The following is a 72,089-nucleotide window of genomic DNA, read 5'->3' on the forward strand; positions in this document are numbered from 1 at the left end:
ATGTGTGTCTCTCTCTGCAGGGCACTGACAAATTACATCACCTGCCTGTGCCCCAGAAGCTCCAATCAGCATCTTTCAGAGCTAGCCGGGTCAAATAAGCAGGGTACCACCCGTTCACACTGCCTCATGACCCGGGAACAACCCATGTTCAACCCTGCTCTCAACCCGAGTAAGATTCCCGGGTAAATCAACCCGGGAATTTTTTCTGGGAGCCGTTCACACAGAGCATCGACCCGGGTCGACCCGGCAATAACCCGGGTTATTCAGTTGGTGTAAAAGGGGTATTAATCAGACCCAAGTCCAAATGTAGATGGATCTCATGGATAAATGTGAGCTACGGGGCCTGGGTACTATAGGGGCCTTGCCAAATCGGGAGGTGTGGCCTCGCCCCCTTTGGTAGAAAATTATGGAATATACTATGTACATTTGTCCCTCTCAGCAGCTTACCAGTTCCCTACCTGGTAATTAGTACCCCACTCCCCACTATCACTCAGTGCCCATGTGAGTGTCATGGGCATATAGGAAGACATCTGTGCTCATTTGTGGGATGCTTCTTTCAGATTGAACTTTTACACCCAGTGTAAGGTAAGTGTAAGTCCCAATACTAATGATAACAGCTGGGATTGCAGATGAAAAAACAATGAGCTGCGTGACCTGAGTAGTGTAGAGTAGAGTGGAGTAGAGTAGAGACTCGCATTAGCATAAGGTAATAAGCAGACTGCATCGGCCATACATAAAAGCAGCCGCAGATGTGTCTGATTTGGAATCAGCCCCATAATGAGGTACAAGAGCTTCAAGGTGATGACTATATACGTTACAGCATGATCAAGAGTCCTATACTGTCATAGAAGGACATTATTCAAAGGCGACCAGTGCTGAAAGAAACCAGGGGGCTACTACTAGACTTACCATCTCTAGCACAGATGAAAATTGAACAGTTTACTGCCAATAATTATCAAGCGGAGGCAGAACTACTGCACTCCAGTAGGTGCTGCGACTCTAAAACCTGATGGCGGAGGGGGTCCGTAGCACAGTCCACATTCATTATATGGACACCATAATGTCGCCAGGTACAAAATATTGACATGTTCAGAATGTCAAACACCATGATGTAGACATGCAAAATGTCGAAAGGGACTAAGGGCTTGATTCAGAGCCACTCGTAAGTGGCAGCTCGTTCGCTCCGAGCGATGTTTGCCCAACTGCGCATGCGTACGGATCGTTATACGCATGCGCGAACCAGTCAGTGCGGCCGAAATTCATGTGCTCGCAAAATAGCGAATGCCTGCTAATTTGAGTGACAGGATGAGGCGTATGTGGGTGGTAACGGGAAGGTGCTTGAAAACGGGGAGTGGAGATCCGATCGCAGGCGTGCTTAAAGGTCAAAACAGGCGTTTTATGGGTGTGCATATTTAAAACAGCAGCGTCATTGACCACGTCACTGGGTTATTTTATAGCCAGAACTGCTCGCAAAATTGTGGTAGCAAAAACCAACCACAAGAATAGCGAGCAGTTCATATGCTGTTCGATGTACTCGATTAATCTAATAAATAGCGGACATGACGTAGGATGCGAGCGGACAGGGGGCTTAGTTTCCCAAAAAACGGCCGCAAGTTTTGTTCGCTTGTTCAGACCTAGAGGCGTGAACAGACCGCAAACAGCGAACGGTTCATTTGAATAGCCACCCCTATTTTCTGGATGAGCGAGCACAAATAGCGACCGGCTCTGAATCAGGCCCTAAATGTCAGCATGTTCAAAATATCCACAGCCGCAATGTCAACAGGTACATAATGTTCACACCCAATTTTAATCCTAAACCCTAAAATTTCTATTGACAACATTTGGACTGTGTCGACCCTTCATGTACCGATATTTTGCCTGTTAACATTATGATATTCAACATGGTGTCGATCTTTTGATTGTCAACATTTTGGTTGTCGACTTAATGACTATTGTAAAATCTGCACATTTATACAGCACATACCCACAAACAGCCGCCTGCATATGCACATATGTATATTTTCTTGCATCTGACACATGCGCCTATTGAAGTGAGACGGGAAAGTATGGGCGGTCTAACTTAGGGGCGTGTACAGTAATGGCATGTTTGTGTAATTGCAAACGGATGCAGAGGAGGTATATGTTTGGCACCATGTAGCAGAGGGAGGCACAGAGGGCCTGAAGAATTAAGAAATGCATACACACTTGCCGACCCCGGCAGTGACGGAGGGGGCCATGCTGCATTCGGCAAAATGGCCCTCGCTAATGATATCCCCCGTCGGCATGCAGAACCGACTTATGATGTTGCTGACGACGCATGGGAGCGCGCATCGTCAGTGACATAGCAGGTACACACTAGACGATGTGCCCAATGTCGCTCCATCCGCTGGATCGGACAACATATCGTCTAATGTGTACCCAGCATAAGAAGATTTAAGTAGAATGTCAAACAGAGGGCAAGACCGTCATTGGCTCAACCGATCACATGACCGACATATACATGAAAGAAGGTAGCACAGCTTATGTGGGAAGATATCAGTCTGTCTCTCATTCTGTGATGATCTGAGGGATTACCTGAAGCCAGTAAGGAAATGCCTAGTACATCGACATATAGGGGTATATTCATAGAGCAGTGAAAAGCCCTGTTTAGCTGAAAACAGGGCTTTTCGCTGCCTTCGTCAATACATACAGGGGGTTACCGTGGAGAAGGTTATTCCTTTTCCAGCGGCAGCCCCGATTCATTATGACCATACTTTTGTATGGTGAGTGCGATTCATAGAAGAATGGAAAGCTCAGCTTTCCATCCTCTGCAGTGTACATATTCACCATCTCAGGATGGTGTAATCTGTACAGAGAAATGAAGAGAGCAGGGACGTAGCATACTTCCTGCTCTCTGCCCGTCACCTGGCGCAGGCTCCTCCCCCTGACCTGCTGCTATCAGACGCCAGCACATGCGCAGTGAGAAGAAGGAATATCAGGTACCCAATATGTCTGTCTTCTCACTGCTTCCAGGGATTGCGGAGGGGCTGGTTACCGCATGAAGACGCCAGACAGGTAAGTCTAAATGAATGGCTACTAAACATCACTTTATGTATATCTACATGAATAGACCACATGGAGGGAGAGTTATCAAATCTCGGAGAGAGATAAAATAACAGCCAATCAGCTTCTAACTGTCATTTTACAGCTATGTGCAACTTCTCCACTTTATCTCTCTACAAGATTTGATAAATCTTCCCCATAGGGAGGGCAGGGTGGGAGGGATTGACTGTCATAACTGGCCATCACAAATGGGACAAGGCTAACATTGTTCACATCAAATGTAACTTTGTAAACATCTCCCATTTTTGATGCAATATTCTCATCAGACATGCCATATGGGTTCAAGCAAAGGTATTTTGCTTCAATTGACCTGCAATGTGCAATGTCACAGCCACACAGGCATGCTGTTGATGATGGTATTTTTGGTTACAGGTCCGGCTCCAGGTGATGTGGCCTCATTACCATAGGCAACACCCCTAAGTGATGTTATTTGGAGGCGTACCTGCATGGCACGCCTCCAAATAACGTGAGGCTGGGGGTAAAGCCCAGCCCTCCGTCACTGGCTTGGCTTCCCCCAGCCCTCTCACATCAGTTAATGGATGCCGTGTGCATGCACACTGCATCCATTCACACTCCGGGGGTCCGGCACCACTGCACAACTGCGGCGGTAGGGGTCCCCAACCTCCCGATTTGACCACCCGCGGGCCACTTCGGCCCATGGGTGGAACAGCGGGACAATACTGCCCCGCTGAAATCGGGATGTTGGGGAGGGGTGCGCCCTCTATGGGTGGCGCCCCCGTTCGACCGCACTGGCTGAACACCCCTAGAGCCGGCCCTGATTGGTTATCAGACCAAAGGGCTTTTCACTCAATAATAATCTGAAAAAAATAATAAAAATTATATATATATATATATATATATATATATCTGGCAATAATTTAGGTACGCCTGATACACAAGCCCACTACTACAACCATGGAAACATTATACAGAGCTTTTTGCATAGATATTATGGAGATTTTAAAACACCATCAGGTCTAATTATTATCCCTTAATTTCTCCAAAAGTAGGTAAAAATCTACATTTTCAGTTTTCACCTATTTTTGTACAAATTAAGTTTTGAGGCCATTCATTATAAAGGTACCACAGAAGACATCACGGATATTTCCTGCTTTCCTTTCAGTCCGGATTTGGCCCAGCTGTTCCCATACTATACTAAGAAAATTCATCAAGCTCCAAAAATACAAATTTTTGGAGCTTGACAGTGGGAACTTTTGCCATCTTGAGATTGCGCTGATTCCCGGACCTCATCTTCCTCCTATAGGAAAGAGGTCCGGGTCCCGAATAGGGATCCTTTTGGATCCCTCTGCCCCTGTTCTGATCCCTCCTCTGGATGACGGCTTCTTTGTGCGTATGCGTGAACTGGGGTTCAGCCATACACACTAGCACTGGTGAGTAGCAATGATAGGGATCAAGTAATGTTGATTTGCTCCGGGGGTTTTAGTATCCACCTCTGCTTCTCGCAGCGAATTGGATATTAAAGTAGCACTGCCGAACAAATAGGTCCCCATGTTTGCTCTGTGAATGAGGATTTGTTTCCATTAGTCCAGTCTCTACCCAAAGTGGTGCAACATTTTCTGATTTTGGTAAAAAACACCTTGCTCTCCAGGTTTCTTTCCCTTTTCCAAATGAATGGAAATTAATTTGTGTTAGTAAAATAAGTGAATTGGATATAGATTATAATTTTCTGTAGCTGAGATATACTTCATAGCAATTCAAAGAAGGTCTCTAATTTATTGTGTATTTTTGCCCATTCCAGTTAAAAACTGATGAATTTGCACTAGACAAAAAGACTCAGCTAGTGGATGAGAGCAATAGTCCTGAGCCTGGGCCTGATTAAGAGACGGACACAATGGCGATTTTCACACAGATCGAGCGATACACAGATCAAGCAATTGTTTGCCATTGCGCATGCGTATAAGCTGCACTGCGCATGTGCTGTGGTTGTCGAGTGATTCCGCATGCACAGAGAACCCATTAGCAAAGTGAGTGACAGGTAGTCAGCGCTTGTGGGAGGTGTCAGGTGGGTAGTCATAAACATGCAGGTGTGTGGGACTGTTTAAACACTGTTACATGGGCGTGCATAAATTAGTTACTGCTATCTCCTGTGTAGCATGAGAACCGCAAGGCAAGATAGCTGCATAATGTGCATCGATGTTACCAATATTTTGGCTTCATGCCAAAATCTACTGCGCATGCGCAAGTCTCCAGGAAAATGAAACTCGCACCTATTTTCCTGGGGATATGTTTTCTGCGCATGCGGAGATCACCGGGAAATCACCTCTCAGAATCTGCAGAGTGGTAAGTATTATTAACTATGGGTGTAGGGTGTGCGGTGCACAAGGGCTCCTGAGTCCAGGGGGGCCACACCGCACCCATTATAAAGATGCCTATGGTTCATACACCTAAACCTTCTTTGACCAATGTTGTATAGAATAGTGAGGGTTATGGGGAGGGTTAAGGTAAGGGCTTTAATACTTACATAAATCTGTCAGGCTTCTGATTGTCGGGATGCCGCTGTCGATATTCTAATCGTTTGCGTCCTGATCATCAGGATCCCGTACCCAACCCGTAATTATAATATGGTTAACAAGTCATTCAAATAGCAATTTATTTTATCCTGTTAATCACAATCTTGTGACCGATCCAGCCTGGATGGGAGTTCTTGCCCTACTATACTGTAATATATTTAGAATAAGGAAAAAAAAACAGTACATGGTTGTAATGTGAGAGAATCTCTCTGGGATCTAATGGTTAAAATGGTACCAAAATAAATCACGTAATCTCTTCTCCCACAGCATCCAGTCCCTTCCTCCCTCCCTTTTCTGCATTTCAACATTTTCCCCTAGGTTCCAGCAAAGTTTAATAGCCTGGGAATGAGTGAAATTATTTCATTCTAAGCCAAGTCACTGAAGGAGTTGATTATTTGTTTAATACAGCAACAATATGAATGTTAAAGTTCTCACTGCGCTTTTGATTCTGGCAGTTGCCACAATTTTAGCCCTGGTGACTGTCCTTTTGCTTGGATCTAAAAAAAAATCCTGTAGTTTTGAAAATCAGAAAATTTCACTTTTAAAGCACAATGACAAGAGTTTGGTCTTTGCAGATCTGACACCTGATGAACTTTCCCAAGTGGTGGAATACCTCAGAAAAAATCTCAATGAAGATCTAGTGGACATCTCTAAAGCTGACCCTGGCACTAATTGCATATATTCCGTGGAACTGCTACCACCCAAAAAAAAAGATGTCTTATTGTATTTGGATAATGGAGGATCTAAGCCGAAAAGAGAAGCATTGGCTATAGTTTATTTTGGAGGTCACCAGGATCCTGAAATTAAAGAATTTATAGTGGGACCTCTCCCTAACCCTACATACAAAAATGATGTTACCCTTCGGAAATATAAAATCAAACTTCCTTATCACCGTAGACCAGTGATTGGCAATGAGTACAAACAGATACAAATGTATTTGCTTCTCAAAGAGTTCCCCAAAGCAAAAAGTTTCCTAAAGGAAGTGCTTGGCCATGATGAATCTGACAGTAACTATTTTTCTTTTCTGACCAGTGCTCCAAGAGGCTACAGTTCTGGAGATCGGAGCACGTGGTTTGGTATTTTCTTAAATACATATGGAAGTGGCTATTTTCTACATCCAGTTGGGTTGGAGCTATTGATCAATCACAAAAACCTAGATATAAATAAGTGGCATTTGGAAAAAGTTTTTTATAACGGTAAATACTTTGATAGCATGTCTGAATTGGGAGAGCAATATAAGAGAGGGGAGTTGAGGACAGTAAAGATGAAAAAGCCTGATCTTCAAAATGACTTTGCTTCTCTGAAACCCCCCAAACGGGCAAATTTTGATATCCCTATGCAGTATGAACCAAAAGGTGTTCGTTATAGTGTCAAAAATAACCAGGTGTTGTTCCAGCACTGGAGCTTTGCATTTGGGGTTAATGGGAATACAGGACTCAGGCTATATGATGTTAAGTTCAAGGGGGAAAGGATACTCTATGAGCTTAGTATCCAAGAAGCTATTTCAGTGTATGGCTCCAATGCTCCAACTGGAATGTCAACAAGGTATATGGATGGACACTTTGGCATTGGCCGTTCTATCTACCAGTTGGTTCGTGGGATTGACTGTCCTTATTTTTCTACATACATTGACACCCATTATTTGCTTGATTCAGATGATTGGGTACTCAACAAAGGCTCCATCTGCATCTTTGAACTTAACTCGGGTGTTCCTTTAAGACGCCACTTCTCATCTTTAGGTTCTACTTACTATGGTGGCTTGGCCAACACCATCTTAGTCATAAGAACAATTGCAACACTGGGAAACTATGATTATGTGTTCGACTTTATGTTCTATCAAAATGGTGCTATTGAGTCCAAGGTCCATGCAACAGGATATATAAGTACATCTTTCTTTATGGAGGGAGGAACAGAACATGGAAACAAAGTTGGGCCTCACACACTGGGGACTATCCACTCACATTTTATAAATTACAAGGTGGACCTGGATGTTGGAGGTAAGTAACTGTGATTCAAAAATAATGGTGTCAACATGCAGTTCACTTTCAAATCCACATTTTTAAAACTAAACTGATCTTTAGTTTTTAGAGAAGTGAAAGTATGACAATATATATTATTTTCATGTTGATGAGAAGTATTACATTAAAGTTATCTTATGGTACCTCCATATAATAATCATTAGGAACAGACATTACATTTAGTCAAAAATAGCAGGATGTCATAAGATCATCTTAGTGTATGTTTTTCTCTGGGTAATAAAGACAAAACTATCAGCAAATATAGCAGCTCAGAAACCATGCAATAGGGTCTGTTTATTAACACTGTATTTAGCTACAAACCTTAGCAAAATAAATATACTTGAAAGTATGTTGCAATCTGCAGAATTAATTACTATAGAGAATGTAATTATTACTCTATAACATAGCGTATTCATTAATTGGTAAGAATGTTCATGATCATATTACAACTGTGATTACTACCAGAAGCTTGGAGAGTACTAGACATAAGTATTCCCCATCACTGTGCAGTGTAGTAGCGTACACTGACAGCAGTTGGGAGTGCACTGAGATACTGCACACAGCATTATTTGACATAATTTTACCTGTCTTTATGGGGTAGTGTGTTAATAAACATTAAGGCGTATTCAGCCACCGGGACTTCATACCCATACCGTACATGGGGTTATGTTGAATACATATGTGGTTTGTTCAAGATCAATATTTAAGTATACAGGAATTCAGTATTAGCATATAATGCAAAAAATGCTTTACTAATACTTAGCGGTACACAGAGATACTTCATGCGTTCAATAACAATATGTTGTATTGTGTAACTATAGCCATTACTATTGTTTTGTGGCAGTACTTGGTAATGTGGCGATATGCCTCATAGTCCTGCACAACACAGTTTTTTTTATCAACAGTACTTGGGAGCATGAATAGATACCCAAGATTAATCTATAGTGCAGTGTAGTCATTATTAAAATTACATAGATACTACTACTCATTATATAATAAAATATGTTCATCTAAATTGGCCTCCTGTGTCCCATCAGCACAGCAGGACTTCGCTTCTCTCAAAGCAGAGGAAAAATTGTCTAAAAGTAGGCAAAGCCCTTAAATTATGTCAGAAATGAACACTTAATGTAATATGGATGTTCTGGTTCTGTTCCCATATGCTTGTGCTTTAATGAAGTAAAGTAAAATATATCTTTGTTTTTATTTAACTGGCCCAGAACTGAATATATTTTCTCACACGCAAATCTTTGCATTATGTATAAAATAGAATATAGATGTCTTTGCAGTCATTTAACTAGCATGTGCTGATTTACTGGCCACAGGTAAATCTTGCTGCAGCTCTCAGGCATTGCCCCTAAGTGCAGTACACTACAATATTAGAATGTCATCTTTATTTTTATCACATAATTAAAAAGTTGGCATGTAATAGCGAAATAATATCATGATCAAGCCCTTGCAAATATTATTAATTTATTTTTCAAATTTAATCTTTTTTAATTGTACATCATACAAACAATATTTGCACATAAGGCAATAAATATTGGAACACTGATGTTTTCCATAGAATTATCAAATTAACAGAGGGAGGGGAGGAAGATAAGGGAGGTGGAGTTAAAGTGGGTGTGGTAGGGAGAGAAAGTCCCCAGACCTGCTCAATGCAAAGTAAAGAAGGCGCAACAAAGAAGAGGGGTTTTATTTATGGTGCAATAAAATAAGTCTGGTGGTTTATCATATATATTATATTGGTCTCTAGCAGTAAAAAGGTAAAGCAGACTGCCTACTTGTACATAAATAATGTTTTACTACTAATCTATGATGTACGGAAGCTAAAGGCCCCCATACACAGTGCAATTTTTTACACGATTTGGCCGTTTTCGATCAATTGGAATGATCAATCGTGTAAAAAGTGCCGTGTGTGGGGATGATCATGATGCCGCTGCGCACCTTGGAGAGATATAAAGTAAAGAGAGATAAAGTACCAACCAATCAGCTCCTGTCATTTTTTAAACACATTGGTTGGTTGGTACTTTATCTCTCTCCACTTTATCTCTCTCTAAGTCTCAGTACATCTCCCCCAGTGTATGGCCATGATATCTGCTGGGTGTCAGGCTGCCAAATAACATGTCTGACACACATTTTATCTGTCAGTATGTGCCCAGAATTAGTGATGTGATTCTCGGTGGCACGAAATTGGATGATCAATGTGAACTTAAAAACTTGCACAGAATCTGGGCTGCTCGGTGGTGAATCACACCAGTATCTCCCCTTGAAGGACTGAGATGCAGGCTGCACATTGAGATTGACAGTTCTTTAAACTGATAATAAAATGCACAGAACTGCAAGAAACAGGTAGGAAGCTCTTCAGTTCTAAAGAAGGGTGCTGTTGATAATAGAGAGTGATTGTGCTAAGTACTAACTTATTGGGGGAAACATATTTATTCAGGGGTTTCATGGCATCATAGAGTAATGCGGAGCAAGGCTAGTATAGAGGGCCAATATAATCTGACAAGCTAGCATGTCAGTGAGCAGCATGGTAAGTAGGAGCCAATGTGAGCTGGAGGCACTGTGTGGTATAATGTGAATTAGAGCACTATTATTAGGCATAGGGGCCTATTCATTAAACATTAAAATTCTCTGGAGATAATTAGCTTTAGAACTCTCATGGAGTTCTAGCTAATTATAGGTGGAATTCATCATTCCACCTCTCCATAAGTATCTATTCCGAAAAGCTGTCATTTTTGCGATGACAGCTTTTCGGGAAATAAGATACTTTTCCCTCTCTACACTAACTTATCACATCTGGAAACAGTGCTACGCATGCGCTGTTACATCTGTAAAACCAGCGCATGCGCAGCACTGCCTACAGAGGCGTTAAGTTTCATACCCCCCCGATCCCCCCCACCCCCCTCCGCTCTTCCCCCCCCCCCCGACTTACCTGTCCGCGCAGCAGCCTCCGGCTCCATCCTGCTGGTCTGTCATGTGGTTTCCCAGCAGACCACATGACAGATAAGAAAAAAATAATATATTTTTTTTCTTTTTCTAAACTTTCTTGTGCTCTGCTGGGGGAGCTCACATGACAGACCAGCCTCCGGAGCCTGAGGACACAGCAGAGCGCCGGAGGGACTCATCAGGGGACCTGCACACGCGGATACAGGTAAGTGGATTCTGCTATTCGCCACCTCACAGTGCCGAATAGTAACTGCATCAAATTCCGAAAATTTATAATTTTCGGAATTTGATGAATACCACAATTTCCACATCCCCATACTAATGTATGGGGAGTGTGGAAATTAACGCAGGGGAACTTAGCAAGGAGATATCTGTGATATCTCCTGTGTTAAGTCTGTTCATGAATACCAAAATAACGTTATTTAAGGAAAATGTCCTTAAAAACGTTATTTTAGTGTTGATGAATAGGCCCCATAATGTGAACAAGTGGTGATAAAAAAGATTATGAGAACGTTATGCATTTTGGGGTTTTCAGCCAATACAAACAGTAAAGCATAGGACCAATCATGGAATGAGATTTGAGATGCAGTTTAGGAAACCATGAAATTACATTGGGGCACATGCCTAAAGCCTGTCACTCTGTCATTATTCTCTGTTTGTTCTTTTTTGCCCATGTCCACTCCAATGTTCTAGTAAGCATCACTGCTTTATAAAACTGCTTTATAAAACTTATGGCCGGTGTACACTCAATGACGCTGACGATGCACACTCCAGTGCATGCAGGTAAAAACGGGCGTCATCGTCAGCGAGGGCCATGCTGCAAAATTAATATAAGCATACACACTTGCCGATGCCAGGAACTCCGTCGGGTCCAGTCGCATGACAGGTTGGCTGGGTAAACATCGTTAAATGTGCATCCAACTTTAGATAACAAGGAAGTTGAAATCCTCCTGAGATCCCATCTACATTATATTAACTGATGGATGCTAAAGTGTTTTATTGGACCATCTTTTATAAATCTCCAAACATTTTTACTAGGAATATTAATGGGAAGAGTTTGTAAAAGATAAAGAACTTCCGTGAGATTGTTCATTTTAATAATGTAAATCATCCCCCAAGTCCACAGCCAGGAGAAGCCACAACAACATCATCTCCCAAGCTTGTAGCCTGGTGTATTCATGGTAGGATATTGGGAATGATTTCTTGTTACTAAAGCCAATAAATATAACATTTTAGTTAATTGTGGGGAAAAAAAAAAACCATTTTATTGTACAATACAGATAAAATACACTGAGAGGCCCCCCTCTCCAAAAATAAATTATTTTTTTTATTTTATCTACTAGGAATGAATTCCTAAAACTTATGCTGCTGATGTAGAGTATTTACAAACAAAATATCATAACTAATGGCTTGTTTAATTATTATATTAAACTGCCAATTGCTAAATTAGTGCTAAAGAGGGGCTTATAACCAAACAATGAAAATAATAAAATCAGGGTGTGGTGGGTGACTGTTGTATCTAGGCATTTTATGACATCCTCTTGGTTTTATTAAATACATGGGAACCTTTGGAAGCTTGTAAACTTTACATTAAAATATTTCAATTTATTCTTAGGAAGTAGCCTTGATGATATTGCCACATCTACATTTAGGGATCAATTTATCAAGTAGTAATAACCCCTTTTCCCTAGCATTTCTGCCGGAGAAAGGGATTGTCAATGCTTTGTCCTATATAACAAAAGGGACACAGCAGAGAAATCCCTGATTTCTCCTGCAGTCAATTTTGCTTATTACAGCTTTTTGCGTCTCCATAGCCTACATCTCAATTGCAGTGTATTTTCAAATGACCAGTAGGTAACGCCATTTTGAGTTGGTGTTACCTATACACGGAAATGGGAAACCAATGAATCTTCTCCAAGTTTGTTGACATCCTCTGGGTCCACATGCTACTAGAACTCCCTGCTAACATTGTTAGGCTGCCGTTGAGACTAAGGGCTCTATTTATTAACATTATTTTTACTAAAATAAAGTGAAAAAGGGTGTTTTCACACCCTTTTCACATTATTTTAGTTGCATTAGTAAAATTCTACTCCAACCCCTAAGTATCACTTATTTTTAGTAAGCAGATCGCATTTCCCATAATTGTAATGGGAAATGTGATCCAGCCAAAGTTACTAAAAATAAATTGTAAAAAAATACCGGGGAAAGCCCTGTGATAATAACTCCACCAGGAGGTGGCGTTATCCAGGGTCTCCCCCGGTTACCGGACTCCTGCTCCGCTCTAATAGGGAGAGCAGAGCAGGGAGTCGGCCCCAGTAAGCAGCTGTGTGGTCTAAACAGACCACACGCTGATTCACTGTAAAAAAAAAAAAAAGTAAAAAAAAAAAAGTAATATCACACTACAATCTGCATTACCAATGCGGATTGTAGTAAATAGAGCCCTAAGAAAGCCACCACGTAGGAGCAGGGATTGATAAATAAAGGGCAGTCTGTGTTCTGTATCACTGTAATATGCAATGATACAGAATGCACTCGTTGTTCAACAAATGTTAAAAAGGCGGAATCGGTATGAATTACCGCTGGACCCCTTGCCGGCGGTTCAAATCCGGTTTCATGGCCGACAGAGGAAGAAATCCTGATCGTCCCTAGGTAAGTATTGACTAACCAAATCTACTCCCTAACCCTCCTTTAGGGTGCCTAACCTTAAGCTTCCCCCCCAGTGCCTAACCCTAATCACCCCCTCTAAGTGCCTAAACCTAACACCCCTTCCCCGCCGCCAAAACCTAAGTCCCCCGGAGGGGTGCCTAACCCTAACCTCCCCCCGGGGGTGCCTAACCCTCCCTCCCCCTAGCCTAACCCTAACCTCCCAGGGGGATGCCTAACCCAAGTCCCCCCCGGGAGCTCTAAACCTAACACTCCCCCCCCCGCGCGGCTGTCCGCTGCAGCGCCCGGCATCCGCTCGATCGGGATGCCGGGCGCCGGTCTCCCGACGCCAGTCAAATGACAGGCGTCTAGATTTAGACGCCTGTCATTCGTCCCTAGTCGGGATAACAGTGTCTGAAAGCCGGCGGTCGGCAGTCTGTCCGCCGGCTTCCTGAACGTATACGAAAAAGGCTGCTGTGATTTATGCTACATGCCTTGACCAAGCCTAGCATGTCTCTGTATGTGTCTGTACATAGATGGAGAATGACAAAGTTGAATTTGCTTTTAGTGTTCCTACAGAGTTTTATGAGATACATAAGCTTCCACTAAACTCAAAATAGAGTTGCAAATTCTAATTATATAAATGTCTGATTGCAGGATTAAACAATTCGCTGGTGGTTCACGACATGGAGTTTCAGGATGTAACAGTTCCCTGGAATCCTAAATGGAAATTACAACAAACAAAGCTCACCAAGAAAGTTCTGGAGTCTGAGAACAGCGCAGCATTTCAGTTGCATGAAGCCATGCCTCGATATATACAGTTTGCTAGCAAAAATAAGAATAAGTGGGATCATGAGCGTTCCTATAGAATCCAGCTGGTTTCTTTTGCCGGGGATTATCTTCCAGAGAAGAGTGGCATCCACAATTCAATGAACTGGGCTAAGTAAGTTATTACTTTATCATATATTACCTAATCACCCAGGGTCAGTTTTGAAGATGTCTATGCACAGTATATATCCCTGCTTTTTAATATTGACCAACTGCTCAATCTCACTTCCCTAGGTTTGCACTTGATGCATAAGCGCACATCCACTACCCAATTATACAGAGCGATTGAACGATAACTCTCCCGCTTGTAGTTTCCGACATCAATCATCACCCGAACATGCCAGTCAATCTGCCGATAACGACAGATTGCCCATGTTTGGGGATGATGGATGCCTACACTGAACGATGTATCGTTCAGTGTAGGCACTGCACAGTACAATGGATGACTGAACGATAACGATATCGTTATCGTTCAGTCTTTTTATTGTCGCCTAGTGGATGTGCCCCTTTCCTCTGTATGACATAGCATCTCTCACTGGAAAGATTATAAATACATGCTCAGTAGTCACATTATGTTGTTTGTTCTATTCAGAGGTGTAGCGTGTGGCCAGGGAGCCCGGAGCATGTGATTGCTATGGTACCCCTCCCCTCAAGTGTGCAGGTAGGAGGCGTGTCCAGGATGTGGAGTTAAATTAAAAAGAAATAAAAATAAACATTAGGGGCAGCATCAAACTGGGGCATAGAGGGCTAGATATATTCCAACCAGTGACGTGTGGTGAGGTCAATGGCTGGGGAGGCGCACATGTATAAAAACACAGTTTTTATATCAAAACTCTGGAGCATGCCAGGGAGCATGATAGGAGACTGCGTAACTTCCTACCCTGACCTCACGTCCCTGATTCCAACCCACTCAGTAATTCCACTAATAAAATCCAGTCTTGTGTGTACTCAATAAAAATACACCTTACCTATATGCTGGTTTCTCTGCAATAGGGAACCTCTAAAAGAAATTGATCCTCCCTGTGCAGAGTCTTCTGTCGGTGTTCACGCTTGATGTAGGAAATCACATGGTCTAGAAGATGCCTGTTTGTGTAGGAATGTAACCAATGTCATCATCATACAATAGAGGTTCAACCAGACTTGTGCCCCCTGTGTCACCTCCTGCCCCATGTCCCCAACAGCCTCAAGCCCCCTGTGTCTCTCCAGCCTATTGCCCTATTTTTATGGCCTCCTACCCCTTTACTCCATCCTCCTGCCCCATGTCACATCAGCCCCGTCACTCCAGAACACTCTCACACCAGCCCACTGTCTCTTCAGCCCTCTGTCACACCAGCCTTCTGTCACACTAGCCCCCTCTCTCTTCAGCCCCCTGTCACACCAGGGTTGTGTATACGGTACCCTTCAGTTAATGTAGCTGGACGTGACATGGAGTGAGCGCGGAACTGTGGTTCCATTCCCTTAAAGTGCTGTTACTTTAGAAACTTGTACCCTCGTCGCTGCACTTTGGCCATGGTGGCTCGCTCCACTTGGCTCGCAACAGGTTACTATTCCTGTTCAATGCCCATGTGGATGACGTGAGGGTACTTCTACTGAAGGGGATCTATCCCCAACCATCACACCAGCCCTGTCACACGCCGCCCTGGAGACCCCAGAATCAGACCCCGTCGCCTACCTTTGCGGGTGCTGACCCGCGCTGTCTTCCGGCTCCCGTGCTGTGCGCTGCTTCCCTCTCTCTCTGGCCGGTCTCTGCTGTCCTCTGGAGGGTCCCGCTGCTCTGCTGCTGCCACGCTGGCTCCTGCTGGTCGCTGGTCCCCGCTGACTCCTTCTGAGAAGCGCTGTCCTCCGGTCCATGGGCGCGGCCATCTTGGATTGCCCATGTGACTCCACTACCACCAATGAGGAGTCTTCTCCTTCTCTCTCAACCTGTCAGCTCCCAGCGTCCACTATATAAGGTTCCCCAATGCTGACACAAGTTGCCAGTGCAACTAGTTTCCTAGTGAGCTTTCCCACTGTGCTCCAGTCGCTCCACGTAGCTTCCCAGCTACCGAAATCTCCCCACGGCTATCCAGCCGCTCCACGTAGCCACCCAGGATTGAACTTCTTCCTTGGGCCGAATTTGCTCACAATAATCATTATCACACGTCCACCAACTCAACTCCCTTTTTTACAGTTTTTGGTCATCATCCTCGAGTGCCAGATTTCCCTCTTCTTCCAACATTAGATGTGCCCGCGGCCAAGATGTCTCTTCAACGGTTCTCCAACATCTGGGAAAAGGTTCGTTCCTCTCTGACTAAAACCTCAGCCCGGTACAAGAGATTTGGTGACCGCCAAAGATGAGCGGTTCCCAATTTCCAACCTGGGGATATGGTCTGGCTCTCTACCCGAAACCTAAGACTCCGAGTTCCATCAATGAAATTTGCCCCGCTGTACATTGGTCCATTCCCAATCGTCAAAGTCTTGAATCCTGTGGCCTACAAGCTAAAACTTCTTCCATTTCTTTGCATTCCAATTTCTTTCCATATTTCTCTTCTAAAACCACTGGTCTTAAACTGATTTCAGAAGGTCCTTCCCAAAGCTTCTAGTGTTCAAACACAACAAGGAGAGGAGTTCGAAGTTGACAGAACCTTAGATTCCCGTTGTCGATACAATCGTCTTCAATACCTCATCGACTGGAAAAATTATGGTCCGGAAGAACGAATCTGGATAATGCCTCCGATGTCCATGCGCCCCGTCTGGTCAAAGCATTCCATATGAAATTTCCTCATAAACCAAGGAAGTGTCCGGTGGCCACTCATGAAGAAGGGGGTACTGTCACATGCCGCCCTGGAGACCCCAGAATCAGACCCCATCGCCTACCTTTGTGGGTGCTGACCCGCGCTGTCTCCCGGCTCCCGCGCTGCTTCCCTCTCTCTCTGGCCGGTCTCCGCTGTCCACTGGAGGGTCCCGCTGCTCTGCTGCTCCCACGATGGCTCCTGCTGGTCGCTGGTCCCTGCTGACTCCTTCTGAGAAGTGCTGTCCTCCGGTCCATGGGCGCGGCCATCTTCGATTGCCCATGTGACTCCACTACCACCAATGAGGAGTCTTCTCCTTCTCTCTCAGCCTGTCAGCTCCCAGCGTCCACTATATAAGGTTCCCCAATGCTGACACAAGTTGCCAGTGCAACTAGTTTCCTAGTGAGCTTTCCCACTGTGCTCCAGTCACTCCACGTAGCTTCCCAGCTACCGACGTCTCCCCACGGCTATCCAGCCGCTCCATGTAGCCACCCAGCTACCAACGTCTACCCACGGCTATCCAGCTGCTCCACGTAGCCACCCAGCTACCAACATCTACCCACGGCTATTCAGCCACTCCACGTAGTCACCCAGCTACCAACGTCTACCCACGGCTATCCAGCGCTCCACGTAGCTTCTCAGCTCCTAACGTCCACACAAGGCTATCCAGTCTTTCCAAGTGGCTTCCAAGCTACCACACCACTTCTAACAGTACTCAAATTCCCTATGAGTTCACTGCTCCCTCTCATGCGGAGGAACTTTATTAAACCAAGTCTCCTCCTGCGAGCGTCTGCGCCAAGTGATACAGGTCCAAGGCCCAGTCCGGGAACACAATCTTTAAATCCCACGATTGTGACAGTTTGCACTGGCCAGATGGACTCGGCAAGTGGTCAAGGATCTGGGGTAGATCCCTCGCAGGATGTACTATCTCGTCTGGAAAGACAGGAGACCTCTCAGGCCCAGTTGATCCAGTTCATCCAAGATATATTGTCACGCTTGGACAACATTCAGTCCTTATTGGCTCATCCCGCTACCGCAGGCTCCCAAGCCGCCTCTTCTCCTGTGGTGTCACCTGCTCCCCCGCTTCTACCTCCTGCTCGTCTTCAGCTTTCCCCTCCGAGCAAGTTCGATGGCAACCCCAAATTATGCAGGGGTTTTTTAAACCAATGCGAAATCCAGTTCGAGCTACAATCCGCCAATTTTCCAACAGCCAGAACCAGGGTGGCATATATCATCTCTCTGCTCTCTGGCCAAGCACTCGACTGGGTCTCGCCCCTTTGGGAGAAATCGGATCCTTTGCTCTCCAACTACCCTGAATTTATTTCCACGTTTCGCAAGATCTTTGACGAACCTGGAAGAACCACTTCCGCATCAGCTGATATTCTACGCCTCCATCAGGGTAGCAGGACCGTTGGTCAATATGTAGTCCAGTTCCAAACTCTGGCCTCAGAACTCAATTGGAATGAGGACGCTCGCATCGCTGCCTTCTGGAGTGGTCTTTCAGAAAGACTCAAAGACGACCTAGCTTCCCGTGACCTTCCAACCAATTTGGATGATTTAATTTCCCTTTGCAACAAGGTGGATCTTCGTCACAGGGAGCGTGCCTTGGAAAGAGTCAAACTTGACCGCGGAAGGCCACGTCCAGCTTCCCGTTTACCCTCTCCTCCTATGGGCAAAGAACCCATGCAGGTCAACCGCTCTCGTCTGTCGGCTGAGGAACGACAGAAAAGGCAGAGACAGAACCTCTGTATGTACTGCGGATCTCCTCAACACTTAGTTAGATCCTGTCCCATCCATCCAATTCGTCCGGGAAACGCCTCCTCCTAACTTATGACAGAGAGGTTAAGTTAGGAGTTGCCATTGAATCATATAGGAAGTCTGATTCCACCATCCAGGCTCACTTAAAGCTTCCCCGAGGTTCCAAAGCTGTATTAGCGCTTCTGGATTCTGGAGCAGCAGAGAACTTTGTCACTACAGACTTTGCCCAGAAACATCAAATCCCCATAGAAGCGTTGCCTCGGGTCATCACTTTAACCACCATCGATGGTAGTCGCATTACTAGTGGAACCATCACCCATCGTACAGCACCACTTAGACTTACCATTGGGGTGCTCCATACCGAACAACTGTCCTTCTTAGTGATTCTCAAAGCCTCTCACTCTTTAGTCCTTGGACTAACCTGGCTACAGAGACATTCACCACAAATTGATTGGACCACCATGCAAATAACCTCTTGGGGTTCCAATTGCTTCAAAGGCTGCCTTCAGCGGGTAGTACCTGTCCGATCTTCTGTCATACAGGATTCTACTGACCTGCCCAAAGCTTATGGTGGGTTTTTGGATGTCTTCAGCAAACAAAGTGCAGACCTATTACCTCCCCATCGTGATTGGGACTGTCCCATAGATCTGATTCCCAGGAAGAATCCTCCTAGTGGCCGAACCTACCCTCTATCTCTCCCTGAGACTCAAGCTATGTCGGAGTACATTAAAGAAAACTTAAGTAAAGGCTTCATTCGACCCTCCACGTCTCCAGCCGGGGCTGGATTTTTCTTCGTAAAAAAGAAAGACGGTGGGCTGCGCCAGTGTATTGACTACCGGGGCCTTAATGAAATAACTATTAAGAATCGCTACCCTCTTCCTCTCATAACAGAGTTGTTCGATAGAGTCAAGGGAGCCACAGTTTTTACCAAACTCGACCTAAGAGGGGCCTATAATTTAATTCGTATCCGTCCAGGCGATGAATGGAAAACGGCCTTCAACGCCAGGGATGGGCACTACGAATATCTCGTTATGCCCTTCGGCCTCTGTAATGCTCCAGCCGTCTTCCAGTTTTTCGTCAACGAAATCTTCCGGGATCTTTTGTACAAGAGTGTGGTCGTGTACTTGGACGACATTTTGATTTTTTCTCAAGACTTCCAAACTCATCGAGACCAGGTGAAGGAAGTCCTTCTGAGGTTGCAGTCCAATCAACTTTTTTGCAAATTAGAGAAGTGTCTGTTTGAAGTCTCAAGTGTACCATTCCTGGGGTACATCATCTCCGGAACAGGCCTTCAAATGGATTTTTCAAAACTACAAGCCATTCTTGATTGGTCTCTTCCTTCTTCCTTAAAATCCATACAAAGGTTCCTAGGATTTGCCAACTATTATCGCAAGTTTGTGAAAGGTTTTTCAACACTGATAGCTCCTATTGCAGCTCTCACCCGTAAGGGAGCAGATCCAACTAAGTGGCCCGTTGAAGCTACCTCGGCATTTCAACTCCTTAAGCAAGCCTTCATCTCCGCTCCCATCTTAAAGCAACCGGATTCCACCCGGCCATTTATCCTGGAGGTGGACGCGTCCTCCGAAGGTGTCGGTGCTGTGCATTCCCAGCAGATTGAAGATGAAAAACTTCATCCCTGTGGTTTCTTTTCCCGGAAGTTTTTGCCTGCAGAAAAAAACTACACCATCGAAGATCAAGAGTTACTCGCCATGAAACTAGCCCTCGAAGAGTGGCGATATCTTCTAGAAGGAGCCCATTACCCCATTACCATTTTCACAGACCACAAGAACCTGCTTTATCTTAAATCCGCAAATTGCTTGAACCCTCGTCAAGCCCGGTGGGCAATGTTTTTCTCCAGGTTTAACTTCAAACTCTCCTATCGCCCTGGCTCACAAAACCTCAAAGCCGACGCACTCTCCCGTTCCATGACAAGCGACCCTGATCTACCCATGGAACAGCCCCAACCAATCCTGAATCCAGCTTTCTTCGCCTCCACCAAATTATCTTCTATACCCCCGGTTGGGAAGACTTTCGTCGCTTCAGAACTCCGCAAGAAGTTGCTGCATTGGGCCCATGCTTCCCGGTTCTCTGGACACTTGGGTATGGATAAAACCCTTGAATTCATCCAGCGGTCCTATTGGTGGCCTTCGATGAAAAAGGACGTCAGGTCTTATGTATCCGTCATGCATCAAATGTGCTGAACACAAAATACCTCGGCGGGTTCCACACAGTCAACTCCAGCCTCTAGCAATTCCATCTAAGCCATGGACTCACCTCTTTATGGATTTCATCTCTGAGCTTCCTCCATCTCGGGGCCACAACACCATTTGGGTTATCGTGGATCGCTTTTCTAAAATGTCTCATTTTGTACCTCTTACTGGGCTCCCGTCTGCACCTCTACTCGCCCAGAGTTTTATAAAAGAGATCTTCAAGCTCCACGGCCTTCCTCAAGAGATCATCTCAGACAGGGGAGTACAGTTCGTAGCGAAGTTCTGGAGGTCACTCTGCTCAGCCCTTCAAATAAAACTAAAATATTCTACCGCTTATCACCCCCAGACCAATGGTCAGACCGAAAGTGTCAATCAAGACCTGGAACAGTTCCTGCGCACTTTTGTCTCCTCCTCCAAAGATGACTGGATTGAACTTCTTCCTTGGGCTGAATTTGCTCACAATAATCATTATCACACGTCCACCAACTCAACTCCTTTTTTTACAGTTTTTGGTCATCATCCTCGAGTGCCAGATTTCCCTCTTCGTCCAACATTAGATGTGCCCGCGGCCAAGATGTCTCTTCAACGGTTCTCCAACATCTGGGAAAAGGTTCGTTCCTCTCTGACTAAAACCTCAGCCCGGTACAAGAGATTTGGTGACCGCCAAAGATGAGCGGTTCCCAATTTCCAACCTGGGGATATGGTCTGGCTCTCTACCCGAAACCTAAGACTCCGAGTTCCCTCAATGAAATTTGCCCCGCTGTACATTGGTCCATTCCCAATCGTCAAAGTCTTGAATCCTGTGGCCTACAAGCTAAAACTTCTTCCATTTCTTCGCATTCCAAGTTCTTTCCATATTTCTCTTCTAAAACCACTGGTCTTAAACTGATTTCAGAAGGTCCTTCCCAAAGCTTCTAGTGTTCAAACACAACAAGGAGAGGAGTTCGAAGTTGACAGAATCTTAGATTCCCGTTGTCGATACAATCGTCTTCAATACCTCATCGACTGGAAAAATTATGGTCCGGAAGAACGAATCTGGATAAATGCCTCCAATGTCCATGCGCCCCATCTGGTCAAAGCATTCCATATGAAATTTCCTCATAAACCAAGGAAGTGTCCGGTGGCCACTCATGTAGAAGGGGGTACTGTCACACGCCGCCCTGGAGACCCCAGAATCAGACCCCATCACCTACCTTTGTGGGTGCTGACCCGCGCTGTCTTCCGGCTCCCGCGCTGTGCGCTGCTTCCCTCTCTCTCTGGCCGGTCTCCGCTGTCCTCTGGAGGGTCCCGCTGCTCTGCTGCTCCCACGATGGCTCCTGCTGGTCGCTGGTCCCCGCTGACTCTTTCAGAGAAGCGCTGTCCTCCAGTCCATGGGCGCGGCCATCTTGAATTGCCCATGTGACTCCACTACCACCAATGAGGAGTCTTCTCCTTCTCTCTCAGCCTGTCAGCTCCCAGCGTCCACTATATAAGGTTCCCCAATGCTGACACAAGTTGCCAGTGCAACTAGTTTCCTAGTGAGCTTTCCCACTGTGCTCCAGTCGCTCCACGTAGCTTCCCAGCTACCAACGTCTACCCACGGCTATCCAGCGGCTCCACGTAGTCACCCAGCTACCAACGTCTACCCATGGCTATCCAGCCCCTCCACGTAGCCACCCAGCTACCAACGTCTACCCACGGCTATCCAGCCGCTCCACGTAGCCACCCAGCTACCAACGTCTACCCACGGCTATCCAGCCGCTCCACGTAGTCACCCAGCTACCAACGTCTACCCATGGCTATCCAGCCCCTCCACGTAGCCACCCAGCTACCAACGTCTACCCACGGCTATCCAGCCGCTCCACGTAGCCACCCAGCTACCAACGTCTACCCACGGCTATCCAGCCACTCCACGTAGCCACCCAGCTACCAACATCTACCCACGGCTATCCAGCCACTCCACGTAGTCACCCAGCTACCAACGTCTACCCACGGCTATCCAGCCACTCCACATAGCTTCTCAGCTCCTGACGTCCACACAAGGCTATCCAGTCTGTCCAAGTGGCTTCCAAGCTACCACACCACTTCTAACAGTACTCAAATTCCCTATTAGTTCACTGCTCCCTCTCATGCAGAGGAACTTTATTAAACCAAGTCTCCTGCGAGCGTCTGCGCCAAGTGATACAGGTCTTTCCGGCTCCCGCGCTGCTTCTCTCTCTCTCTGGCCGGTCTCCGCTGTCCTCTGGAAGGTCCCGCTGCTCTGCTGCTCCCATGCTGGCTCCTGCTGGTCGCTGGTCCCCGCTGACTCCTTCTGAGAAGCGCTGTCCTCCGGTCCATGGGCGTGGCAATCTTGGATTGCCCATGTGACTCCACTACCACCAATGAGGAGTCTTCTCCTTCTCTCTCAGCCTGTCAGCTCCCAGCGTCCACTATATAAGGTTCCCCAATGCTGACACAAGTTGCCAGTGCAACTAGTTTCCTAGTGAGCTTTCCCACTGTGCTCCAGTCGCTCCACGTAGCTTCCCAGCTACCGACGTCTCCCCACGGCTATCCAGCCGCTCCACGTAGCCACCCAGCTACCGACGTCTACCCACGGCTATCCAGCCGCTCCACGTAGCCACCCAGCTACCAACGTCTACCCACGGCTATCCAGCCGCTCCACGTAGCCACCCAGCTACCAACGTCTACCCACGGCTATCCAGCCGCTCCACGTAGCCACCCAGCTTCCAACGTCTACCCACGGCTATCCAGCCGCTCCACGTAGCCACCCAGCTACCAACGTCTACCCACGGCTATCCAGCCGCTCCACGTAGTCACCCAGCTATCAACGTCTACCCAGCCGCTCCACGTAGCTTCTCAGCTCCTAACGTCCACACAAGGCTATCCAGTCTTTCCAAGTGGCTTCCAAGCTACCACACCACTTCTAACAGTACTCAAATTCCCTATTAGCTCACTGCTCCCTCTCATGCGGAGGAACTTTATTAAACCAAGTCTCCTCCTGCGAGCATCTGCGCCAAGTCATACAGGTCCAAGGCACAGTCCAGGAACAGTCTTTAAATCCCACGATTGTGACAAGCCCCGTTACACTAGCCCCCTTTCTCTTCAGCCCTGTCACTCCAGCCAACCCCTTCCCCTGCCCCCTGACTTACCTTCTTCTCTTCAGCCTGCATGCTCCTCTTCCTGCTCCTCATAGTATAAGTGTTGTGCACAGCACCGCTATATATATATATATATATACATATATATATAGTTCTGTGCACACCAATTATACTATATTATGCAGCCAGCATGCACCTCTTTTTTTGCATCCCAGTTCCTCTCTCCCTGTGTGTGACATACGCTAGTGCGTGGGATGTCGTGATGTCACATGCACGAACAAGGCTGCCAGCGTGTCCGTCGGAGTCTGACTTCAGCGCATGGCACCCTCTGGCAACTTTGGCGCCCCGAGCTTGCACTCCAGTGGAATCGCCCTCCCTACGCCCCTGGATCTATGAAACATATTTATCAATGGGCTTAGCCCCGATAATCTCGCCACATAAACAATGGTTTCTGCATGATTTTCGCAAATCTAAGTATGGCTCCTATTAATGAATGGTCCAATCTCTGTTAATTAAAGGACAGATGTACATGCAATATATAACTGAATATAACTGAACCAGTATGTAGTCAGGAAGCCAGCGGTCGAAATGCTGACTGCCCGCTTCCCGGCTGTCAAATCCCAGCATGGGACTAATGATAGGCGTTGAAATCCCGCCTATCAGGTTTAGGGACTCCCGGGGGGACTTATGGTTAGGCACCCCCCTGGAGGGTTAGGCTAGTGGAAAGGGGGGTTAGGGTTAGGCACCCCCGGGGAGAGGTTAGGGTTAGGCACCCCGCCGGGAGGGTTAGGTTTAGGGTGCGGGGAGGGGGGGTTAGGTTTAGGCACCCATGGGGGAGGTTAGGGTTAGGCACTAGGGGGGGAGGTTAGGGTTAGGCACCTGTAAGGGAGGGTTACGGGGGGAAAGGGGTAGGGATAGGCTACTTACCTCCGCTTTCACTCATCGGGCTGCCGGCGTTGGGATTTCAACCGCCGGCCTCATTTCCGGCGATCATACATAACATTTCCAACTAAACCACCCAGCATAGTTCACTCAATTACTCTGTGCAGTTCAAGTACTTGTCACAAGAGTGGGTCATTACTTTCCCCATTACTCACTTGTAACACAGTCCCCATCCCACATTTAGCATTTAAGTAACACATTTCTATCCAACCCTCCTCCCCTCTAAACTGCCTCCCAGCAACACATTTTACTAATCTCTGTAGTAGTATACATCGTCCATATCCCTCTCCATTAACACATTTCTATCCAATCCCACCTCTGCAAAACCTAGTACTCCTTTTCATCCATGTAGTAGTCAGAGCAAGATTAACAATGGGGCTGATGGAGCTACTGTATAGCTCTAGGCCTCTACATAAAAATAGGCCCATGATCAGCAGGATGATGACCAGCTGCCTATCTGGACACACAGTCAGCCATAAATTCTAAGTATTAAACTTGTTTTTCTAGTTTTCTCACAAAATTATTATGCAATTTTTCTATTGTTATGTATTTAGGGAGACAGCAGATTTTCATATATTACATTTAGGTTAAAATAAGCATACCTTACATTGTGAGATGTCATGTCAGCAGATACAGTTGATAACTGATCGTTCTCTACAAAACGGTGACATTTCTACCAAAGCTATGCAACATCATAAAGGGACATCATAAAAGTCACACAGGGGCCTATTTACTAAGTCTTGGAAGGATATAAAGTAAATGAAGATAAGGTACCAGCCAATCAGCTCCTAACTGTCATTTTTCAAACACAGTCTGTGACACGGCAGTTAGGAGCTGATTGGCTGGTACTTTATCTCTGTACACTATCTCCATACACTTTATCTCCATCCAAGGCTTAGTAAATCTATCTATCTATCTATCATTATTTTCATATATAACATTTAGGTTAAAATATAAGCAATAGCATACCTTACATTGTGACCTGTCATATCATCAGATGTAGTTGATAACTGAGAGTTCTCTACAAAATGGTGACAGTTCTACCAAAGCTGAGTGACATCACAAAGGCTGTTTATGATGTAACAAGTCACACGGTCAGCATACTGAGGTGAAGAATCACATCCCGAGTGCAGTTTGCCATATCTATCTATCTATCTATCTATCTTTATTTTCATATATAACATTTAGGTTAAAATAAGCATATTTTACACTGTGACCTGTCATATCAGCAGATGGAGTTGATAACTGATACTTCTGTACAAAATGCTGACAATCATTATTTCCATATATATAACATTTAGGTTAAAGCAAGCATACCTTACACATACTTGCCTACCCTCCGGATTCGTCCGGGAGCTTCTCGAAAATTAGGTGCCGCCCCCGGAAAGGCAGGCAAGCCTCCTGGCAGATACCGCCCCCTCCCCCCGTGTTTAAAGGGGAATCCTCGCAGCGTGGGGAGGTGGGGGGTTGTGACGCCATTCACGATGAATCGCGTTATTTTGTCCCCTCCCCCTTCACAATGCTGATAATATCGGCATTGTTTACCGGGGACGGGGTTAAACTGACGCGTGGTCATGCCCCCTGCACCGCCCTCATTGTCGACAACGCCTACCTACAATGTTGATTTGGCTGCCCCCTCCCAGAAGGGGCACCCAGAAAGTCGGCAACTGTGACCTTACACTGTGATGCATCAGCATATATAGTTGATAACTGACAGATCTCTACAAACTGGTCAGGGCCAGATTAATGGTGCGTACACACTACACGATATGCTCTCTGAGCGATATCGTGTAGTGTGTCCCCGGCAGGCTGTTCCCAATGTCGTTCATGACATTGAGCACAGCCGCTGAACGATATCATTAACGATATCGTTCAGCGCCGGGCTCTCTCCCCCATTCCCCAACATGCAGCAACCTGACGAGGTCATCAGGTTGGGCTGCATGTTAACCCGATGAACGATGATGACAAACGACCCGCGGGAACGCGCATCGTCATTATCGTTCATCGTTTTGGGGTTAAAAATGGATGATAAAGTGGACGACTGAACGATAACGATATCGTTCAGTCGTCCACTTTAATCGCCCAGTGTGTACCCACCATAACAGTGTGACAGATGGAGCTACAGCTCCAGGCTTCCACATAAATATAGGCCCCTCATCTGCATGATGATGAACAGCTGCCTAGCTGGTTACAAAGTCAGCAATAAATTATAAGTGTTAAAATTGTTTTCTAATTCCTCACAAAATTATTCATTTATTTCTATTTTTATGTACTTGGGTAGACAGTGGGGCTGATAGTGTATGGGGTGTACACACGTACTTCACTCTGGTCACACTTACACAGCACTGGTTACAGCTTCTCCCCTTCTCAGTCTAGGCCCTTGAACATTTTCAGCCGCAGGACCATGTGGCCCGTAATCCAGCCCTGCAATATTTCATATATCCCTTGCATATTACCTGGGTTGTGGTGAGAGTGTTTTTTAGGTAAATCAGATTGCATCATGATCATTGTGATTAACTCTGGATGTGGGGACTAGGCCTGATTTAGATATGTACGCTAACCCAATGGTTAGCGCACGTCTCCGATGGTAAGTGGTCTGCGCTTGCGCAGGGCTCATTCTGCGCATGTGCAGAACGGATCCTGCGATATTGCATGGAGTTCCCCCAAGCCTCTCCCTGATTGACAGGCATAAGCATTTGGGGGGCGGTGTGGGGGCGGGGACGGTCTGCGTTCCCGGAAACAGGAGCATGTTGCCCGTTTTCTGGGAGTGCATAGGCCAGGTCTGCGTCCATGGACGCAGACTTCCTGGCCTCACAAGCCATCAGGACCCAATCCATGCTTGCCGACTATCTGGCTGCCCCTTCCGGGAGGGAGCAGCCAGATCGGCTTGACTGGGGGGGGCGTGGCCAACAAACGGGGGCGGGGCCGGCCAGACTACAACAGTTTGCGGGTGGAGCGGGGGGCAGAGCCACACGATCGCGTCATTTTGGCCCAGCCCCCGCTACACGCTGCCGATATTACAGGCAGCGTGGAGCAGGGGGCGGGGCCAAAATGACACGATTCGACGTGACGTCACAGGCCCCCCGCTGCCGGGGATTTTCCTGTCATTGCGGTGGGGGGCAGGAGGGGTCTGCAGCTGCCGTGAGACTTGCCTGCTTTCCCGGGAGGTCGGGAGCGGCACCCGATTTTCGGGAGGCTCCCGACCAAATCGGGAGGGTAGGCAAGTATGACCCAATCAGGCAAGTTAAGCTTCAGCTACGGCAGCCTGGCCAAAGGGACAACCAATGTTGGCAGCTCTGGGATGGCAGATGCAGCAAGGAGATGTCTGTTTCCTACAGACACCTTCTGCTGCACTTGCATTTGAGATGGACTGAATTGCACAGCCTTTTCTGCATTCTGTCCATCTCTGAATCAGGCCCTGAGCAGACTGTGGGCCTCATTCACTACAGATCGCTATTGTGATCGCAGTTGCGATTATGCACGCAAGTCTGCTGCGAAAATATGCTAATGACTGCAATCGCAAAGCCAGCATAGAGACGCCCACTACCGCTTTCACACATCCATAATGCCTTGAAATCCTACATATACATCAGGAACATCGAGTAACATCGGCCCCTCACGCACAATTACAACAGGTCTGACCTTACTCCGTCGCAGTGGCTAATTAATGCATGCCCCTGTAACGGCGTTCAGACAGACACACCTGCGTTTCTCCTACCACTCCCCTGTCACCACCCCCAAGTGCTGACGTCCAGTCATCTGATCTGCGATGGCTTTGTAACTGCGTAGATGATTGTAGTGCGATCGCAAAGCCAACTCACACACGCGCACTGCAGTGCATGCGCAGTACGCACCATCGGACGATCTGCGTACGGTATTGCAGTTGCGATCCATAATGAATCAGGCCCAGTGTGCCTATTCCCTCAGCCACAGTGAGACGCAGTACAAAATACATACAAGGGGACCTGGAACAGAAATACTAATGTAGTAAATATTGTAGATAGTATGCTCTACTGGGGCCGAGACTGATGTGCATTAATTAATTAATATTCCCTATAAAGTGCTACATAATATGTGCCCTATATAGATAACTGTTAAAAAAACAAAAAAAAAAACCTTTCTGTCCAACTTTCCTGTTGTATGTGTCTCACCCTGTGGGTGTCGGGTTGTGCATCAGCCAGTATAGCATTTTAATTAAACTTACCGACTTCTCTGGAATCCTTTCCGGGAGCAGCTGGAGAGGAGCTGCTGCTCTCAGCTTTGGTGAGCGGGGCCAGACTATAGCCGGCATAATACCCCGCATTTTTATTCACAACAGGGAGAAATGATGCTCTATATTAATGCTAGTACTCTTATTCTGCCATTTACATACTGCCATACGATTTGCAGTGTGCACTGGGGTTTGGTCCTGTTGATAATTCCTTTTCTAATAGTATGTGCTCAGTAATTTCATTTTAACTTACAGGAAAAGCCATGTTATGCATATACACTATGAACTAAGTGATTCAGAGTTGTACACTATGCTGATATTTATGCAGTTGGCCAATAGTTTTTATTACAGTGCAAGTAGCAATATACATGCTTCCCGATGCCTCTGCGATGCCGCTTTCAGAGAGGATGTTGATGCAGAATGATTGACAGTTAGGGTCCATTGGTGGGTGGCTAGAAAATTGCAGGCATGTCACAACCATTTTATAGGTGTGTTGGATCCAGCAAATTCGTCTTTTTATGCAGTTTCACTAGTGCCGGCGTCTTGGTTCAGTTGCCCATTCTGAATAGCTGTAGGGTTACCCAGAAGGCCAATGATCGTCTGATCTGTGACCAATGCTGCATCTTTGTACACAGAAGCTTTGACTTTTTATGCAGTCACTTGGATTTGCATGGCCGCCGCTGAGCGTCTCACTACCAATCCTGGCGGCTGTGGCATCTGCATATTAACTCACAGTATCTGCGTAATAATTATTGTGTCTTTAGTGACAGGTTGCGATTGTATTGATGTGAGATTCTCCTACAATGGCCATATTCTAGAGTTCTCCATTGATAACAGCTTTATACTGTAATCTACTGAGTTTGAAATCACTACATTGTATTAATATGTGTCTTCTAGGTACAAGTTGGCTGTAACTAAACGTAAAGAAGAAGAGCAACGGAGCAGCAGCACCTTCAACCAAAATGATCCATGGTCACCAACTGTCCAATTCTCTAAATTTATTGATGATGAAAATATTAAAGATGAGGTGAATATTTGGAAACCGGATGCCAGGCATCACATCGGTCTTAATGCTCCTCATTCACTCTAGTAGACCAAACATAGGCCCTCATTCAGAGCCGTACGCTCTGAGCAGAGCGCACGCTCTGAATGAGGGCCGGGCTCCATTTTTATGGAGCGTCCTCCTGGACGCTCGTTTAGCTGTGGGTCACCACCCACAGGCTATACGAGCGTGCATTGTGATGGTCGCGATGGTCAAGACCATCGCGACCATCGAATTTGCGAGCCGGAGCCTGCGGTTGAGGTTTTCAACCGCAAGCTCCGGAGTGATTTTGGCTCTATCAGAGCCAAAATCACTCCCACTGACATCACTAGTGATGTCAGTGGGCCGGCTTCTGACGGGAGGCGTTCCCGTGGGAACGCCCCCGTCAGGGAGGCACGCCCGCGGCACGCCCACCAAAGGGGGCGTGCTGTCAATCAACATTGACAGCACGCCCCCTTTGATCGGACACAACGAGCGAAGGACTTTCCTTCGCTCGTCGCGTCTGGCGCATGCGCACGACGGAGCTCCCTCCGTCGTGCGCATGCTCAGTCCATAACATCGACCCACTTGCGAGCGGACAGCCGCTCGCGAGTGGGTCTGAATCAGGCCCATAGTTTGTCCATTGCAAAAAATCCTACTGAACTGATTTAGCAATAATAATAATAATAATAATAATAATAATAACTGATTCAATTCTAGCAATGAATTGTGTCATCAGTTATTTCTGCTACTTTGCCACTACAGTGGCACGGTAGTTAGCACTGCGGACTGGGAATCCTCCATTATATGTTATGAAGTATCAAGTTCTGAACAGTTTATCCAACAATATTCCCTACTTAGGGCTGTACTCAATTCTTTTCGCACCTGCGATACTTTTTCGCATGCCAGACTTTTCGCCGACATCGCCAGTTTTGCATACAAAAAAGTATTGCGCGCGCTCCCGCTATTCGCTGTATTCAATTCCAAAGGACGCAAAAACGCGTCCCGGTGAAACTCTAACAAGCGAAAAGTGTTGGCAGAATTGGGGAAATCAGTCTGACACCCCCCAAATATGCACTAACATTGGGGATCAATCTAAATGTCCCCGATTAGCCCTACTGAAGCTGTTTGCAGTACTTGAGTGCTGTCAATTGCTCCAAAATAGCGGTTTTGTACAAGTGGTGAAGAATAGCGTTAAGCAGTTTTTTTGGGTGACAATAAGTATTCCTGTCAAATTTGGGGTACTTGAAAATGGGTGCAAGCATAGTTAAAAATTGCTAAAGTCAAGATTGAAGTGGCGCAAAAAACGCACTTTCAGCAAACACCTGCAATAAAAAAAACACCTCACCCCTACTTGCAAACCCCCCAAAAGTCTATTTCGCTAGTTTTTGCGTTTGTACAGCCACTTTGTACTTTTTCGCCCCCATTTTCAAAGTGTTTTTTGGTGTGCTCCTCTTTTTTTTGTGTGTTTTTTTATGCAGTTATCCTTTGGGGGGCTGTCCAAAGGGTGCAGAGTGGTTTCCGCACCTTTGCACTCCAAAATTGCAATTCTGCACTTTTTTCCAACGGGTATTCATAGGCAAAACTTTTTTGCCTATTACATTGCATTGACTTTCCGTGTACGCGAAAAGTCTTTGCTATTGAATATGGCGAAAAGTTTCCGCCTGGTGAAATGACGTCATCCGAAATACATTTTCGCAGATTACGGCTTTTCGCCGCTAATTGAATAGGGCCTTAATGTTTGAACAGTAAATCATATTCTGCAACAGTATGTTATCCCCCTTTAGTTGCTTAGATTTATTTGTCATATGATGCATATGTTGTGAAAAGGTTTATTTCACAGAGGCATTATAATCTGATCATCTAGAGTGACATTTATCACCTATCTTTAATTGTTTGGGGCACATGGTTATAGAAAGTCTTTCATCATTTGTAGCTTTGAAGTGAGGAAACACAGGGCAGGGCATAAAGTGGTATTATCTTAGGTACGCTGACATTTCGAGCTACCCACAAAATACCTGATTGACTAATCTAAAGAGAATTAATATTGGAGGCTAAATGAAACACGTGAAAGAAAATCTGCTGAGATTAATGAAATAAATTGATAGATGAAGACAATGAAAACTGACCTAAATGGGAAACAGTTGTAAATCATATAATCAACATTGAGATCAATGGTTAAAAAATTACAGATACCTGGATTTAGATTTGTATTCTGGCTGTCTTCTTCCTGTATTATTAATACTGCAATGTAATTTTAGAGCCCTTTGACACAGCAACATTTTGTGACTTTAGATTTAATGCTTGGTTGTTAACTTCAAAAACACAATAAATCATTTTTCATTTCCAGGACTTGGTAGCTTGGATCACAGCTGGATTCCTGCACATCCCTCACGCAGAGGACATACCGAATACAGTGACCGCTGGAAATGGAGTGGGCTTCTACCTCCGACCTTACAACTACTTTAATGAAGACCCATCAGTCCACTCTGAGGATGCTGTGTATTTTCAGCCGCATGAGGTCAACTCGTGTAGTGTCAATCCATTGGTGTGTTTATCTGAAAGTGTCTCTTGTGCTCCCAAAGCACCCGATTTTAGCTACAATGGGTTTGACAACGTCTTTATTATACTATAGCAAAACTGAAGTTTCATGTGACTAAAAGTTGTGAATGATCATTATCAGTGTAAACTTTGGGCTTGATTGAGAGGCGGATGCTATAAGCACAGCCGCTGCAACTTTGCATGCAGCGGCTGTGCTAAAATATGCAAAAGCAGCAGGAGGCATCTTAAATAAAAAGATTCCCACTGCCTGATTCTCTGATCCGCTGCTGCATCCAAAGACACCGCATTGGATCAACTGCATGAAAATCAGACATATATATAACCTTCAGGCTACTCAAGATGCCAGGGCCAGTGAAGCTGCATCCAAGGACTTAGCCACTGGCTTCGGTATGCCCAGATAATGGGGCCAACATGCCCATGTATTTTGGAATGCTCCCCATCGCTGTCCCCAAATGCCAGCAGTATGACAGTCATGCTGTGGCTTAGGGGCACTGCGACCGATGCGCAGTGTGGATCTTGTGCATGCACAGATCTACAAACATCAGAGATATACGTAAATATAAAATTTACGTACATCTCTGAATTAGGCCCTTTTTTGGGTGATAAAATCATAAAACAAGATGTCTACTGCGGTTCTTCCATCAATTGGCACCATTAATAAGCGGTTTTAACTCATATTTCTTTTTTGGTCACAACAGAGGTTTGGAATTGGTTCACATTAATTCTGAACACTCCATATGCTCTGACACTAAAGGCGCGTACACACGGTATGATATCTATGAACGATAATGATATCGTTCAATGATAAATCATTCATATCGTTCATTTTTATGCAGCGAACGACCAACGATGCGCGTTCCCGCATGGACGATAACGATATCTATGGTCGTCCATACACGCAGGCCAACTTGGACGATTTCATCACGATTCGCCTGTTCAGATAAGTGGCAGGATGACTTCACTGAAAGATATCTATCATAGATATCTGTCAGGGTGTACACCCAATATCGTTTGTCCTGCACTACAGAAAAGTTCAAGGGAAATCATTCAGCAATATCGTTGGTTGTGCAGATCGTACCGTATGTACTCAGCTTTATTCTTACCCCTTGCTTTAGCTAGCAGGCTCAGCAGCAGTATCACCACTCATGTGTGTGGGCAAATTGGACAAAACCTGGCATATAGCATTTGAGTCTGTTACTGTGGTGAGAAGATGACTGCACACACAAACAGCAGTAACTAGCTGACCACATTCGATAACATCCCAATACAGTTCCTATCAACTTCACAAGGAACATTATAATTATTGCCCATTATTGCAGCATAAGTAGCCAGCCTTTTATTATAGCCATCCCCAACCCAACCCAGGACAAAGCATCACTGGCATGGTCATAGCTATAGTGGGTGCAGGTAGTGCCATTGCTATGGGTCTCAGAGGCTTAGGGGGCCCACCTCTGGGGCCTGACTAAACTGCAGCCAAGTTCCTGTAATTGCCCGCTAAGCACTGTGTGGCATAATGTGAATTAAGGGCACTGTGTGGCATGTGTACTGGCAGCAGTACAATGTGGCATATTGTTAACTTGAGGCACAACAACGTGACATAATATGAACTGGGGCGCTGTGTGGTATAATGTAAACTAGGGCAGTACTATGAGGCATAACTTTAACTAGGGCATTATGGCACATACAATTAACAACTGCTGTGGAGAGAGATGTATCTATAGAAGGGGAAAGGGCCCCTTCAAAATGTTGCTTTGGGGCCCACATTGTTCTGGCTATGCCTTTGATTAGTGGCATGACTGGTCAAAGCTCCCGTAGGTTCTCATTAAACAGTAAATGGGTAGGGCTATTATAAAAGTGGTAGTGATCTTAAGTTGAATAAATGTGGTTATAAGCAAATCAAGCATATTAGTTATCAGAAAGGGAAGCAAATCACGAATTGAGTGGGTTGGGCCACGTTTCTACCAGAATCGCTTTTCTCTTATTTAATGGTAATAAATAGTTATTGGTTACTAGTGTTTAGAAGCTGCCTGTAGGCTTCTCTAACACTAGAGACAATGGTTTCTGGTTTCTTATGGAGCGTACACACGGTCAGATTTGTCAGATTTGTCAGATGAACGATTGAACGATTAAACGATTTGAAAGATTTGAACGATTTTACCAAAGTTTTGAACGATTGAACGATTTTTGACTGCATTAAAATGAATGGAATCGTCCAAGTCTGACTGCAAACCCATCAGATGTCAGATATCGTTATCTGACAAACGGGAACGCGCATCGTTGATCGTCCATCGTTCAGGCATGTCAGATATGAACGATTTTCCTTCAGATATGAACGACTGAACGATTTTTAAATCATTATCGTTCATATCTGAAGGAAAAATCTGATCGTGTGTATGCACCATTACAATGTACAGGCATTATACTAGCAACAAGAAGGCTAGTGAGACACATGTAATACATACCATTGGGTACTATGAACACAACTTAAAGGGACATTTACTGTAAAAATTATACATTTTCAATATTTTGAATATTTTACCTTGCTGACAATGTCAGAATACTCCATGTACAAAATGTTTTTTTTTTTTTTATTTTCCTTTAAATCAATAGTTAAAATTAAGCAATGCCTAGTTGTTCACCATAATATCCTCACAGATAACACCATCCTATTGGGTCTAAGCAGAGGGAATAGGAATATAAAGATCTTCTAAAGACTGCTATAAAAGTAATAGAATCTGATCTGATAAATGTTATTCCGGTACATCGATTTACACCAGTGCCCTCAAATGAGTTGTAAACCATGTCTGTATGTTTTGTTGAGCATATAGAACAATAAAGTGAGAACAAACCCTATGTTTACTTTTTAATTATAAACCAAGGTCTGTACCTGGGATAATTTTATATGATAGAGTAACGCTGGGTACACACTAGACGATCAATTGGACGATTTGTCGTTTTGAGCTGAATTGGAACGTCAAATTGTCAACATCGTCTAATGTGTACGCACTATTGCGCGCTCCCAAGTGTCGTTCCTCGCATCTTCTTATCTGCTATACATGCACAGCAGATGAGAAGATATCTTTAGCGATTTTGTGCAAATCGTGTTTTGTGTACGTCCAACCAGATGACCCAGCGATCAGACGATCTATTGTTAAATGGCGTTTTGTTTTTATACCCTTATAGAAAGTACTGCCCATTATCTAAATTTTGCAGAAATCATTAAGATGGTCATCTGGTGTTTAAAAAGCAAACAATATATCGTTAACGAAGAAACGACCAATTGTTGCAAGATATAGCGTTCGGTCATTTGAAGGATTGCACAGTGTACACGCACTATGGGGCTTATTCAGCTTAGGATGGAATTGCAAAGCTGCGTGCAGGCAGCTTTGCAATTCCGGCCTTGCTAATATGCAAATGCAACAGGAGGTGTAAGACTCCCGCTGCTGCATTTGCGATCCCAGCACTCCCAGTCCCCTCCTTCGCACCGCACCTTAAATGTTTCTGCCTGTCAATCAGGCAGAGGCATAGAAGGGGCTGCGTGCGATTACGCAGGACCCATTCTGCACATTTGCAGAACGGGTTCTGTGCACCTGCAGATTCCCGATAATCAGGAATCTGCAATCAGCATTACACATACTGTACGTGCAATGCTTGATCAGCCCCTATATCGTTTGTTCTGGGAATGAAGGAAAATCGGGACAATCATTGCATTGTTGTAATATGTACCCAGCCTAAGATACTGAGTTATTTTTATTTTAAACCACCAAGATATTCCTAAATGTTATGGTTCTTGGAAAGGTGGTCTCTGGGAGGAATACAAAATTCACAATCTGTCTTCGCACATTTGTTACTATTACTTACCCTTTTACCTTAGTGGGAACCCAGGTAAAGCTGCTCCAAATTGGTCAGGTGTCTTCAATAATTGTAAATGTATTGTAATTGGCTTAGCATCCGCGTTTGAATCAACCCCTAAGTGATGATGAATAGACCCCTTAAACTGCTGATTATGATGAAAAATATATTTTTCTGTCAAGTAAGTGGAATACATTATTTTTCTCTACCTCAGAGTCTGAGGTAAAGTCACTGCCCAAAGACACCTCTCCCTCCAGAGACTACTCAGGGATGCCTGTTCAGGCAAAAATGTAGCAGCCCATGAAATTGCCCAAAGATGTCAAAATATGAAATGCAAAAGTGAATAAGTGAGATAAATTCACACATGGGTGTCTACAAATGGATCCTTCCTTAAAATTGCCCGGAGGTGGCAAAATATGAGGTGCAAAAGTGAATATGGATGAAAATTCACCTAGGGATGCCTTCTTAGGCAAATATGGATCCTTCCCTAAAATTGCCTGAAGATGGCAAAGCACCAGTTCCCACACCAGACACATTTCTCCTGCCTGTAATTGGCAGAGCACCATTAGGACACCAATTTACCGCAGAATGGGTCCCAACACAATGTTCCACTATTAAACTCTCCTGAGTATGTATGTCCACCATGTCATCTTCAGTCGACTGTGAGTCAGAAGATGTGACTAGGTCATCAGCCTCTTCAAAGAGGCAAGTATAGCAACATACAGATGGTCAGCGTGGCACTAACAGGTAAGACCTACCACCAAATTATATATCTCACATTGGAAGCCAAGTCAGAGGTTATAGGTATACAAGTTTGCCCAGTTAGCCTGTAGAGCAGCAGTGGGGGGCACTTCAGCTGCTGTGGGATTGCACATCCCAGCATGCCCTGCCTCAGTTTTGCTATCAGGGCATGGTAAGGCTGTGGCGGGGCATGTGGGCTGTGTGGTTCAGCAACAGCATAGGGGGCACTTATTGCCTACTCCTGGTGTAGAGAAATCCTAGTCCCAGATGCACCCGCACTATTTGCCCTGAAGTTGACTCTTTATGTTCAAATGATGGTGATAGGTCTTAAAGCAACCCCATGGACCAAATGTTAAGGCAACTTCAGTTTTAAAATAACTGATGCTGCTGGTACTTAACGTTATATTCCGAAAGATTGATTCTGCCATAGCTGGGAAGCTAAGCAGAGTGAGTCCGGTCAATTCTCTGGATGGGAGACCAGGAGCTGTAGGCTTTTTCTGCACAATAGAGTCTCTAGAAGCTTTTAAATATACTTTTAAACAATCTGGGTATCCCCATTCACTCTACTTTTCAAAATATGCTCAAGGAGCTGCAGCCCCTTGCTTAATATTTCAAGCAATTTTCAAACCTTCAAGGATTCCTAGAATAGATTGTTTTGCAACTTCTTTCTAAAGCTCAGGCACTCACTTTTCTGTCCAGAGTGTGGAAACAGGGAGCATTGAAAGGGGATGTAATGTCTTCCCATTGTCACAATCGTGGGATTTTGAGACTGTGTTCCCGGGCTGGGCCTTGGATCTGTATTAGTCAGCACAGGGACTCGCTGGAGGAGACTAGGATTGATGAAGTTTCTCCACATGAGAGGGTGCAGAAGGCTGTTAGGGAATTGAAGTAATGTGGTAGGAACTTGGTGTGGCTAAGGAGCCGTATAGGGATGCAGATAGTGGGAAAGTTACTTGGAGCGGCTGGAAAGCCGAGTGGAGACGTTGGTAGCTGGGAAGCTACGTGGAGCGACTGGGTAGCCGTGTGGAGACGTGGGTAGCTGGGAAGCTACTTGGATCGACTGGGTAGCCGAGTGGAGACGTTGGTAGCTGGGAAGCTACGTGGAGCGGCTGGGTAGCCGTGTGGAGACGTTGGTAGCTGGGAAGCTACGTGGAGCGGCTGGGTAGCCGTGTGAAGACGTTGGTAGCTGGGAAGCTACGTAGAACGGCTGGGTAGCCGTGTGTAGATGGTAGCTGGGAAGCTACGTGGAGCGGCTGGGTAGCCGTGTGAAGACGTTGGTAGCTGGTTAGCTACGTGGAGCGGCTGGGTAGCCATGTGTAGACGTTGGTAGCTGGGGAGCTACGTGGAGCGGCTGGGTAGCCGTGTGAAGATGTTGGTAGCTGGGAAGCTACGTGGAGCGGCTGGGTAGCCGTGTGGAGATGTTGGTAGCTGGGAAGCTACGTAGAGCGGCTGGGTAGCCGTGTGAAGATGTTGGTAGCTGGGAAGCTACGTGGAGCGGCTGGGTATACGGAAGGTGAATACTAATCTAGATAGCAGTAAATACCTTTCGAGCACAGTGGGAAGGCTCACTTAGTAAACTAAGAAACTAGTTGCACTGGCAACTTGTGTCAGCATTGGGGATCCTTTTATAGTGGACGCTGGGAGCTGACAGGCTGAGAGAGAAGGAGAAGACTCCTCATTGGTGGTAGTGGAGTCACATGGGCAATCCAAGATGGCCGTGCCCATGGACCGGAGGACAGTGCTTCTTGGAAATAGTCAGCGGGGACCAGCGATCAGCAGGAGCCGGCGTGGAAGCAGCACAGCAGCGGGACCCGCCAGAGGTCAACAGCGGAGACCGCCCTGAGAGAGGAGGAAGCAGCGCACAGCGCGGGAGCTGGAAGACAGCGCAGGTCAGTGCCCGCAGAGGTAAGTGACGGGGTCTGATTCTGGGGTCTTCAGAGCGGCGTGTGATACCCATGGTCAGACGGACCTTATTCTCCCATATACTCTCGGACCACCTGCTTTTTACTGAAGATATTTCACAAAACGAGAGCAGACTAGGTATCCCACTTAATATTGGTTTATCCTCCCTGGCCATTAAGGTAATTTCCTCTAATCAGTTACTTGTGCACTGTGGTCATGCAAGGACCAGATATTCTACTATGATTAGAGAATTATAGCTAGAATGGCTCCTCTCCTTCCTGGAATTTCTCGCTGCCAAATATGAAGTAGGATTTGCATTATCCACCATCTGCTATAATGGTTCAGCTCTTGCTTTTTTTTTTTATCACCAAGGCTAACTGAAGACATATTTTACCATTGTTTACTCAGAGGAGTTATTTCCTACCCAGCACTATTATTTCTCAGTATTCTAGTACATGGAATATAGAACCTGTTCTAATCCTCTAAGCTGCCTTGGACACAAGTTCAGAGAGTGTCCTTTTATTGAGAAAATTTGCATTATTACTAGACTTAGCCTTAGGGTCCAGGGGTGCTTGGCTAACCTTAATTTATATTACCAATCCAAAATGCCCTCCTTTGAAAATCGTAAAGTTGAGTTTGATATAATCAAAGATGGGACAAATCCAAGCCTCCAGATGGACAAGAATTACATTGCAGGAATCTATGACCTGCAAACTTTTTTTTTCTATGGAATAGGATTGCCACCTAGCAACAGCACCCACACTACCCACCCTATACCTTGCTAGGTTTGTTAGTTGCTCTGTCCAGAGTTGCTTCAGGAGATTACTGTCTTTACTCTTATCCTGGGTGTGCCAGGGAAGCATGACAAAACACACAGGCATTAACTACTAGAGAAATCAAATACATTTGTGAGTCCCTGGTCACTTCCCCCAACACTTTTGCAGGCTCCAGAACTGAGGCAACCTCTTTTAAAGATCCAAGATGTGAAACTGCTCTATATGAATGGAGCAGTTTCACATTGGCCATCTTGGATTCAAAACGAGGCTCTCTCTATCCTGGAGCTGGCTGACATGCAGGGAGGAGACCACAGCAGTGACCAGGGTAGCAGTCAGCAAGTGAACTTCAGGTCAGCAAGACCAGGTAAGTTAACACATAACTAAAGACCCCCATACACGGTGTGATATAGCAGCCAATCCGACGGATTGGTACGATATCGCTGCTATATCGTAACGTGTGTGGGCATAATATTGGCCACTGGCGCTCCCGTGGGATCGTACATCGCACCTCCAGATCTTACATGCTGCACATAAGATCTGGTGATGCAATGTATGATCCCATGCAGCGCTATGCGGGTGGGGCCAGCATATCGGGCAGTCGGCCACCCAATCGCTCCGTGTGTGGGGACCGCTTGATATGTCGGCCGTCAGCTCGCAAGGTGCATATTGCACAGTGTATGGTGGCCTTAAAAGTAATCTAATGGGTTTTTTTATTTATTAAAATGTTTTTATTAAACTGTGTCTGTTTTGTTTTTATTTTGCATTTTTCCTTGCTGAACTAAGGTGCCAGCAGTATATAAATGGGTATGTGGTCTGCGCTAAGGGCCTCATCGCGGCTGCAATTGCGTGCACAGTTCTGCTGGGAAAATATGCTAATAATTACAATCGCAAAGTGCTCGCACGGACAACATGCAGACACCCACTTTCCCTCTTGCACATCCGCAGGGTCGGACTGGGACTAAAAGTAGGCCCTGGCATTTAAAGAGCACACAGGCCCACCTTGCGTCAGCATCTGGCTCCTGGCATAGACTCCTCCCCTTACTATTCCTGACCCCTCCCACTTCTTAGCCTATGCTCTTACAAATATAATTGATATTAGAACAGACATCATTCTCTATTAAAATACATACAACAGCACATCCTGCAGGAGAGTCAAACATTTGGTATTGTGTTGGTTCTGTTAAGCTGTGTACACACCTATAGATATATCTGTCCAATTCATGTGGTGGGACAGAAAATCTGGGAATGTATGGGAGCAAACATTGCACACTGGTGTAGGTCATACACAAAGAAAGGGGAAAGCATTTTCCCAAGTCCTAGTTTAGCAGGAGTAGTAGATAGTGATCACTGTAGGACTTTTTTAGGGCAGGCGCGGAACACAGAGGACACATTTGTGCACACCAAAGCAGAGCCGTAACTACACACTGACAAAAGAGCATGTGTGCCACCATCCATAGGTGTAGCAGGGAGAGTGCGTTCGCGAAGGCATACACAAAAAAATTCAGGCGTTGTCTCGCTGGGAAGGGGTGTAGCCACCTATTTTTTCACGTTACGTCACACAGTAATGTCTCTCACATTACGTCACACGGTAGTGCCCCATAATCACATTACGTCACACAGTAGTATCCCTTCATCATACTACACAGTAGTGTCCCTTATTCATGTTACATCACACAGTAGTGTCCTTTTTCACGTTATATCACGCAATAGTGTTCCTTATTCACATACTCAAACATGAATATTTGCACATTACAAATATTATAGAATAGAAATATTATAAACAAACTTGGGAGGCCGGATCCTATAGTCACAATGACCTTCAGAGGATTGTACATGATTACCTCCATCGGGACTCTAGGAGCTTTTAAACATTTACTAATGAATTTTCTTTTTAGGTCTCATCAATATATGAACTAGATTTGTTCTCTTTTTAACCTTTTGTAACCCTTTATTTATTTTTATGGGCATTTTACATTATATAATTATATATATTTTTCACATTCCTTGTTTTTATACACAGTCAGATATACCAATTAATTATTACACCAATACAATATTTTAGCGCTTTTCTTACCCACCCTATTATAAACAATATATTGTATACAATTGATATTAATACTACATGGATCTGCAAGTTTGAAATAGCAACATACTAAAAGGAATAGAGGGAGACAGGAAAAAGAGGAGGAAAGGGGGAGCCAGGAGAAAAAGGAGATTTTGGGCAGCTGGGGAGAGAATTAAAGAGGGGACCCAACATAGGAGAATTAGGGAGAGCCAGGAGAGAGAGGGGGAATAGGAGGAACTTGGGTAGAGTGAATATGATGAGCCACGAGAGACATAGGAGTAATATGGGGAGTGGGAAGAGAAGAAATAGGGAGAGCCAGGAGAGAAAGAGAAGGTATAGGTTGAACCGGGAGAGCAGAAATAGGGAGAGCCGCGAGAGTGAAGGAACAGGTTGAGCCGAGAGAAAGAGGAGGAATTGGGAAAGCTAGAAAGACATAGGAGAAAAAGGGGAACCTAGGAAAGAGAGAGAAGGAATTGGGAAAGACTAGAGAGAAGAGGAATAGGGAGAGCCATAGAAGAAAGAAGGGAGACGGGAGAGAGAGGGGAGGGGGGGTTAGGTTTAGGCACTGGGGGGAAGGTTAGACACCCCTAAGGGAGGGTTAGGGGGTAGAAATAGGTTAGTATATACTTACCTTGGACGATCGGGATTTCCTCCTCTGCCGGTAAATCATACCAAATCTTGCGGGGGGGGGGAGGGGAGAGAGAGGTATAATAGGGGGTGATGGGAGAGAGAGGAGGAATAGGGGAAGCTGAGAGAAAGGAGGAAAAAGAGGGGGAAACGGGTGAGACATAGGAGAAAGAGGGGAAGCTGGGAAAGAGAGAGAAGGAATAACAAGAGATATGGTAAGAACTTACCTTTGTTATCTCTGTTTCTACGAAGTCCATAGGGTCCACAGGGTTGACCTTGGGGGGTATAGGTTGGGAACCAAATCCGGGCACCACGCAGTTAAAGCTTTTAGCTCCCAGGATGCACTTGGGTCCACTCTCCCTATAACCCCGCCCCCCAGCCAGAGGCACCTCAGATTGTAAGTAGCCAAAGGCCGGAGGAGGAGAGAAAAAGAGAGAGAAAACTGGAACACTCTAGAACCATACTCACAGAAAAGGAGACGGGAAGCCGGTGACCAGTAACACAGCCCATATGAAGCCAGGTGCGTCAGGGCGGGCGCCCTGTGGACCCTATGGACTTCGTAGAAACAGAGATAACAAAGGTAAGTTCTTACCATATCTCTTGTTTTCTACTTCAGGGTCCATAGGGGGTCCACAGGGTTGACCTTGGGGATGTCCCAAAGCAGTTCAACCAAGGGTGGGGACGCTCCTGTGCTGAGAGGAGAATCCGTCGCCAAAAAGGAAGCATCCTGAGAGGCAAAGGAAACCAATGCCTAGAACCTTAAAAAGGTATGGACAGAAGACCACGTGGACACCTAGTAAGGCAAAACAGCCGAGGCGCCACGACGAGCCGCCCACGAGGGTTACACGGCCCGAGAAAAAAACAAGCCTCAACGACAGAAATGCCCACCCATGGGTAGGCCCCTGAGGAAGACATACGAGGCCATCCAGTCAACATTTCATTATAGGCCGGCCATCGTTTCCTGTTAAAACCAGAAACCGCAGACCACCAATAAGGAGTCCGCTTACCATAAGGAACCTGAACGGATCACATAAAGCCAAAGAGGCCGGACCAAAGTCCATGAGGCCACAACAGCCGAGAGGACTGGGAACTGAATGGCCATACCATAAGTTCCAGAATAATATGGAACCTAAAAACCACTTTAAGAAGAAACACAGGGCGAGAGCAACTCACACCCTGACATGATGCCCTCCAGAAGAGGGAGCCACATGAGAACGCTCCCCATTCAGACACTCTCCTGGTTGATTTAAACACCCTGAGAGAGAGAGAGAGAGAGAGCTTAAACAATAGACCATGTAATGGCTATCACAACCAGCGGTTCCATTGACTGTCCCCGGAGGGAACAAAGAACCACTACTAACTCCCCAGGAGTCCCTAGGGAGGACAAGTGGAGACATAATCCAGAAAACACTCCAAAGGATGAACTGGATATCAGAGCGGAGCAATTCCATATCTTAACCATACCGACAGTGTAGAGATCCGCACTGTCAGGAAGGCCAGGCCAAGGGTGAAACCCAAGCCAGCTGGAAGGAATGCCAGAATATCTGGAAATCCTGGACACCGGAGGATCGTATCGACAGGTACGATACCATAAGAATTATGTATGCCACAGTCCGTGGCAGATCCCAGCAAAGTCTGGCCTATCTGCTCTAAACATCTCAATGAAGACAGAGCCAGGGAAGCCCGAGGACCACAGTAGGGGCGCAGTTAAAGACAAGCGATCCAGATCCAGGGAAAAACAAGGACCCTGAGACAACAGGTCCAGATAGTGAAGCAGTAGGAACGGAGCATCGAGGAGGAGACTCCGAAAATCTTAGTACCAGTGATGTCTGGGACGACCTGGAGCCCCCAGAAGGAAAGCCCCTCCGTCTCGAATTAAACTTCCGAAGACCTCGAGGAAGAAGGGAGACCGGAGGACACAGGTACACAAAGTGGAAGGACCACTTCACTGACAAAGAGTCACTGAAGGTAGCTTCAGTACTCCTAGAGCTGGACTGTAACACCGGTAATGTGTGATCGAGTCAGAAGGCCATGGGGATCAATCCCCTCAGGGAGGCCCCCTCTGCTCACCAGGAGTTGAAACCTCTCTTGGAGAAGAGACTAGTCCCCGGGATGCACGCCGTGACGGCTGAGGAAGCCCGCTTCCCAATGGAGAGCTCCGGGAATAAACACCGCAGAGTTGGCCAGGAGAAGACCCTTGGACTATGTCAGAATGGGTGACATTCCTAACATTGCCACCCAACTACCAGTGTTGCCTAGATGGAAGCCACTGTTGTGACACTGTCGGACTGAACCTATTCAGGTTTACCGTGACAAATGGGTTAGGCCAGAGTGAAAGTCCAAGACAGCTTAAAGTATCAACAAGGTAAGTGGCAGGGCAGAAGCGACAGACGTCCAACTGCCCCGAAATGAATGCGGACCAGACACTGTCTTTAGCAAAGAACACCCTGGATGAGATGGCCATAGCCACCCGGACAGAGACCAACTCGCCTCCGTAGAAAGTATCATCGTTCGAACAGCGATCCGATGGAAAAAACTCGATCCATCTGGAGGGGAGTCAATTATGGCAAGGCCTGGAATGGAACTGAGCACATTCCACCCTACCAAAAGGTAGACACTCTGGTAGACCGCGCATCACAAAGAGTAATGACATATGTCGACTGCGTAGATATCCGCACACTCGAAGTTGAAGAGTGGAGATCTTGTCTTACGCCAGAAAAATTCTCAGATTCTGAGAATCCAGCAGTGCTCCCAGATGAAGAAAACCCTGTGAGGGATGCAGGGAGGACTTTTCTGTGACGAGAAGAAGCCCCGGTTATCCTGACCTGGCGGTAAAGTACCTTGGTGATCCTGCTAAAAGTAGGAGACCGTCCAGAGAAAGGAGCATTCGGATACACTGAACAGGTGAACTGTCAGAAAATCCATAAAGCTGGTAAACCCCGGTGGAGTTGAGGACAGCCCCAAAAGGCAGAGCCCGAAACTTACAAGTGTTGCTGTGGCACAGCAAACCTGAACCCATGCTGATGAGAGGGCTCTGTATGTACCCGTAGGTACGTATCCTGAATACTCGGATATACCATAAAATCCCCAGGTTCCAAACATCGGATGATGGAGCATGGACGATTCCACCTGAGTCAAGGCACCGTTGGAATCTGATTCAGGGATTTGAGACAGAGTATAGGCAAAGGAGGACCAGTCGGTCACCGCCCCAAAAAGAAAGTAGAACAACCAGTCCCTCACTGAGATAGTGAGGTTGGCCGAAATAGCTCTGCTTACCACAAAGACTGTATAGCTTTCTGGGATTGTAAGGCCCTGATCAGTTCTGAAGAAGGGCCCGTGTAACAATGCCTGTGAGGAGGCTGCATGAGCAATGAGAGGCCGTTGAGAATCAGTACCTCACTCTGGAAATTCCCCAGATGTAGACCTGTCCCGTCAGGCTGAGGGTATATCCTCAGGTGTAGAAACAGGGTCGTCCGGAAGTCCAGGACTGCTCGGTACTGGATATGGTGGCCCCCGTGGAGGCCGACAGCCTAGGAAAAAACAGGCCTTTAGGCTGACCCTGAGGACAAAAAGACTTAACAGAGTTAGTCCGAATGTAGTGGGAGTAGCTAAAGACGGTATCTCCCCATTAGTGATACTGCCAATGATGCAACGATCTTGTCAAGGTCAGGACCAAACAAGAACTTCCCCCTGGAAGGAGTGTGCACCTCTGCTTTCCCATAACGCAGCCATAGGGTACTGCGGCGGATACAGACGCCGCCGAAACCCTGAAAGTTAGAAGACCGGCATCCCATGAGGTAATCCCACATATGACCACTGCATATTTTGTGAGCGGCAAAAAGATATTTGAACCTCAGACGTGTTGGAGGGGAAAAACGTCACAAAAGCATCACCATGCGATGGCCATGGTAGGACGGGCAACAGGCCCTGAAAACGAGTACATTGATTTCAGGCAAAGTTACCACCTACGGATCCGTAAAATTCGTCCAGGCCGGGATGGGAGGCGTATTAATGCCTGTAACCCGATGATTAACATACAAATCCATCCCAGAAGGGGATTTCCATTACTTGTGAGGACCCTCAGGGAATGGGAAACAGGAGGCCTTTGTGACTCCTCGTATCTGGGGACAGCCAGACTCCCGCTATGAGATCCACCCGCTGGGCAGAAAACGGGAGATGTATGATACTGGTGCAGGATCGACATTCTCTATATCCAGAATGAGCCTGGCTACCAGCCCCAAAGCAGGGATAATAATACTTGAGATCGGCTCCCCCCCATGTGAGAGGGAAAGAGCCGAATATACCATCCAGTTCACGGCAGAGCCACTGCTCAGTAACCACAGGGCGTATATCACGCCAATTAGTATTTCGTATAAAACGACATCCACCAGGGTGGCCGTTGTGGTAATCCCTGCAAGGGAAATGACAGACCGATGTGGTATCGGAGGTAATTCATGTACTGTGAAAAACCCCGGCAGGGAGCGATAGTTTGTGACACAGGGGTAAATTGCAAGAAATTGCGAGATACCCCGAGTTCAAAAGGGCAGTATGGTGAAGTAACTCCAAGCGAGTGACGACAATGGGGCCCGCCCGGCGATCCTCAAAGGAGAGGATCCTGAGAAACAACGCCCTTTAAGGGGGTCGTGCAAGGGGCCCGGCACCAGATGGTGCCGCATACGTAAACCTTTCTGAGTTAAAATCCTCCGCACTAATTCCTGCAGGCTATGACTTGCAGGATAGCAATAATGGGTGCAGTATCGTGTGCAATCTCCTGGTCAGATATATCTGACTATCTTGACGGAAATATTAAGCAGCGCCATACCGGTCCTGACTGACGCTAAGATTAGCTGCAGGAACCCATTATCAGCGTACGCAACTCACAGTTCCATCTAAAATATGGCAACGTGCAGCACGCAACAGTATGTGACAAACCTCACAGATATTAACAAATATATATATGTGAGGTCTCAGAACCACCCCAGGTACACCTGTATTAGGGCAGATAAAGAAAAGGGATAGATATACACTGACAGGTGAGAGAAAAAGCAGACAGTCAGCACTAGCATAAGTCACATACAATGCAGAAAAATATATATACATACATAAGCATGACATATAATATACTGCACAATGTCGCTACATTCAACTGCCCAGATTCAGTGTCTGGGAAGGCTATAGCGCTGTGTACACTCACCCAAAATGGCCAGGTACGCAGGGGGACTGGGCTCACTGACATCCTAAGAGTTCTGCAGCACCACAGAGAGAAAATGGCCGCTGGAGACCTCAGAAGAAGCGTGGCCCGCGGAGGAAGCAGCTCAGCGACGCCAGACTGTATTATTGAAAGGCGCGCTGAGCTGAGGGGAGGAGCCGCTAGACAGGGAAGGCTTCCTCCCCTGGCTAGCAATTAACCCCCCGGGATGCCGGCTCCCGCTGCCGCTATAATCCCTGGTGGGCTGTGGACACGCGGGGTATGCCTCCATGGAGGGGGAGCCCGCCGCCACCGCTAGCGCCTCCGGTCTGTCCCCAGAGACCGGAGGCATAAGGCTGCATGTACACGCGGGTCACCGCAAGCGGTGACCACGCGACTTACCTGTCCCCGTCGATCCGGCAGCAGCCCAGGGATTCCTCCAGAGCCCGGCTAGTACAGAATCTGGGGTCCCGCTGCGATCCCCAGATCTGTACTGGCGTCGCAGCGCCGGCGGGGTGTAGGAGCGGCAGCTCAGACGTCCATTGGACAGTCTGATGCTGCCGCTCTGAAGAGTAGTAAAAAATAATAAAATAAAACTCTTTTAAGCTTAGGGGCTGCTAAGCAGCCCCCCTGCAGTAACGGTGACCCGACTCCGGCCGGGCACCAACTTAAACTGAGGTGCCTCTGGCTGGGGGGCGGGGTTATAGGGAGAGTGGACCCAAGTGCATCCTGGGAGCTAAAAGCTTTAACTGCGTGGTGCCCGGATTTGGTTCCCAACCTATACCCCCCAAGGTCAACCCTGTGGACCCCCTATGGACCCTGAAGTAGAAAGGGGGAATTGCAGTACCCCATATACAGTGCCCCCAGTAGTAGTCTCTCCTATGCAGTACCCCCAGTAGTAGTCCCCACTATGCAGTGTCCCTAGTAGCGGCCTCCCTATACAGTGCCCTAGTAGCACCCCCCCTTATACAGTGCCCCAGTAGCAGCCACCCCCCATACAGCGCCCACAGTAGCAGCCACCCCACCTATGCAGTGCCCCCAGTAGTGGCCCCCATATACAGTGCCTCCAGTAGTAGTCCCCACTATGCAGTGCCCCCAGTAGCAGCCCCCCTATACAGTGCCCTAGTAGCGGCCCCCCTATACAGTACCCTAGTAGTACCCCCCTTATACAGTGCCCCAGTGGCAGCCACCGCCCCCTTACAGTGCCCACAGTAGCAGCCACCCCACCTATGCAGTGCCCCCAGTAGTGGCCCCCATATACAGTGCCCTCTGTAGTGTTCCCCCTATGTAGTGCCCCTTATACAGTGCCCCAGTAGCAGCCACCCCACCCCATACAGTGCCCACAGTAGCAGCCACCCCACCTATGCAGTGCCCCCAGTAGTGGCCCCCATATACACTGCCCTCAGTAGTGCTCCCCCTATGTAGTGCCCCTTATATAGGGCCTCCAGAAGTGGTCCCCCCATGCACTGCCGGTGGTAGTAGTCCACCCACTAGTATAGTGCCCCCCAGTAGTAGTACCCCATATGCAGTGGCCCCAGTAGTAGTCCCCACAAAGTAGCCCACCCACCACACCAAGGGGAATAAAAATTGTGCACACTCACTTTGACAGTGTGACTGCACACACGATTCACTGGGCACTGGGGTCTCTGCTGCAGTCTCAGCTGGCATCCGTCTGTGTCAGCAACTCATACGATCCGAAAATGGCGTCCAGTCCACTCAGGTTCCCGGCTTCCCGCCCATGCCGCGCTTTTTTATCCCTGAGCTGGACCAGATGCGTAATGACGTCACCGCCGCCGTGGGTGTCGCGATGCATGTGCACCAGTCGGCTCCCACCCCCCTACAGTCAGCTCACAGAAGGCGGGAGCTAATGGAGTCATTTGCCCAAGGCCCCGCCCCCGCCGCGCATCAAACCCAGCATGTCATGATGCTGCCGCGTCATGACGGCGCCCGCATCCCAGCAAGTTGCCAGCTCTCGGGAGCTGGATAAAGCTGCCCAATTTACACGGCTGCCGCAGCCCGCGCAATGACGTCATGACGCTGCCGCATCATGACATCATTACGCTATGATGCAGCCGCGCCGCATGTACATAACAGGGGAAACGCTGAACACTGCAGCGCCGGCCAGGTAAGGCTGCGCTCAGCGCTTCTGCCAAATCGGCCCATCTGCCCATTGGCCCTTCTGGCATTTGCCAGAAGTGCCCGATGGCCAGTCCGTCCCTGCACATCCGTAATATCTTACAATCCAGCCAAAACATTGGTAACATCAAAGTACATCGGAGCCACTCGCACATTTAAGGCAGGTATGACCCTACCACTAAATTGCTAACTTTCTAACAGTGAGAGTTAATTGTTAACAGTGAGAGCTCAGGCTGCGTATGCCATCGCAGTGTCTAATTTATGCACGCCCCTCCAACGGCGTTCAAATGCACTGGCACGCCTGCATTTCTCCGACCAGCTCTTCATCACCACCCCAAACAGTATTTCCTGTCAATCACTGTGCGATGGGTCTGCATACTCACTGCAATCGTAATCCCGATTACAGTGAGGCATTTGCGCGCACGCACTGCGACGCATATGCCTGCGCAGTATACAACAATCGACCATCTGCGTATGCTTTAGCAGTTGCGATCCTAGCTGAATTAAGCCCTAAATCTTATAGCTGCTCCATTTCAATAATGTATAGGTAAGTATATATGGAGCGCTTGTAGTTAAAGTATGTGTGCAATGCTGCAACAAAAAAATTATTACAAGTTAATGTTCTATTACATTAACTTTTTTTTGTGTTACAGCATGGCACACATACTTTAAGATACCAGCAGCCTTGGTGCCAGGGCAAGCTGGCACTTATCGTTTTTTTCAAGTGCCAGCAGATCCTGGCAGCTGGGTCATGCTGCGTCTGTAGTTTGGCAAAGACAAAATTTCTAATTTCTATAATTAACCCATATATTATGCCCGTACCCACTGCCCTGGGGTATGGGGAAGATCCCTGGTGCAATTGGCAACAGGGTTAGTTATACACAGGGGAGGAGGCCCACACTCATTTTTGCAGGCCCCACTCCACTGGGAAAACCAGCCCTGGTGCAACCAGCCTGGGGTTGTATGGGATTATGGTGAGGGGACCCCACACTGCGAGGACATCCTCTATGATTCTAGCAACCTAGACTGGAAATACCCAGTGCTGATTACCCCAAAATCAGAGGGAACCCCAAATTATTTTTATGTAAAGGGAGTGTGAGTGAGTGAATGAGTGAGTGAGGCCCTTAATGCCCTGCATATTGGTACTTGTGGTTCTCCAAGTACCAGTTTGTGGGGGAGGCTTGCTGGGACCTCTATTTCTCCTGTAAAGGACAATATTATTTAAACTAATTATTACACTATCAACTCACCACCCACCGTCCAAGGGTGCCAGGGATAGCCCCGGGCTACCAGCCCTTGCCTGGAGTGCCATGGTCCCTACCTTCCCAGGGATCCCAGGCTGGACTGATTAGCGTGGGGTACGTATGCTTTGGCTGGGGGACCCCATGAAGCGGGTCCAACGGTTGTGGCATTACACACCCGCTAGAAAGGTGCTGGTTGTGGCTAATATGATACGGTGGACCCTAACTAATTTTGTTCCCTGTATTTCCACCAACCAGCACCGACTCATCTTTTTCCCCCAGTATTTTCACATAGCCTGGTGCTGGTTGTGCTTTTGTGGGGGGGGGGGGGGGGGATTTTAACAATTTAATAGCTTTTTACACACAGAAGTCTTCATGGATCTCAATGAGGCTTCTGTCTAACTCGCACCTTGTAATGAAAGTCACATTACAAGGTGCGATCTTACCCGCAGTTTAAGTCACATGCCAGTCAAACTCGCACACTATTACATTTGCGAGTTGTGGAACAAACTCGCACCTTCAAAATGTGCAAGAAAGTGCGAGGTTGTATTCGCACAAAAACTCGCCCCCTATTACAACCCGCCCAACATGTTTGCCATTAAAGTTAATTTTTCCAACGCTCATTTTAATACAATGTGCAACACATTTTGGTACAGTGTCATAAACCAATTCTATGCACATGTTCTATAGTCATTCATGTCTTTTTTGTTTGATTTTTGCTGAACCACTTCAAGGGGAAAAATTCCTTTTGATTTTGGCTGTTTGTTACAACACATGTCAGTTTAACTGCAAACAGGAGTTTGGTGCAGTGACAGTTTGGAATGATATGCACATTTGTCAGTATATCACAAGTCTGTCTTTAAACAAAAATACATATTTCCATTAGTTATGCAGCTTATTTTGGCAATGCAGCCACTTTATAGTATTTTAGTGCCATAAATATTGATAATATTTATTTCTCAGCATGGAATTTTTTTTTCTAATGGTGATGCAGTACGGATTGCACAATAATAAAAATGTATGTAGTATCAAGTAGACCATATTAAGCTCATGTCTTCAGACACTTCCAGAACATGGAAAACTATTGCTACAAACATCGATTTACTGCAATTCTCATTTTACTTACATCTTGTTACACCTTGTAAAGACTTATTTTATTTGGTCTCCTATGGTACTCATAATGGTTTTAAAAGGCAAAAAATCTAAATCATAAAAACATAGCATAATAGTTGCCACATATTCAGTCCCTGGAACGCAGGTTCTTGCCCACATAACTAAAAAGTACTGTACCCAGCTTCAGTATAGAGGACAGAGACAGTGGCGTAAGTTCATCACAGACGCCCGTAGGCATGTTATAATTTGGTGCCCCCCTATAAAAATAGGGAAAATAAATATGGTGCATATCTATCCATCTAATCTGTCTATTACATACACACAAAAACACTTATAAAATAGCCTTAAGTGGGGTGAATATATTGTGGGCAAAGGAGGAGGTGCCCCTTCAATGCTGCCGCCCGATATGTTTGATCACTCTGTAATGTTAGGGGGGTAGATTTGAGCATATATTTTATCATTCTGTCATGTTAAATAATTTAACATGGCACTTGCAGAGTGATAAGAGATATGATCTTTAACTATACCCCCCTAACATGACTGAGTGATAACATGTGCTTTTTAAAAATATAATCCCCCCCCGAGTCCTACGCCCGTGACGACCCCACCCCACCCTCTTATGGCTTGCACTTGACAGGCACTGAGACAGACTTATAATGTTTTATACTGCCTGTCTGCAGTGCCACAGTCCACAGAGACTCTCTCCCGGATCCCGGCCACTCTTTCCCCCCCGCAGCCAGCCGCCGGTGCAGTAATGTGTCGGAATCTCCGCTACTCAGAAGGGGCAGGCACAGGGTCGCAGGTAGTCACGATGCGTGACGTCCACGCAGTGGCGGAACTTGTGAGTGGTGGGCCCAGGTGCAAAAATTTGCTTTGGGCCACCCTCCTCCAAGTTCAAAGTGCAGTGGGTGACAAGGATAGGTAGAGGGTGACAGGGAGAGGCAAGAGGTAGACAAAGAGAGGCAAGAAGGTGACAAGCAGAGGATGACAGGGAGAAGCAGTGGGTGACAGGGAGAGATAGGATGCAGTGCAGTAGCAGAACTAGCAAGTGGTGGGCCCACTACGCAAAAGAAAAACTGTGGACCCAGGAGATTACCAATTTAATTTAGCTTGTATTTATTACACTGTGTGACACAAATAGTGTAATAAATGCAACACAAATTACATTTGTAATTTCCTGATATGACAATGAGACAGATGTTGGGCCTAATGATGTCCCTAAATTTACAATATAATGGGCATATTACTACTTGCACACATAAGATTACACTATGTAGAAGAATCAGAAGTTGGCCCATGGTAATATAAAACTAGCTGCTTTCTAATGTCTATTCAAAAACTGCTTGTCTGATCTGCACCAATCATAACATGTTTGAACCCTTAAATATAACAAGAAATTTCTGGTAAAAAGCACTACATATTCTGGAAATTAGCATATTTTTACTAGAGATGAGCGGAATCCGAGTCCACCCGAACGCCAGTTCGGGTGTTCCAGTCTGACTCGGATTCTACCTCGAGGCCGAACGTCACCCAGCCGGCGTCGGATTCTCACGAGACCCGGGTGACGTTCGGCCTCTATAAAAGGTGCAGCGCCCGGCAGTCGGCGCCATTTCGCGTGACTGTGTCGGACTGAAGTCACGCTTAGTTAGTTAGTGCTAGTGTTAGAGAGAATAAAGAGAATCGAGTGAGACTAGAGTTAGAGAGAGTAGGCAGTGTTCTTGCCGCTGGCATTTTATAATATAAAAAATAACCTCTGTGACTTTACTGGGCAGTGGGCATAAGCCCACTGTGTGTGCTCCATGACTGGGCATAGCCCACTGTGTGTATTATACAAGCTCCGTGACAGGGCATAGCCCACTGTGTGTATTATACAAGCACTGTATTTTTTTTCTACCATTTCAGTTCCCTCCATTTCACACTGCCCCCCTTGCAGCACACACTTACCTACCCTCAGCTCACAGCACCCTTCACAGCTCACTGCCCCAACACAACACTAACTGCACCCATCACACACAGCTTATACCCCCCTTATAGACCACTGTCCCTCCTTGCAGTACTCACTGCCCCCTTATAACACACACTGACTGCCTAACAGCAGTGGCGTCACTAGTAGGGTGCGGGGGGTGCGGCCCGCACTAGGTGTCACCCTTCAAGGGGGTGACACCAAGAAGATCAGCATGTCACACCCGCGGGCCGCACACCCACGGCACCACCGCCGACCATGCTGCTGGAGCCGGAGGAGACACTTTTTAATGTGTATGCAGGTCCGTCCTGCCGCACGCTGGTCCTCTCTGCTCTGTGCGCCGCTGCCGGGGTGAGCTGCACATTCTCTCACCGCGGCCGGCGTCCAGAGCCTCACACAGGCACAGAGAATCTCTCTGTGCCTGTGTGTGGTTCTGGACGCCGGCCGTGATAACGTCATCGCGCACGCCGGCTCCGCTTCTTCTTCTGGGAGCCGCTCAGCCTGTGGGGAGAAGGAGGAGGGACTAGGTGCCTCTGAGCGTGCTGCGTGTCAAGAACAGAAGGAGGACTCAAGACAAGTGTGCACCCCACCCGGACACACCCAGAGGTAAGTACTGACTCACTGCACAGGGGGGGCACAGCATAAGGGGGATTACTGGGGACCGGGGCCACTGCATAAGGGGTGCTGGAAGCACAGCTTAAGGGAAATTGCTGGGGGCACTGTATAAGGGCACTACTGGGAGCACACCAGGCACTGCATAAGAGGCGCTACAGGTGGCACAGCTTAAGGGGCATTGCTGGGGGCACTGCATAAGAGATGCAATACTGGGGGCACTGTATAAGGGAACTATTGGGGGCATAGCTTCAGGGGCATTGCTGGGGGCACTGTATAAGGGCACCACTGGGGGCACACCAGGCACAGCTTAAGGGGCACTGCATAAGAGGTGCTACTGGGGGCACAGCTGAAGGGGTATTTCTGGGGGCACTGCATAAGAGAGGCAATACTGGGGGCACTGTATAAGGGCACTACTGGGGGCACAGCTTAAGGGGCATTGCTGGGGCACTGCATAAGAGGTGCTACTGGGGGCACAGCATAAGGGGTATTGCTGGGGGCACTGCATTAGAGGCGCTACTGGGGGCACAGTATAAGGTGCACTTCTGGGGGCACTGTATAAGGGGAAATGTATAAGACGCACTACTGGGGATGCTGTATAAGGGGCACTACTGGGGGCACAACATAAGGGGCATTACTGGGGCACGGCAATCAGGGGCATTGCTGGGCCCACTGAATAAGGGGCACTACTGGGGCACTGCATAAGGAGTGCTACTGGTGGTAAAGTATAATGGGCGCTACTGGGGGAACTGTGTAAGGGGCACTACTGGGGGTACAGCATATGGGGATCTAATACAGGGGGCATTGCATATTGGGCACATCTACAGAGGGCATTGCATAAAGGGGCACTACTACACGGGCATTGCATATTGGGCACATCTACAGAGGGCATTGCATAAGGGGCACTACTACTGGGGGGATTGAATAAGGGGCATTCCATAGAGGTAATGCGAGTGTTTGTCCATCTGCAAATGGAAACTCTTGCTGCCCATTGATTTAACATATATTTAGTGATAGTACAAAAACAGCACTAAGGATTCCGTGTGGTGTGATACAAGGCCCATGTGGGGGGGTGGGGGGTGACACCATGAGCTACAACACCGGGTGACACCAACCCTAGTGACGCCTCTGCCTAACAGCTCACCTCCCCCTCAAAGTTCACTGCCCACCCACTTGCAGCACTTACTGTTCCCCTCCAAAGCTTACAACCCCCTCATTGTACACACTGACCCCCTCACAGCCTCCCTCCCTCTCATAGAGCACAGCTCCCCCCACAGATTATGACCCCATCATAGCAGGCACTAACCCCCTCATAGCTCACACAGTCCTCCCCTCACAGCTTAGTTCCCCATCATAACCCCCCCCAACAGCTTACTGTTCCCCCTTGCAGTACACATTGGCACCTCTCCCTGGCAGCACCAGCACACTTACCTGCAGTGGCGTCCCTTCCTCAGCTTGCACCAGGAGCGGGCAGGGACCTGTACGGCGCTGATAAATAAGGGGCGTGGACTCGCAGATGGGCGTGTGGCCTCACGGATGGGGGCGTGGCCTCGCGACGCGAACCCCCGTTTTTTCCCGGAGGTGCAGGCTGCTCCAGGGCCCCTGTTGCAACTGTGGATGTTCTGCCTTTGGGGACCTTCCCTCCTATGGCCGGACCGCGCCAGCATCCTCCTTCTTTGTTAGCGTTTGGCCTGGGCATACTGTAATGAGTCAGTCTGACTCATTAGTATGCATCTGATAAAGCTGTGGTGGAGCCGGAGGAGGAGCGCTGCTGATGCTGACCGGCGCTCAGCTCAGCGGCTCCTCTACTACTCGTTAGAACTGAAGCCAGTAAATGGAACGGCCGGGACCCGAGTGACAATGGAGCCAGGTGTCCCCTTCAGGGCTGGCGCCCGGCGGCAACTGACTCCATTGTCTCCAGGAGTTCCGCCACTGGACAGAGAGAGGACAAGCTGGAAACAGAAGGCTGAGGGCCACCTGGTCTGCGTTAGATGTTTCCGGTTTTGTATATAAGCAGCGGATGTGAAATGCATTCAGTGGGCGTCTCTTAGCCTTGGACAACGAGTGGGTCATTAACATTCCGTGAGAAATCGCAACTGCAATGACATTTGCATGCAGATCTGAATCAAGGACTAGGGACCTCATTCAGATGCGCTCGTAACCGACTCGATGGTTTGGCCTGCGCACCTGCAGGGGAGGCTGTCGATGTTGATCGACAGCTGCCCCCGTTTGGTAGGCGGGCTGGGGGGTGGTTTCCAAAATGGAGGCTTTCCTTTACGAACGCCTACCGTTTTGTGGGCGTCCGCACTGACATCATCAGTGATGTCAGTGGGGAGCTTCCTGCTCCATCAGAGCAGAAAGCTCCCTGGGGCTTACGAGTACCCAGACCCAACCTTAGGGTCTGGTCGTAAGCCGCGATGGTGATCACCATCGCGACCATCAACCTGGTCGGCGGTCGTTAAGCTGTGGGTGGTTACCCACAGCTTAACGGTCGACAAGGAGGCGGCCGTTCAGGTTGCAAGCGGCCGCCCTGATTCAGTGCGACCGCTTGCAACTAACGACCGCCTCTGAATGAGGTCCTATGTCCTTGTTAATGGAAGTCACTGGAAGCTTCCAGAATGTTTTATGTCTATGCAGGGGAGAGCAGGATAGGACTGGGCGCATGAGAGCAAAGGAGATAAAAGGAGCAAATGGCAGTTTAACTGTTAGAGTGTGAGGAGACCATTACAGGGGGAGTTGTGTACCTGCCATTTGCGAAGTGCAGTATTTTACAGTGACATGCGCCGGTCCACGGCAGATATTTTGGTGAGGTGGCAGGTGAGACCTCTTAGCCAACCCCCAAAGTGACGTCCATGTCTGGAGGAGGGAGCCACGGAACTCGCCAGCTGTCACAGAGAGAAGCAGACTTTTGACCAAACCCTCTGAGCTGGCACCTGAACCGGGGGGAGGAGCGCCAGGTAATTCTAATATTGAATTTGACAGTCTCTTGGTAAGTCACGGATGGGGGAGTGCATATCTGCAGTGGCTGTGCTGGGAAGTGAGGATTCTCTCTACCAACACGCATCTGATCTTAAAGCAATAGAGAAACAGGTTGGGACTAATACACACAGGTGCAAAGCATCACTTTCTGTGGAGGCTCAGAGTTTCGGATAAACCTTATTTATAGGGATGTAGTTTTAAGAGACAGTGGGTTAGATACATGAAGGGACATTAGGGGTAAAATCGGTAACTGCACATGCTATGTGCTGCAGTTACAGCTTCCCTGCATGTAGCTATGCGCCCCTGCTATTATCGGCACTGCTATCCCTAGTTAGGGCATCGAAGTGGGGAGGCAATGTATGAACAGTCCATGGCACTGACCGTTTCGATAATTGCAGCTATCAATTTCAACAGCTGCAGGTGTCATTGCCACACAACAGCCAGGGATTGTGCATACAAAAAAATAAAGTTTTTTTTTCTAAATTATCTATGGGTGCTGCTGGGAGTTTCTGACCGGCACATGCGCAGACGCACTGCAAGCTCCAGTCAGATGCCGAAAGAGGGATTGGGTGATTTGCCGGAGTGGTGAGTTAACACTCTCTGGCTGTGATTGGTCTCGGCTCAGCAGTACAGGGAGCAGATGTAACCGATAGCCAGTGCCTCCTGCCTCGCTCATAGTGGTGAGGGGATGTCGTTCATAGGCCGATACTGGTGCGCAATGCAGGGGTTTTTTAGGGGAGTGCTATGAGTAAATATAAATACGTGACATCTCACACTCCTCTCCACCAATCACAGTACAGATCTTAACAAGGGGAGGAGGGGGAGGTTTGGCAGGGGTGAGCACAGAGCCGGCCCTAGCCAATTTGGTGCCCTAGGCAAAATTTTGACCGGTGCCCCCTAGCATATAATCCCACCACCAAACATATTATTTATACGTGGACGCCAAAAATTACATATTGGTTTATAACTTTTTATTGCTTTTAAGTCGTCGAGAGTGCCGCCTTCATCGATGTACATATGCCCTCACTTGCTTAGGAGAGGTAACACGGAGGGCACCGGACGCAAGTTAATATTGAGCAGGTTGGGAGTGCCGGCTATCTGCATATTATATATATATATATATATACACACTGTTATATATATATATATATACACTGTTATATATATATTAATTTTATATACACTGTTATATATATATACACATACATATGTGTACACGCAAACATATATATGTCCATACACATATATACACACACACATATATATATATTTACATATATGAGTATATATATATATATACATATACTCATATATATATATATATATATATATGTGAGTGACCGTCATATATATATATAGCTGACAGCTGTGCTTCATATTATTTGTCATAGGTAGACCTTACCCAGAGGGAAGCTGACTATCTATATATACTTTATATACTCCCAGGCAGTAAGGAAATAGGAAAATTTACCATCTCTCAAAACTAGCAGGATCTTAGCTAATAATATATTTTATGAATGAACACTTCTTTATAAAGCTAATGCAAGTGAGAGACAGAAGCAGTACAAAACTTTCTTAGCATCCCGGTATATGTATAATCATCTGGCTAGAGGACACAGCAGTTATCCACCTTACATAGGGGCTTATTTATCAACAGATTGCAAGTCAACTCACAAGGTGCATATCGCACAGTGTATGGGGGCCTTAAAAGTAACTCTAATGTTTTTGTATATTTATTAAAATGTGTTTTTATTAAACTGTGTCTGTTTTATTTTTGTTTTGCATTTTTCCTTGGTGAACTAAGGTGCCAGCAGTATATAAATGGGTATGTGGTCCGCGCTATCGGCCTGATTCAGCAAGGATCGCTGTTGCGATCGCGACTGCAACTACGCACACAGTTCTGCTGGGAAAGTATGCTAATAAATGCAATCACGAAGCGCTCATGCAGACAAAATGCAGATGCCCACTTTCCCTCTCGCACTTCCGTAATACCTTGCAATCCAGCCAAAACATCTGTAACATCGACAGTGGCAAACGCAGGATTTCTAGAGGGGGGTTTCCAAATGCTTGATTTTAGAGTGAGTGTGACCAGTCCATGAAGAAGGCATAATTAACACGTATCCAGCTTTAATATGTGTCATACAAAGTGTATTGTGTGTCATAATTCCAGCATATACAGGACCAGAGGGCCTGATTCAGAGCCATACGCTATTTGCGCTCGCTCGTCCAGAAAAAGGGGCTGGCTATTTAAATTAACCGTTCGCTCTTTGCGGTCTGTTCACTCCTCTATGTCTGAACGAGCGAACAAAACATGCGAACGTAATTTTGAAAAAAATGCCCCCTGGCCGCTCGCATCATACGTCATGTCCGCTATTTATTAGATTAATCAAGTACATCGGACGGCGTATGAACTGCTCGCTATTCTTGTGGTTGGTTTATCCTACCACAATCATGCGAGCAGTTCTGACTATAAAACATCCAAGTGACGTGGTCGATGACCCTGCTGTAGTAATTATGCACACCCTTTAAACGCCCGTTTTGACCGTTTGGCACGCCTGCGTTCGGATCTCCACTCCCCGTTTTCAAGCACCTTCCCCTGTTACCACCCACAAACGCCTCATTCTGTCACTCAAAATAGCAGGCATTCGCTATTTAGCGAGCACACGATTTTCGGCCGCACATGTCTGGTTTCGCCCATGCGTATTAAAATCCGTACGCATGCGCAGTTGTGCGAACATCGGTAGCAACGAACGAGCGGCCTCTTACAAGCGGCTCTGAATCAGGCTCAGAGATCACAGTAATCCATTAAATGCAGCAGCAGGGCCAGCCTGCCTGAGCTGAGTGTTTTTATTTTAGATGTGAGCACCATTCCAGGGCATGGGAGCAAGTCTGGGGGAGCAGCAGTAGAACCTAGCACTGCCCTGGACATATATGTAAATATTGGGCTCTATAGCAGTGCATCCCTAACAGTGCATGTTTTCAAAATCCCCTAATTGGTGCACAGATTATTTATTACTGGCTGTACATGTTAAAAGATCCACAGGTGGTGCTATTTATTTCACTTATGATACTGAGAAGAACATGCAACGCTAGTAAAAGTCCATTGTATTACTATTTCTATTGTGGTCATGGTGTGGGCTGGAGAGGGGGGTTTCCAGGCAGACGAAAATTCCCCCTGAGTTTGCCTATGATCGAAGTACATTGGAGCCATTCGCACATTTAAGGCAGGTTTGACCCTACCACTAAATTGGTAACTTTCTAATACCCCTTTTACACCGGAGCTAAAACCCGGGTTTTTGAAGGGTTAACCCGGGCAGCTCCCTGGTGTAAAAGGGCAGAGGGTTGGATCGCCGGGTCGAGTGACCCGGCAATCCAACCCAGGTAACTAGCAGGGTATAACACGGGCGTAGCCCGTGAAACCCTGCTATGGGAACAGCGCACTCCGGGTCACGAAGACCTGGAGTGCGCTGCTAGCCGGCCGATTGGTCCGGCTTCAGTGGCGCTTGGAGATGACGTAATCTCTAAGCGTCCACTTTCACTCCGCAAAAGCCGGGTCTATGCAGACCCGACTGCGGTGTGAGCGGCGCTGACTCTGGAATATCCCGAGTCAGCGCCGGCAAAATTCCGGGTCTGATCCGGATAGGAACTTTGTTCCAACTCCGGGTCAGACCCGGAATTTAGGTGGAAAAGGGGTAATACAGTGAGAGCTAATTGCTAACAGTGAGAGCTCAGGCTGCGTATGCCATTGTAGTGTCTAATTTATGCACAACCCTCCAACGGCGTTCAAACGCACTGGCACGCCTGCATTTCTCCGACCACCCCAAACAGTACTTCCTGTCAATCACTCTGCGATGGGTCTGTGTACTCTCTGCGATCGCAGTCCTGCCAGACTAATTACTGTACAACACATCAATCTAAAACTGGGTACACACCTACAGATTTTCTGTCCAACCATCCAACTAGTTGATTGGTTGGAATGAAAATCTGGTAACGTATGGGAGTAACTGATGATCAGCAATTTGCTCCTAAATGCCAGAAAACAGATGAAAATGGTCGTTCAGACAAGTTTGTTAAATGTTTGATCTAAACAATTTGTTCAAACAAGAGTTTTTGTCCATTTTCCGGCGTTTGGGAGCCAATTACTGATTGTCATTTGCTTTCATTCCTTACCAGATTTTCATTCCAACCAATCAACTAGTTGTGTATGCACCTTTAGGTATTAGTAATTAAGAGTATGTACACACAGAAGTCAATGAAACAACTAAACTCAGTGCTTTGGAATACTTGCACAACCATGCCTTCGTTTATGAATTACAATGTGTTTTAATGCATTTGCATTTATTCAGCATTTCTATGTGATTATTATTATTATTTGCACACATTTGAAATACTATAGAGCACTCTGGTTTTCTGACAAATGTAGGTAAAAGAGATATGAACAATACATTTAAATATCACAATATTATCTACAAAGTATTCTGATTTTCTATTAATTCTCAGATCTTGAGGATAATTTTCAGAATCTACTTTTAGAGTCCAGACAGAGAAATATTAAAATATAGTTGTACTGTTGGAATGTCATATCATTTAATAATTATAGTAAATGTACACTCATTTGTTTCCGGCATTGTATGGAGTTGTAGTACCTTGGTTCTTTTTTACGTGTCTCCTAAGGCAGGGCTTGACAAAATTTTCTAAAATCTAGGAGCCAGGATGAAATTGTAGGAGCCAGACCACCGCACCCCCAAAAAAATTACAGGAGTGAGTAAGGAGCACAACTCTGTGTGTTATGCAACCTTTATACACACTATACTAGTCCACAAAATGGTCACAGTTGAATGGATACAGTAAAATGGAGGCTCCCTCACTGCTCTGCACAGCTCCCCTGCTCCACCCTCCAGTAATAACGGACCACATTTCACATAAAACAATGGTGCCAGAAAGTACAACAAAACCCCCCCTCCCCTCATGGTCACACCTCTATCCCTCTGAAGCCGCTCCGCAATCCCTGGCCACGCATAGACCCTACTACCGGAGAGCTCTATGCAGCCAGAGATAGGAGACAGTAGACAGTCAGGACGTACAGGAGGATCAGCGTAGACTAGGACAGACAGCAGGGATCAGAGCAGGCCAGGATGGAGAGGAGTCATCAGCGCAGGCTGGGACGGACACAGGCACAGCTGTCACCATAGGCAACACTCAGCACATACACTCCTGTGCATGATATGAACACCGCAATACTATAGGCACAAATCTCCGCCAGAGCTGATGAGGATCTGCTTCCTCCCTCACTGCAAAATCTAGTAGCCAGGCAGCAAAATCTGGTAGCCATGGCGACCTGGCCCCTGGGATTTGTCGAGCCCTGACCTAAGGTGTTTCAAGCTGAATAGAGTTTGAAAAAAACAACAACTTTGGGCTAAGATTTTAGTTATGTCCTTCAGATTTTATTGTCCTGATGTTCCAATTCAGCACATTAGTTGCTGCAAAATGTCCTCAGCTTCAGTAGCTGCTGTGGTGCTTTGGTCCTTTAGCTTACAAATGTTTGCCACAGTTTACAGCAGTTAATATTTTTATTAAGCATAAGTGGAAGCAACCAGTGTATGACCGAGTGTTGATGTCCGTCCACTCCCTATGCGAATGTGTTATACTGTTACAATGCTATCAGGCTGGGACTGGGCCACCGGGATTCGGTGAAATCCCGTTGGGCCACATTGATTTGTAGCCACGCCCTCCTGCATGGGAGGGTGTGGCCTGCAGCATTGTCCTCTGGAGCAGGCTGCAGTGCAGCTGCTCGCCAGGCAGTCTTCAATGCTGTGACTGACCATGCCCTGTGCTGCACACGCCCCCTGTGCGGCGCACATACCATCATAAAGACGCTCTTCAGGGGGTGGGTGGATGACAAAGCCATTACCAGGTAACTAGGGCGCTGTTCAGAGTTGCCTAAAAACACTCTGAGTAGCAGTACAGATCTCATGGCATCAGAGCCGGATTTAGACCTCATGGGGCCCTAGGCAAGATACTGGTTTTGGGGCCCCCTCTCTCAAACAATCCTTACCACTATACTTTCATTCTTAATTCATGCTGCTGTACAGCACCCTGGTGCGCCACGGCCTTGAAACGTTGGCTATGTATGTATAAATACTAGAGATGAGCGGTTTGGATTCTGTGGAATCCGAACCGCTCCGAACATAGGGGATCCGAGTCCACCCGAACCATCTTCGGGTGTTCCCCGCCTGACTCGGATTCTCGTTCGGGGCCGAACGGCGGCCGCCTGATGTCGGATTCTCACTAGAGAATCCGACATCAGGGCTCCTCGAGTGTAGGGCAGACCACTCTGATAGCAGTCTGCCCTACACAGACACAAACACACAGCCACTAGCGGCAGCTGTGTGTTTGTTACAGCAGCCAATGAGAGTCACACAGACTCTCATTGGCTGTTGCACGGAGGGAGCAGGCTGGAGCTCACTCATGAGCTCCGTCTTCTGGCTCCCTCCTCGTCGCATGGCAGCAGAGCGGACGGCGGGTGGAGCGGGGATACAGGTAAGTTGTTTTTTTTTATGTGTGTATGGGGGCCTGCTAATGGAGGGGCCTACTACTGGGGGGGCATACTACAGGGGGCCTGCTACTGGGGGGCCTACTACTGGGGGGGCATACTACAGGGGGCCTGCTACTGGAGGGGCATACTACTGGGGGCCGCTAATGGGGGGCATACTACTGGGGGGGCCTGCTAATGGGGGGCATACTACTGGGGGGCATACTACTACTGGGGGCACTGCATAGGGGGCCCTACTACTAAGGGGACTGCATAGGGGGCACCACTACTGGGGGCATTGTGTAAGGGACACCACTGCTGGGGGCATTGTGTAAGGGACACTATTGCTGTGGGCATTGTATAAGTGGCACTACTACTGTGGGCATTGTATAAGGGGCATTACTACTGTGGGCTTTGTGTATAAGGGTCACTACTGTGAGCATCGTGTAAAAGGGTCACTACTGTGGGCATTGTGTAAAAGGGGCACTACTGTGGGCATTGTGTAAAAGGGTCACTACTGTGGGCATTGTGTAAAAGGGGCACTACTGTGTGTCGTAACATAAATAAGAGACACTACTTTATGGTGTAATGTGAATCAGGGGCACTATGTGCGGTGTAATGTGAATAAGATTGTGCACTGTGACTCCTTGGGCCGTAGCCCATTTTGTAAACAAGTACTGTGATTCTGCTGGCCGTACCCCACTGGGTGGGTACACTACTTTTCATTTCTGCCACTGCTGTGTGGCAATATTTCATAGATGTGCTTTAAATTGTGGTGTCTGTGCCGCTGCGCCGCTGCTTTGTCACTTGGTAACCAGTCAGCTCACTGCAACCTTTGGCAAATAATGTTGAAAACAATATTATAAGCTGTGAGGTGCTCTAAATTGACTGGAAATTAATGTTATTGAGGTTAATAATACTCTAGGAAGAAAAAAAAGACCAATTTATGTAATTTTAGCTTTTTTTGTCAATTTTTGTAAAAAAATCCAAATCCAAATCCAAAGCCAGTCACCGCAGTTTGGCAAATCCAAATTCAAATCCAAAGCCGGACGACGAATTAGAACCAAATCCAAATCCGGCAAAAATGGTCCGGCGCACATCCCTAATAAATACACTTGATTTTTGCTAAGCTTTTCGGAGTTTGGCCCCACTGATTGCCACCTCTATAGCTCTCACTTCCAGTCCATATCACACTGACTCACTGCCAATCCATATCACACTGACTCACTGCCAGTCCATATCACACTGACTCACTGCCAATCCATATCACACTGACTCACTGCCAATCCATATCACACTGACTCACTGCTCTGTCACAGTAATCACTCACTCAGCACACTGACCTCCATCCCAGCTCACTTGTTTCCCCCCCATAGCACATCGACCCACCCATAGCACACACTGACCCAGTTACTGCCCACCTCACAGCATCACATACTACCCCCTTCACTGCCCACTCGCAGCACCACGTACTGCCCCCTCACAGAACCACATACTGCCTCCTTCACTTCCTGTCTCACAGCACAGAACCCCTCTCCCCTCACAGCACCCCAATCTACTCACAGCACAGACCACTTTCACCTCTGAGCACCCCTCTCTACTCACAGCACAGACCAATCTCCCCTCTCAGCACAAAGCCCCTCCCCCTCACAGCACAGAAGCCCTGTCTCCTTATAGCACAGACCCCACTCAGCACAGACCTTCTCCCCTTGGTATCCCTCTCTCCCCACGTGATGCATACCTCCCAACTGTCCCGCATTTAGCGGGACAGTCCCGTTTTTCTGGGACTGTCCCGCTGTCCCGCCCGCAGGCCGCATTGTCCCGCGGTGGGGGGGAAGTTGGGAGAAGCATACACGCTGCTCTGCTATACAGAGCAGCGTGTATGCAGAGCTAGAATAGACGCTGTGCGTCTATTCTGTATCCTGTAGAAAGGAAGATGCTGCACCCCACAGACTTTTAAAATAGTTTAAATCTGTATTAATAGTTACCGATATTTCAAGACCTCTATGGGTCTTTTCCTCAGGGTACAGATTTATTTTACACTAATTTAAAAGTATGTGGAGTGATGCTTCTTTCTATCTACAGGATACCTATATGCTTCTACTAAAGTAGGAGGGCAGCCCAGCATACTGTTTCTTTTCCAGAGTGCCAAACGTCACACATTGGCCGGGATGTACTAAATGGCAAAATGCGATAAAACCCCATAAACGGGGGTTTTACTGCATTTTCCATATGTACTAAGCATCTTGTCCCAGTGGGTAATGCCACGTTCAGGTGGCATTACCCAATAGAAGCCTATGGGCTTCTTACTGGGAAGCTTAGCCTGAGAGGAATCCGATCGGACCCTACCCATCACCCCCTGCATCCTTCTGCGAATGCGCAGATAGACGCCAGAGAGACTTCTGGGTGTTAAAACCGGAAGTCCCTCTGTCCGGGGGCATCGGAAACGGCTGCTCTTATCAGGAGAGCTGTCCTTTGCGATGTAAATAAAATTTATAGGTACATACCATGATAATCAACTGCGGCATGTACCCGAAGAGAGGCGGGATGTACCGCATCATGGATGCGTTACTTAGTACATCCCACCCATAGAGAGAACACATATGTTGTTTAGAGTGTCGCCATTATTTTCACCTGATTATCTATATATTATATAAATATACACACACACACATATATATATATATATCTTCACATACACATATATATAATATATACATCCAGTATATATATATATATATATATATATAATATATATATATATATATATATATACACACACATGCATACGTACATATATATATACAAACAATATATATATATATATACACATATGTATACGTACGTACATACATACGTACGTACGCACGGTATATATATATTAGAGATGAGCGGTTCGGATTCTGTGGAATCCGAACCGCTCCGAACATTGGGGATCCGAGTCCACCCGTCACCGCCTGACTCGGATCCCCGTTCGGGGCCGAACGGCGGCCGCCTGATGTCGGATTCTCACTAGGGCTCCTATTGTGTAGGGTAGAGCGCTGTGATAGCGCTCTGCCCTACACAGACACAAACACACAGCCGCCAGCGGCAGCTGTGTGTTTGTTACAGCAGCCAATGAGAGTCACACAGACTCTCATTGGCTGCTGCACGGAGGGAGCCGGCTGGAGCTCACACATGAGCTCCGTCTTCCGGCTCCCTCCTCAGCGTGTGACAGCAGAGCGGACGGCGCGGGAGCGGGGATACAGGTAAGTTTTTTTTTTTTTTACTTGTGCAAGGGCCGGGGGTGCTACTGGGGGCTACTAGGGGGGTCTGCTACTGGGGATGCGGGGGGGCCATACTACTGGGGGGGCCTGCTACAGGGGGGGGGCTATACTACTGGGGGGGTCTGCTACTGGGGGGCTATACTACTGGGGGGGTCTGCTACTGGGGGGGTCTGCTACTGGGGGTCCATACTACTGAGGGGCCTGCTACTGGGGGGGCTATACTACTGGGGGGGTCTGCTACTGGGCGTCCATACTACTGAGGGGCCTGCTACTGGGGGGGCTATACTACTGGGGGGGTCTGCTACTGGGGGGTCTGCTACTGGGGGACCATACTACTGAGGGGCCTGCTACTGGGGGGGCATACTACTGGGGGGGGCTTACTACTACTGGGGGGGCATACTACTGGGGAGGGGCTTACTACTACTGGGGGGGCATATTACAGGGGGGGCCATACTACAGGGGGGCTACTACTGGGGCAGCCTACTATTGGGGGGGCCTGCTACTGGGGCAGCCTACTACTGGGGGGGCATACTACTGGGGGGCCATACTACTGGGGGGGCTGCTAATGGGGGGCATACTACTGGGGGGGCCTGCTAATGGGGGGCATACTACTGGGTGGCATGCTAATGGGGGGCATACTACTGGGGGGGCCTGCTAATGGGGGGCATACTACTGGGGGGCATTCTACTGGGGGCACTGCATAGGGGACCCTACTACTAAGGGGACTGCATAGGGGGCACCACTGCTGGGGGCATTGTGTAAGGGACACTGCTACTGTGGGCATTGTGTAAAAGGGGCACTACTGTGGGCATTGTGTAAAAGGGTCACTACTGTGGGAATTATGTAAAAGGGGCACTACTGTGTGTCGTAACATAAATAAGAGACACTACTTTATGGCGTAATATGAATCAGGCCCTATGTGCGGTGTAATGTGAATAAGATTGTGCACTGTGACTCTTTGGGCCGTAGCCCAATATGTAAACAAGTACTGTGATTCTGCTGGCCGTACCCCACTGGGTGGGTGCACTACTTTTCATTTCTGCCACTGCTGTGTGGCAATGTGTCATAGATGTGCTTTATACTGTGGTGTCTGTGTCGTTGTGCCGCTGCTTTGTCGCTTAGTAACCAGTCAGCTCACTGCAACCTTTGGCCAATAATGTTGAAAACAATATTATAAGCTGTGAAATGGTCTAAATTGACTGGAAATTAATGTTATTGAGGTTAATAATACTCTAGGAAGAAAAAAAAGACCAATTTATGTGATTTTAGCTTTTTTTGTCAATTTTTGTCAAAAAATCCAAATCCAAATCCAAAGCCAGTCACCCCAGTTTGGCAAATCCAAATCCAAAGCCGGACGACGAATTAGAACCAAATCCAAATCCTGCAAAAATGGTCCGGCGCACATCCCTAATATATATATATATATATATATATATACACATGCATACACACACATATATACAATATATACATACTATATATATATATATATATATTATATATATACACACACACATACGTATATATATATATATATATAATATGTTATAATATGTAGACACTCATATATATATATATATATAGACACACACATACATTATATATATATATATATATATATATACATACATGCACACATACATATATATATATATATATATACACACACACACATATATATATTGTGACACAGTTAGGTTAGGGGGTCCCTCTCCTGGGTAGAGGACTCCTTCCTTACACACACACACAGCAGCAGGGAAGCAGCACACCAGTCTGGATGCAAGTACAAGCTGGTCGGCGCCAGTCTTTATTGTACAACGTCAGAAATATAAAGAAAACATAAATATAAATCCTAGCCCTGTCGGGGCACTAACTTCACAGGTAGTTCCCTCACTACCAGAACCTGGCAGGGCCTAATGCCCTCGCCAGCAACAAAGGCACAGCACAACACTCACAGTTAGGTTTCCAAGTGTCTCTGAGCAAACTCCCTGACTGCTCTCCCAGGTGAGACACTCAGCCTTATCCAAACTAGGCTTATATTGGCCACTCTCAGGTGGAATCCCTAACAAGCCTGTTACCAGGCTGCGAGAACCAAAACCTGGAGTGGCCGTGGGTGGAGCCCTCCCTCTCCTCTCACCCACAACCCCCAGGTCCCAAACCGGCTTTTCAAAAAGCCGAAACTCAAGCCTGCTACACTGCAGACTTTCTCCTGGGGGTTTAAAACACATAAGACAGGAATCTGGGACAAATGTACCTGTCACAGACCACTTTACCAATGATCCTATCACATATCCCCCCCCTTTGTTTCGACCTGTGGGGTGGAACAACTGAAGCCCCCAAACAATGAACGTGTGACAACGCTTCAGCATTGGCCAGCTGGCTTCCTGGCCTGTGTTCCACTGAAAATTTAAAAGTTTGTAACGCCAAGAACCATCTCGTAATTCTCGCATTACTGTCCTTATTTTCGGACATCCACTTCAAAGGGGCATGGCCAGTGATCAATTTGAACTTTCTTCCAACCAAGTAGTACCTGAGAGCCTCTAATGCCCACTTTATGGCCAACGCCTCCTTCTCCACTGTGGCATAGTTTCTCTCATGTACATTCAACTTTCTACTTAGATAGAAAATAGGGTGTTCCTCACCCTCCTTGTTCTGGGACAGGACCGCTCCTATACCTACTTCTGATGCATCGGTTTGTACTATGAATTCCCTTTCAAAATTAGGAGTCATCAGGACTGGTTGGGAACACAACACTACTTTCAACTCCTGAAAAGCTTTCTCTGCCTCAGGACTCCATTCTACCATGACTTTTTGTTTGCCTTTGGTCAGGTCAGTCAGTGGGACTGCCATGGTGGCAAAGTTGGGTATAAAGCTCCTGTAGTACCCCGTAATTTCCAGGAAGGCTCTCACCTGCTTCTTATTCAGAGGCCGTGGACAGTTTTGTATGGCATCAACTTTATTGAGCTGAGGCTTTATCAGGCCTCTGCCAATGGTGTATCCCAGATATTTTACTTCCTCCATGCCTAGACAACACTTTTTTGGGTTGGCTGTCAAACCTGCCTTATAGATGGAGTCCAACACTGCTTGTACCCTGGGTAAGTGAGACTGCCAATCAGGACTATGAATGACCACGTCATCCAGATAAGCAGCCGCATACCGTCTATGGTGCCTTAGAATCCTGTCCATCATTCTTTGGAAGGTAGCAGGTGCCCCATGTAGCCCTAAGGGCAACATCTTGTACTGAAACAAGCCCTCTGGCGCTGAAAAAGCTGTCTTTTGTTTGGCGCTCTCGGTTAATGGTACATGCCAATACCCTTTGGTTAGGTCAAGAGTGGTTAAATACCTTGCCGTCCCTAGTCTCTCAATCAGTTCATCCACTCTTGGCATCGGGTAGGCATCGAATTTTGAAACACTGTTCAACTTTCGGAAGTCATTGCAGAAACGCACACTCCCGTCGGGCTTTGGAATCAACACAATGGGACTTGACCATTCACTATGTGATTCTTCAATAACCCCTAACTCTAGCATATTTTTAATTTCTTTCGACACCGATTCTCTTTGTGCTTCTGGTAACCTATAGGGCTTTAGATTAACTGTAATCCCTGGGTCAGTGATTATGTCATGTTTAATGACCGAGGTTTTCCCAGGTACGTCAGAGAACAGCACCCTATTTCTGATCAGAAACTCCTTGACCTCTTGTTGTTGAATTGCCGACAGGGTTTTTGCCACTGTCACTTCGGGAACTAAGGGCCCTGGATTTACTGGAGGGGCTCGGACAGCCGACAGTACCGTTCTATCTTTCTAGGGCTTTAATAGATTTATATGGTATATCTGTTCCGGCTTTCTTTTCCCCGGCTGGTAAACTCTGTAATTGACCTGTCCCACTCTTTCTAAGATTTCAAAGGGCCCTTGCCATTTAGCCAAAAGTTTATTTTCCACAGTGGGAACCAACACTAACACTCTGTCCCCAGGAGCAAAGCTGCATAACCGGGCATTGCGGTTGTATACCCTCTGCTGTGCCTGTTGAGCCTGTTCCAGGTGCTCTCTCACTATCAGCACTACCGCAGCAATTCTCTCCTGCATTTGAGAAACATACTCAATCACCGTTTTGTAAGGACTAGACTGCCCCTCCCATGTCTCTTTGGCAATGTCTAGTAACCCCCTTGGGTGTCTCCCATACAACAAGTCGAAGGGTGAAAACCCGGTGGAGGACTGGGGAACCTCTCTTATGGCCAACAATAAATACGGCAATAAGTAATCCCAATCCCTACCATCCTTGTCAACCACTTTCCTAAGCATGTGTTTTAACGTCTTGTTAAACCTCTCGACCAGCCCATCGGTTTGGGGGTGATAAACCGAAGTTCTTAACTGTTCAATTTTGAACAGGCGGCATAACTCTTTCATGACTTTTGACATAAACGGAGTACCCTGGTCAGTTAGTATCTCCTTGGGTATACCCAGCCTGCTAAAGACA

General features: G+C 46.9%; 1 protein-coding gene across 1 annotated transcript; it reads left to right on the forward strand.

Moving 5' to 3' along the window:
* Positions 1-6,012: 6,012 nt before the first annotated feature.
* On the forward strand, positions 6,013-35,467 carry LOC148515017 (amine oxidase [copper-containing] 3-like). Its single transcript, XM_088480733.1, has 4 exons — positions 6,013-7,630; positions 13,901-14,186; positions 29,937-30,066; positions 32,411-35,467. Exons 1-4 carry the CDS (start codon positions 6,049-6,051, stop codon positions 32,693-32,695), a joined length of 2,283 nt encoding a protein of 760 aa, XP_088336859.1. The 5' UTR covers positions 6,013-6,048; the 3' UTR covers positions 32,696-35,467.
* Positions 35,468-72,089: the final 36,622 nt, after the last annotated feature.

The sequence above is a fragment of the Taudactylus pleione genome, unplaced genomic scaffold (assembly GCF_031769625.1).
Source record: "Taudactylus pleione unplaced genomic scaffold, aTauple2 ptg000256l, whole genome shotgun sequence".
Taxonomy (NCBI): domain Eukaryota; kingdom Metazoa; phylum Chordata; class Amphibia; order Anura; family Myobatrachidae; genus Taudactylus; species Taudactylus pleione.

Coding starts and splice junctions, on each gene's coding strand:
- LOC148515017 (XM_088480733.1), top strand. CDS start 6,049: ATGAATGTTAAAGTTCTCACTGCGCTTTTGATTCTGGCAGTTGCCACA. Junction 7,631..13,900: donor GGTGGACCTGGATGTTGGAG/GTAAGTAACTGT, acceptor GTCTGATTGCAG/GATTAAACAATTCGCTGGTG. Junction 14,187..29,936: donor AATTCAATGAACTGGGCTAA/GTAAGTTATTAC, acceptor TGTGTCTTCTAG/GTACAAGTTGGCTGTAACTA.